This window comes from Taurulus bubalis (genome assembly GCF_910589615.1).
Source record: "Taurulus bubalis genome assembly, chromosome: 21".
Taxonomy (NCBI): domain Eukaryota; kingdom Metazoa; phylum Chordata; class Actinopteri; order Perciformes; family Cottidae; genus Taurulus; species Taurulus bubalis.
This window is the reverse complement of record NC_136609.1, coordinates 12,489,222-12,560,047: the sequence shown is the minus strand read 5'-3', so window position 1 is coordinate 12,560,047 and position 70,826 is coordinate 12,489,222. Positions and strand designations below refer to the sequence as shown.

Sequence of the window (70,826 nt, the reverse complement as noted above, 5' to 3'; positions counted from 1 at the left end):
CTTCAAGCATATTTCAGTTTATACAGTAAATGTTTGCGTTCGTAGAGACAAATGCAGACGGCTATTTTTTTAACAGCCTAATATTCCTTTTCCTTCACCTTCTGTGAAGCAATAATGCATTTTTTCTTCATGGTTTGAGAACAGTGTTCCCAGTGCATTGGTGTGTATGGGAATACAATATATTATCTGTGATTTGTGATATTGGGCTTTGAATCAAATGGAACTGTATTGAATGTCCTGTGATGTTCTTCAGCTTACTTCCTGTCAAACTCTCTGTATGCGTCTCGCAGCCAGCCGAGAGAAGGCTTGTTCTCACTGGTCAGCCCGTGGTGGAAGTAGATGAGCGTGTAGTCACTCTCAACATACTGATCCAGAGTTCCTTTAAGATACCTGCAAACAATACAACACAGTCACTGTCATGGAGATGGATACACGTGCATATCAACTGGACTCAATATTCTACCAAGGAACCACATGTTCATCAGGCCGAAGACGTTTACATTCACAGTTCCACGTTATGAGAACTAAATGGTTAGATTAAAAGACCTTTGGTTTCATACGGAGTCGTGTGAATGTGTCCGGACTACATAACCACACATCACTGGTTGATTCCAACCAGAGACCTTTCCTGTGTCTAACCTACCTGCCTCTACTCAAACGTCCCTCTCCTGGCTCTATCAATGCAGACGGAGAATGTTTGACAAAAGGGGAGCAGTCAGAATAATGTCGACTAAAGTTGTTAAAAATGAGACCATCAGACGGATGTCTCAGTAATCTGATATCTTCTCTGGTGCTCCTGCAGAGGGACTGGTCTTATGACTGGTAAAGCACAAACTTGGCTCCTAACTGGTTGTACGGTGGAAAAAACCGACTCACTGAAGAAAATCTTTCCTAATGCTTTGTATTAAGATCGCTTGTTGCCACCACAGAGCCATCAAAATACAGCACACAAAACTTAGAAGGTAGTACAGTCGTGTGTTGTATACTATAAATTCCAGTGTCTGATGCCCTACTGTTGATCTCTCACTGAATACAAGTGTTACAAACCTAAACTAAATCATTTCACACAAACACCCAAGAATCCGATGTGCGGTCCACAGGGAGGTCCTATGCTGACTAAAGCCCTCAGAGGCAAATTTGTAATTTTGGGCTACACAAAATAAACTGAATTGAATTAAATTAAATTGCAAATTATATATATTTTGCTGTTGTGAATTGTTTCCTATTCTATAATTGTTGAATGAGTTGGGTAACCACCTGGTTGTGTGCATTAGTCTAAAGCTGTGTTCGTGAGTGCTTACATCAGCAGCTTGTGATGGTCCAGCTGGTGGTGTGGAGGCATCCTGCATGCGTTGAACACGATCACCTTCCTGCCAAAGTTATCATCCCCTACACACAGAAACACGGGAGTCAACAGTACCTCTTCTGTCACTGTATCACATACCGTTACCAAGACATCAAGTCCAACTTCTGCCATTAACATGCACATTTTAATCTGAAGAAGTATTTGTAAAAGATAGACGCAAACTATGAGCGTCCCCGTGTGAGAACAGAGGCTTGCCATGAAGACTGACCTGCCACTTCAATGATCTGATGCCTGGCGATGTCATAGAAGGGGTGGTCCCACGACAGGTGTGGAGAGTCTGCGTCAAAGCGCTGGGAGATATCCGTCTCTGGAAACGACCACACACTCGTACATAAACACATCCAACCAAGTCCTGAGCTCAGGGTTCAAGTCATTGGCAGGAAGGCGATAAACACTTTATTTGTACTACAACTCCAAGCAAACATCAGTAGGACATTGAGGGTTAAGCACTCCTTCCCTTTATTTTGTTTTAGTTATTAAAAGGAGCAGCGTTTAAGATTGAGTGGCGTCCAATGGTTCTGGCTGCCGTAGGAACATGTGGGTGCAAACCGACGTGAACCTGCTGCCTGTATAGATAGAAACGGCTCTTTGAGACATGGCCGACGTAAAGAAGCCGAAACCGTCTGCACACTAACAGTTGTCCAATATGAACACACACATATTCTCCTAAGAAAGTAAAACCTCACTTTTACCGTCTTCAGGTTTATTAACCTTTGAGATTAACTGAGAGCACTTTAGTTGTTCAATAATACAATTAATCCTACAAAAAAAAACACTACTTTCCTAATTGTGCAGTGTATTTATTTTATGACCACATTATTTATTTATCAAATTCATTTTTTTTCTCTGTTTGTTTTAGTGAGTTAATAGTACTGACTTGAGCCTTTAAATGAGTTTTGTATTAGCTTGATTTGTTCCATGACTTTATTTGACAAGGTTGTTGCTTGTTGAACTGTAGGTATATTTGATTTAGTTATTGAATACAAATCAAACCAAGAAACGGACCAATGAGGCGGAGGAGAGAAAAGAAGCTCTGGCCGTGTTTGTAAATGTAGATACCAACAGGGGTCAGCTATGGATTTTGATTGTCTTTGACGGAAATCCAACGTTGTAAGGGGACTTATGCAGGTTTTAGTGAAACATTAAAATGTAAATAATTAAACTTAACGATTATTTTAATTTTTAGCAATTTAATTGACTTTGTGGTTGCCGTTTTTAAAAAACACTTTTTTTCTTGGAAAAAGAGGTAAAACGGATTGGTGCTGATTTGTAAAACCAGCTGCACTAGAAGCAGAGCAACAGAGGAAGACACGAGCTGTGCAATGACAAAGTAAGCTAATAGGGAAAAATAATTATAATACATGTAGTGTATTGGTGAAACACTATTACATTATAAAATAGCTCTAACTTTGTGGTTCTGGTCAGAGAAGGCTTACAGGCCCTGACGGCCACCACTGCTCGGGCCAATCATCACAAAGCATGTCTACAAGAGTGCCTGGAATATTCCCTGAAAGGTTCAATCAAATGGACCACTAAGGTGCGCTACAAATGCAAAACAAGGGCATGGCTTAGCACAGATGCTGGACTTTAGCTCAGAGGGAGAGCCGAGTGTCCTGCGATTGGAAAAGTGATGGTCGCTTCATCGCTGAGTTTGAAGTGAATTGTTATGGACGTGACGTTAAAGCACTTTGAGTGGTCCGAACACTAGAAAGGTTAACGAGTCCATTTCCTAGTTCATACCTGCAAACTCATAAGGGGTGAAGAAGGTGACAGCGGGGGGTAGAGGGGGTCAGTGGCCCACTGACACATGAGTCAGTGCCGAACAGCGTCAAACTATGATCATTATGGGTTTTATTTCTTCTTTTGTCGATACCTAAGCGTACAAATATATATATATATATATAGATAGACACAGACACAGACACAGACAGACACACACACACACACACACTACCGTTCAAAGGTTTGGGGTCACCCAGACAAATGTTCATTTTCTTCTCAGTTTGCTGCATGGAATATCCTTCATTTATAAGAACAAGAACAGACTGGCGAGTTTCACATGAAAGTTATCTTTTTCTGGCCATTTTGAGAGTATAATGAACCCACAATGTGATGCTCCAGATACTCAACTAGCTCAAAGGAAGGCCAGTTTTATCGCTTCTCTCACCAGCATCACTGTTTTCAGTTGTGCTAACATAATTGCACAAGGGTTTTCTAATCCTCCATTAGTCTTCTATGATGAGCAAACACAATGTACCATTAGAACACTGAGTGATAGCTGCTGGAAATGAGCCTCTATACACCTATGTAGATATTTCATTAAAATCCACCTAGAATAGTCATTTACCACATAACAATGTATAGTGTATTACTGATTAATGTAATGTTATCTTCATTGAAAAAAACTGTGCTTTTCTTTGAAAAATAAGGCCATTTTTAAGTGACCCCAAACTTTTGAACAGTAGTGTGTGTGTGTGTGTGTGTATATATATATATATATATATATATATATATATATATATATATATATATATATGTATATGTAGATATAAATATATATATATACACATATATATATATATCTACATATACATATATATATCTTGTGTATTTTGTAGACTTAATACTTACAATATGCAATACTATACTGAATATTGTTTTGCTACTACTACATTTCACTTCATAATATTACACTTATATGCCATAATATGTATAATGTACCAGCCTTTTTATTTTACCATATTATGTCATTATTATGTACTGTTATACCACTTTACTTTGAGGAGACGTCACTGCTAGTCTAGAACACTGAATAATGTTTCCACCAGTAAACCTGATCTCTCTCTCTCTCTCTCTCTCTCTCTCTCTCTCTCTCTCTCTCTCTCTCTCTCTCTCTCTCTCTCTCTCTCTCTCTCTCTCTCTCTCTCTCTCTCTCTCTCTCTCTCTCTCTCTCTCTCTCTCTCTCTCTCTCTCTCTCGTGATTATTATTATTATATTATTAGTAGTAGTGAGGTGTCGGTAGGTAGAACTGCAGTGCCGCTGACTCGGCCAGTTGACCCCCCCTCTCAAAAACAAAAACTCTTTGGATCTACACGATTCACGTGGATGACATTTTCATTTCAAAACGGCAAATTTTGCCGAAAGGTGACAAGTTTGCAGGTATGCTAGTTACCATGCTCCTAGTCCCTGTAGAGTGGGATTGATCTGAGTCTGTCTTGAGGCTTCCTTCTGTAGGGAGAAAATGGGGCGAGCATATTGTGTTGATTAGCCTACGTCTTGACTGATGTGTCTGTAAGGGAGCTGGATCATGGGGACACCTTGGAGTCCTATGGGTTAGGGTGAGGCACTAGGTGTGACGTAAGGTTAAAGGTTAGCCCAAGGGAATGTCTCATGTCCGGAGTGTCTCTCACCTGACTTGCTGAGAGTAGACTCATCAGCGGGCCACTGCTGATCCTCGATGGTCGTTAGTTTCAGCTGTCCCAACTGTGCAGTCGCAGGGTCCTCGCCCAGTTCTACCAGCAGCTCTGAAGACATCTCACACCCCACGCACCCACTCTCTCACACACACCCTGTAGGAGAGCACCCCACACACCCACTCTCTCACACACACCCTGTAGGAGAGCACCCCACACACCCACTCACACACACACTGTACAGGGATGTCTCTCTCACACACAGCTGCGTCTTTCCGGAAGTAGCAGCCAGAGTCCTGCAGGAGACAGAGACAGCTCAGGTCAGCTGGATTTGAAAACATTTCAACTATGCTGAAACTATTACCGGATCATGAAACACTTATGGACTTATACTTATGGACTGCAATACTATATTCTATTTTGCCAGAAAAGGTTTGAGAACCACTGGGTTAGGGTCCCCCTGCTGGTCCCACTAACCAAGTGGTTCTCAAACTGTTTCTGTCACCACTTTAGAAGAAAGATGTTCACAACCCACCACCCCAACAAAGTTGTAACAAAATGGTCCATGCTGAATTTGTATTGAAATAATTTGTTATAACTCCCTCCGTGCTTTTTCAAATAATAGAATAAAGAACATTTAAATACCTTCCAAGTGAACCAGATCGCTCCATCAGAAAAAAACTAATAACATGTGTAATCACTTTGTTAGAACAATGCAAATAAAGTTCTCTCTGTGCTGCTTTCCTCTACACATCTTTTTTAAGCAGGGTTGCAGACTTGATACGGCTCTCAATTCATGCTCAATGTTGAGCTGAGATCTGTTTTCTGTTGAGAGGCAACCGCGGAAAAAACAATCTCACAGAGAAGTGCAACCTGTGAACGGCCTAACTTTATGTCCGTGTACTTTTGTAATATGTGAAGTTCTCAAGAAAGGTCTTGAAATAAAATTAAAATGTTGTCCTCTGAATGAGTTAGGTGGACCTGAGGACCTGTTGATGAAACAGGAGGATTTGTTTGAAGAGAAATTGTTATTGTTTGAGTGAATAAGAGCAGCGTCTCATGCCACATGACTCAGAACATGCGTTGTACCACAATGCTGCTCATGCTGTTGAGTACTAAACAGCCGTTAGCTCACAGCTGGCCTGTTTCTCAGGGAGGATGCTGGGGTTTGATGACGTGGACAGTAACGGGTTCCTCTTCTGTGAACACGGCACTATTGTGCTCCACAGCCGGTCAGACCACCTGACTGGTCCTCTGTGTGGTGATGATCTCATGATGTCGCTCTGAGGTTAATGTTCAAACTAAAACACATTTAAATTTTAAGTGACCTTTGCTGGACAAGACCAGAAGCCCTTATGAGGACGTATTGCTCATCATCATCATCATCATCATCATCATCATCACAAGGCTGAATGCATGTGTTGGTCAGCACAAACGTTTGTTAAATAATGAGAATAGGACAGACTGGGTTCTTCAGACGTGTCATCCACACACCATGGTCTTCATCAGTGAATGGTGGAGACAGAAATGGAAACTCTTTGCACGGAGATAAACCACAGAGATAAGCCCCGCACCCTCTCTGGCGCGTCCAGCTCGAATGACGCGACTATGCAGACTGTAATAAAGAAGTGACTATGTAGACTGTAGTAATGAAGTGACTATGTAGACTGTAGTAATGAAGTGACTATGTAGACTGTAGTAATGAAGTGACTATGTAGACTGTAATAATGAAGTGACTATGTAGACTGTAATAATGAAGTGACTATGTAGACTGTAATGATGAAGTGACTATGTAGACTGTAGTAATGAAGTGACTATGTAGACTGTAGTAATGAAGTGACTATGCAGACTGTGGTAATGAAGTGACTATGTAGACTGTAGTAATGAAAGGACTATGTAGACTGTAGTAATGAAAGGACTATGTAGACTGTGTAATAATGAAGTGACTATGTAGACTGTAGTAATGAAGTGACTATGTAGACTGTAATAATGAAGTGACTATGTAGACTGTAGTAATGAAGTGACTATGTAGACTGTAGTAATGAAGTGACTATGCAGACTGTGGTAATGAAGTGACTATGTAGACTGTAGTAATGAAAGGACTATGTAGACTGTAATGATGAAGTGACTATGTAGACTGTAATGATGAAGTGGCTATGTAGACTGTAATAATGAAGTGACTATGCAGACTGCAATGATGAAGTGACTATGTAGACTGCAATGATGAAGTGACTATGTAGACTGTAATAATGAAGTGACTATGTAGACTGTAATAATGAAGTGACTATGCAGACTGTAATAATGAAGTGACTATGTAGACTGCAATGGTGAAGTGACTATGTAGACTGTAATAATGAAGTGACTATGTAGACTGTAGTAATGAAAGGACTATGTAGACTGTGTAATAATGAAGTGACTATGTAGACTGTAATAATGAAAGGACTATGTAGACTGTGTAATAATGAAGTGACTATGTAGACTGTAATAATGAAGTGACTATGTAGACTGTAGTAATGAAAGGACTATGTAGACTGTGTAATAATGAAGTGACTATGTAGACTGTAGTAATGAAGTGACTGTGTAGACTGTAGTAATGAAGTGACTATGTAGACTGTAGTAATGAAGTGACTATGTAGACTGTAATGATGAAGTGACTATGCAGACTGTAATAATGAAGTGACTATGCAGACTGTAATAATGAAGTGACTATGTAGACTGTAATAATGAAGTGACTATGTAGACTGTAGTAATGAAAGGACTATGTAGACTGTAGTAATGAAAGGACTATGTAGACTGTGTAATAATGAAGTGACTATGTAGACTGTAGTAATGAAAGGACTATGTAGACTGTGTAATAATGAGGTGACTATGTAGACTGTAATGATGAAGTGACTATGCAGACTGTAATAATGAAGTGACTATGTAGACTGTAATAATGAAGTGACTATGTAGACTGTAATAATGAAGTGACTATGTAGACTGTAGTAATGAAGTGACTATGTAGACTGTAGTAATGAAGTGACTATGTAGACTGTAGTAATGAAGTGACTATGTAGACTGTAATGATGAAGTGACTATGCAGACTGTAATAATGAAGTGACTATGCAGACTGTAATAATGAAGTGACTATGTAGACTGTAATAATGAAGTGACTATGTAGACTGTAGTAATGAAAGGACTATGTTGACTGTGTAATAATGAAGTGACTATGTAGACTGTGTAATAATGAAGTGACTATGTAGACTGTAATAATGAAGTGACTATGTAGACTGGAATAATGAAGTGACTATGTAGACTGTAATGATGAAGTGACTATGTAGACTGTAATAATGAAGTGACTATGCAGACTGTAGTAATGAAGTGACTATGTAGACTGTAGTAATTAAGTGACTATGTAGACTGTAATGATGCAGTGACTATGCAGACTGTAGTAATGAAGTGACTATGTAGACTGTAGTAATGAAGTGACTATTTAGACTGTAATGATGAAGTGACTATGCAGACTGTAATAATGAAGTGACTATGTAGACTGTAGTAATGAAAGGACTATGTTGACTGTGTAATAATGAAGTGACTATGTAGACTGTGTAATAATGAAGTGACTATGTAGACTGTAATAATGAAGTGACTATGTAGACTGGAATAATGAAGTGACTATGTAGACTGTAATGATGAAGTGACTATGTAGACTGTAATAATGAAGTGACTATGCAGACTGTAGTAATGAAGTGACTATGTAGACTGTAGTAATTAAGTGACTATGTAGACTGTAATGATGCAGTGACTATGCAGACTGTAGTAATGAAGTGACTATGTAGACTGTAGTAATGAAGTGACTATTTAGACTGTAATGATGAAGTGACTATGCAGACTGTAGCAATGAAGTGACTACGTAGACTGTAGTAATGAAGTGACTATGTAGACTGTAGTAATGAAGTGACTATGTAGACTGTAGTAATGAAAGGACTATGTAGACTGTGTAATAATGAAGTGACTATGTAGACTGTAATAATGAAGTGACTATGTAGACTGTAATAATGAAGTGACTATGTAGACTGTAGTAATGAAAGGACTATGTAGACTGTAATGATGAAGTGACTATGTAGACTGTAATGATGAAGTGGCTATGTAGACTGTAATAATGAAGTGACTATGCAGACTGCAATGATGAAGTGACTATGTAGACTGCAATGATGAAGTGACTATGTAGACTGTAATAATGAAGTGACTATGTAGACTGTAATAATGAAGTGACTATGCAGACTGTAATAATGAAGTGACTATGTAGACTGCAATGGTGAAGTGACTATGTAGACTGTAATAATGAAGTGACTATGTAGACTGTAGTAATGAAAGGACTATGTAGACTGTGTAATAATGAAGTGACTATGTAGACTGTAATAATGAAAGGACTATGTAGACTGTGTAATAATGAAGTGACTATGTAGACTGTAATAATGAAGTGACTATGTAGACTGTAGTAATGAAAGGACTATGTAGACTGTGTAATAATGAAGTGACTATGTAGACTGTAGTAATGAAGTGACTGTGTAGACTGTAGTAATGAAGTGACTATGTAGACTGTAGTAATGAAGTGACTATGTAGACTGTAATGATGAAGTGACTATGCAGACTGTAATAATGAAGTGACTATGCAGACTGTAATGATGAAGTGACTATGTAGACTGTAATAATGAAGTGACTATGTAGACTGTAGTAATGAAAGGACTATGTAGACTGTGTAATAATGAAGTGACTATGTAGACTGTAATAATGAAGTGACTATGCAGACTGTAATAATGAAGTGACTATGTAGACTGCAATGATGAAGTGACTATGTAGACTGTAGTAATGAAAGGACTATGTAGACTGTAGTAATGAAAGGACTATGTAGACTGTGTAATAATGAAGTGACTATGTAGACTGTAGTAATGAAAGGACTATGTAGACTGTGTAATAATGAGGTGACTATGTAGACTGTAATGATGAAGTGACTATGCAGACTGTAATAATGAAGTGACTATGTAGACTGTAATAATGAAGTGACTATGTAGACTGTAATAATGAAGTGACTATGTAGACTGTAGTAATGAAGTGACTATGTAGACTGTAGTAATGAAGTGACTATGTAGACTGTAGTAATGAAGTGACTATGTAGACTGTAATGATGAAGTGACTATGCAGACTGTAATAATGAAGTGACTATGCAGACTGTAATAATGAAGTGACTATGTAGACTGTAATAATGAAGTGACTATGTAGACTGTAGTAATGAAAGGACTATGTTGACTGTGTAATAATGAAGTGACTATGTAGACTGTGTAATAATGAAGTGACTATGTAGACTGTAATAATGAAGTGACTATGTAGACTGGAATAATGAAGTGACTATGTAGACTGTAATGATGAAGTGACTATGTAGACTGTAATAATGAAGTGACTATGCAGACTGTAGTAATGAAGTGACTATGTAGACTGTAGTAATTAAGTGACTATGTAGACTGTAATGATGCAGTGACTATGCAGACTGTAGTAATGAAGTGACTATGTAGACTGTAGTAATGAAGTGACTATTTAGACTGTAATGATGAAGTGACTATGCAGACTGTAATAATGAAGTGACTATGTAGACTGTAGTAATGAAAGGACTATGTTGACTGTGTAATAATGAAGTGACTATGTAGACTGTGTAATAATGAAGTGACTATGTAGACTGGAATAATGAAGTGACTATGTAGACTGGAATAATGAAGTGACTATGTAGACTGTAATGATGAAGTGACTATGTAGACTGTAATAATGAAGTGACTATGCAGACTGTAGTAATGAAGTGACTATGTAGACTGTAGTAATTAAGTGACTATGTAGACTGTAATGATGCAGTGACTATGCAGACTGTAGTAATGAAGTGACTATGTAGACTGTAGTAATGAAGTGACTATTTAGACTGTAATGATGAAGTGACTATGCAGACTGTAGCAATGAAGTGACTACGTAGACTGTAGTAATGAAGTGACTATGTAGACTGTAGTAATGAAGTGACTATGTAGACTGTAGTAATGAAAGGACTATGTAGACTGTGTAATAATGAAGTGACTATGTAGACTGTAATAATGAAGTGACTATGTAGACTGTAATAATGAAGTGACTATGTAGACTGTAATAATGAAGTGACTATGTAGACTGTAATGATGAAGTGACTATGTAGACTGTAATAATGAAGTGACTATGCAGACTGTAATAATGAAGTGACTATGTAGACTGCAATGATGAAGTGACTATGTAGACTGTAATAATGAAGTGACTATGTAGACTGCAATGATGAAGTGACTATGTAGACTGTAATAATGAAGTGACTATGTAGACTGTAGTAATGAAAGGACTATGTAGACTGTAGTAATGAAAGGACTATGTAGACTGTGTAATAATGAAGTGACTATGTAGACTGTAATAATGAAGTGACTATGTAGACTGTAGTAATGAAAGGACTATGTAGACTGTGTAATAATGAAGTGACTATGTAGACTGTAATGATGAAGTGACTATGTAGACTGTAATGATGAAGTGACTATGCAGACTGTAATAATGAAGTGACTATGCAGACTGTAATAATGAAGTGACTATGTAGACTGTAATAATGAAGTGACTATGTAGACTGTAGTAATGAAAGGACTATGTAGACTGTAGTAATGAAAGGACTATGTAGACTGTGTAATAATGAAGCGACTATGTAGACTGTAGTAATGAAAGGACTATGTAGACTGTGTAATAATGAAGTGACTATGTAGACTGTAATAATGAAGTGACTATGTAGACTGTAGTAATGAAAGGACTATGTAGACTGTGTAATAATGAAGTGACTATGTAGACTGTAATAATGAAGTGACTATGTAGACTGTAATAATGAAGTGACTATGTAGACTGTAATAATGAAGTGACTATGTAGACTGTAGTAATGAAAGGACTATGTAGACTGTGTAATAATGAGTGACTATGTAGACTGTAATAATGAAGTGACTATGTAGACTGTAATAATTAAGTGACTATGTAGACTGTAGTAATGAAAGGACTATGTAGACTGTGTAATAATGAAGTGACTATGTAGACTGTAACACAAGCAGTTCAGTTTGTCAGGTGCAACATTTATGAAAGTGTTGCTCAGTTGTCTGCTTGACAATCACATTTTGCTGCAATAAAAATGATTGAAGTGAGATGAACAGACTGAAAACGTTATCTTCTTAGATACAATATGTTGATACAGTTTTCCTTTGGGGACAATTTGCGGTGAAAAAAAGGGAATAAAATCGCAATACTCAATATATCGCAGAATCGTGATGGTATCGTGATAGTATCGAATCGGGACCCAAGTATCGTGATAAAATCGAATCGTGGGACCTCTGGTGATTCCCACCCCTAACGCACAGGTGAGCTCTCTGCAGGTGATTCCTCTCCGCTAACGTTTAGAAGAGCTTCACACCGGGCTGCGACACACACACACACACACACACGCACACACACACACACACACACACACACACACACCTGTGTGACCTAGCTAGTCCAGGTACTATACACTAGAACTAGCCAGTCCAGGTACTAGTACACTAGAACTAGCTAGTCCAGGTACTAATACACTAGAACTAGCCAGTCCAGGTACTAGTACACTATAACTAGTTAGTCCAGGTACTAATACACTAGAACTAGCCAGTCCAGGTACTAGTACACTAGAACTAGCTAGTCCAGGTTCTAATACACTAGAACTAGCCAGTCCAGGTACTAGTACACTAGAACTAGCTAGTCCAGGTACTAATACACTAGAACTAGCTAGTCCAGGTACTAATACACTAGAACTAGCCAGTCCAGGTACTAGTACACTAGAACTAGCTAGTCCAGGTACCAGTACACTAGAACTAGCTAGTCCAGGTACTAATACACTAGAACTAGCTAGTCCAGGTACCAGTACACTAGAACTAGCTAGTCCAGGTACTAATACAGTATAACTAGCTAGTCCAGGTACTATACATTATAACTAGCTAGTCCAGGTACTAGTACACTAGAACTAGCCAGTCCAGGTACTAGTACACTAGAACTAGCTAGTCCAGGTACTAATACACTAGAACTAGCCAGTCCAGGTACTAGTACACTAGAACTAGCTAGTCCAGGTACTAATACACTAGAACTAGCTAGTCCAGGTACTAGTACACGTTAGCGCGAGTGGACCGAGCCCCGCGGAAGCAGCGCGCGCGCGCGACCACCTCGCTCGCGCGCTGCGGTGTCGCGCACAGCTCGTGCACAGTGCATGCTTCGTGTACGTACCGTGACGGTGAGACGGGTTCTCCGGTGGGTTCTCCGGGGGTTCTCCGGTTTGCTGTGGCGTCTCGGGAGCCGTAGTACCGGACACTTGGTAAACAAGCTGCGTCAACACCTCTTCCGGTTGGTTATTTTCAAAATAAAGCTCTGCCGTTCACGTTCCTGTGTTCCTTCGTGAGGTCGTGAGCGTGTCTGCGTCTCTTTGGGTCTTTCCTCTTTCGTTCGGGATGGAGCAACACTGCTCTTGGCCATAACACAGTATCACGTGACGTTGGTACTGTTCCTGCCAAAATAGGACGGCGCATGCGCGCGCCTCCTCGTGTTCTCACGAGGTACAACAGGAGCCTGTGGTCTGGGTGACGTCACCTTTCTGTTGTGTGTTCAGTGTTCTCCTGCAGATAACCAACACACATCAGTCTGTCTTAAGGACCTTTATTATCACCAAACATAATATATTCCTTTTATTCCAGACTCATGGGTCCATACAGCAACACACACAAACACAACAACAATATCAACAATAGGAGGACACCAGTATAGTCATTGCAGTTAAAAGTTGGTAAAAACATACAGACACATAAAGAAAACCTTGCATCACTCGGCTCAGTTAAGACTTTTATCATTACATGTTCTTAGTCATTTAACCAACATTTACATGTGTACGTAACATTCCTCAGCACAGCATGGAACGTGAACATTACGGGTCAGCTGTTGCGTTTTCAGCCCACTAGATGGTGCTGTGTTGTGGTGAGGTCAGCAGAGGTCAGCAGAGGTCAGCATGATGGCAGGAAGTTGGTCCAAATAAACATGGAGACATCGGAGAAAGAAATGAGAAACTCAGTCCCAGAGTCCTCCTAAGACTAGGACCCAGTCGCAGAGTCCTCCTAAAACAGGACCCAGTCCCAGAGTCCTCCTAAGACTAGGACCCAGTCCCAGAGTCCTCCTAAAACAGGACCCAGTCCCAGAGTCCTCCTAAGACTAGGACCCAGTCCCAGAGTCTTCCTAAAACAGGACCCAGTCCCAGAGTCTTCCTAAAACAGGACCCAGTCCCAGAGTCTTCCTAAAACAGGACCCAGTCCCAGAGTCTTCCTAAAACAGGACCCAGTCCCAGAGTCTTCCTAAAACAGGACCCAGTCCCAGAGTCTTCCTAAAACAGGACCCAGTCCCAGAGTCTTCCTAAAACAGGACCCAGTCCCAGAGTCCTCCTAGGACAGGACCCAGTCGCAGAGTCTTCCTAAAACAGGACCCAGTCCCAGAGTCCTCCTAAGACTAGGACCCAGTCGCAGAGTCCCCCTAAGACAGGACCCAGTCCCAGAGTCCCCCTAAGACCAGGACCCAGTCCCAGAGTCCCTGCATGAATGAACACATGAATCTCTGTGATGTCATGAGTTTCTGTTCCATCTTTAATCCGTAATGTTGTTAAAATGTCCTCTGTGTGTGTGTATCGTCACATTGCTATGCATTGTGGGTAATTCATTCGGGCAAAGCCTGCATCTAATGCTGGGTTCATAGGGGGCTGCGCATGTCTGACAGTGGAACTGATTGAGGTCCAGTCCGGGACCGGGACTGGACCTCAATCAGTTCCGGACTTCCGGACTCGTCCCGTGACGTCAGGGGAAGTTAACTGGCCGCGCCTCTCGTGCGCAGCAGGAACCAGAGGAGACAGACCGGCGCCTCTGATCCAGGATCCGCTTCCGTGAGACCAGGACCATGACGGGACCGGAACTCGGAGGGTCCACCAAGCCGTGGCCCGCCGTGGCGCTGTCTGTGCTGGGCGCTGCCGCAGCGGTGACCGCCGCGGGGGGGGTCTGTGCGCTCATCTACCCGCTGCTCACAGGTAAGCTGTGCGCGCACCCGCTGCTCACAGGTAAACTGCGCGCGCACCCGGTGCTCACAGGTAAACTGCGCGCGCACGTCTACCCGCTGCTCACATCGTTTGGAGTACACTTCTTCTTTTGAAGGAGCTGATTGTCTTAAACGTTAGTCATCAACACGTGGACACTTCCAGGTGTGTAATACAGGTAGTAATAACTGTTGTCTTGTTTATGAATGTTCATATCAATGAGGCAGTTTTAGATGAACACATGAAACCAGGTACAGAGTGTTTTAGATGAACTCATGAAACCAGATACAGTGTTTTAGATGAACACATGAAACCAGATACAGAGTATTTTAGGTGAACACATGAAACCAGGTACAGTGTGTTTTAGATGAACACATGAAACCAGGTACAGAGTGTTTTAGATGAACACATGAAACCAGGTACAGAGTGTTTTAGATGAACACATGAAACCAGGTACAGAGTGTTTTAGATGAACACATGAAACCAGGTACAGAGTGTTTTAGATGAACACATGAAACCAGGTACAGAGTGTTTTAGATGAACACATGAAACCAGGTACAGAGTGTTTCAGATGAACACATGAAACCAGGTACAGACCAGGTCTCCCTGTAATCTGACCCCTCGTGACCTTTCAGAGCTGAGGGCGGAGAGAGTGAGAGGGCCGGACTGGACTGAAGAGAGGGTGCTGGGTGAGTACCACTTCCTGTCCACTGGTCCAGGTCCACTGGTCCAGGTCCACTGGTCCAGATCCACTGGTCCAGGTCCACTGGTCCAGGTCCACTGGTCTCCTCTTCAGTACGGAGGAAGCCCATCCAGAGTCCTGAGCTGCACCGTGAACACATAATATCAGAATAGTGGATATAGAACAATATAATATCAGTTATGTCAATTCATAGATATTCACTTTGCAGCATGAATATGATTGTGTGTGTGTGTGTGTGTGTGTGTGTGTGTGTGTGTGTGTGTGTGTGTGTGTGTGTGTGTGTGTGTAGGTCTCTGGAGTGTCCTGCTGCTGTCAGTGCTAGCAGGGTGTATCTGCTGTGTGTTCTCATGGACTCTGACCCAGCTGGACTCCTACCAGACCCGCTTGAGGTAGCACACTGCTACACAAACATATCACCCACACACATATATCACACACACACACACACACACACACACACACACACACACACACACACACACACACGAATATATCACACACATCCAGTCATTCTCTGACCTCACGGTCAGACAGCAGGCTCTGAGACTTTAACACTGTGTGTGTGTGTGTGTGTGTGTGTGTGTGTGTGTGTGTGTGTGTGTGTGTGTGTGTGTGTGTGTGTGTGTGTTCTTCTAGAGATGTCTCTGACCCGGGGATCCACATGGGTTGTGGTGTAGCGGTCCTGAATGGCGTCATGGCGATGCTTGCTATCATCTGGAGCCTCAGCTGACTCACACACACACACACACACACACGCACACACACACATCAGACTCAGGTGTGTGATATGCATATTACCCTACACACACACACACACACACACACACACACACACACACACACACACACACACACACACACACACACACACACACACACATTTCATTTAGCTGATGCTTTCATCCAAAGAGACTTACAATAAGTGATTCAACCATGAGGACAAACTCAGAACAATAAGAATCAAGAAAGTAGAATTTCTTCAACAAAGTGAAAGTACAAAGTGTTCTCAGTAAGAGACATGAAGAGCTACTGAAGTGCTGCTAGGCGCTACCTTCCTTATTCAAGCTGGAGTCTAAAAGAAGGGTTTAGTTCTTCCTGCTGTCCTCATGTCAACGGGGAGCTCATTCCACCAATGAGGAGCCAGGACACAAGCAGTCTGACTGTTGAGTGTTTAGCTCGCAGAGACGGAGCTACAAGCTGATTGGCTGAAGAGTGACGGAGCTACAAGCTGATTGGCTGAAGAGTGACGGAGCTACAAGCTGATTGGCTGAAGAGTGACGGAGCTACAAGCTGATTGGCTGAAGAGTGACAGATGCTGCAGCCATGGAAACCAGTAAAGGGAGTGGAAGAGCGGAGTAGTGAGAGTTTCGGTTAAAGACCAGTGGAGCTGCTGCATTCTGATGAACTGCAGAGGTCGGATGGCACGAGCAGGTTGACCTACAGGATGTTGTGTAGCATGGACCTACAGGATGTTGTGTAGCATGGACCTACAGGATGTTGTGTAGCATGGACCTGCAGGATGTTGTGTAGCATGGACCTACAGGATGTTGTGTAGCACGTAGTGTAGCATGGACCTACAGGATGTTGTGTAGCATGTAGTGTAGCATGGACCTACAGGATGTTGTGTAGCATGGACCTACAGGATGTTGTGTAGCATGGACCTACAGGATGTTGTGTAGCATGGACCAATAGGATGTTGTGTAGCATGTAGTGTAGCATGGACCTACAGGATGTTGTGTAGCATGGACCTACAGGATGTTGTGTAGTATGGACCTACAGGATGTTGTGTAGCATGTAGTGTAGCATGGACCTACAGGATGTTGAGTAGCATGGACCTATAGGATGTTGTGTAGCATGGACCTACAGGATGTTGTGTAGCATGGACCTACAGGATGTTGTGTAGCCTGGACCTACATGATGTTGTGTAGCATGGATCATGCTACACATGGAGCATGGAGCACGATCTCTGTCTTCTTCTCTTGAGACGAGTGCAGCAACTAGCATCAGTTAGCTTCCAGTGAAGGGCTCTGCTGGCTCTCTAGTTGTGTATTTAAATGTCTCCTCATAGTTTCTGCAGTACACTCCAGATGTTTTGTATCCAAACTATTACACTGTATGCTAAAGCGCACAATGTTGTGTCACCGCTTCTGCCCGACTAGTCAAGTCTATGGCTTCATTACACTCATTCTGTATTCTGCTGCAGGCTGAAGACATCCTGAAGACATCCTGACATCATCCTGGAGACATCCTGGAGACATCCTGACACCCTGAAGACACCCTGAAGACATCCTGACATCCTGAAGACATCCTGAAGACACCCGAAGACATCCTGACATCCTGACATCCTGAAGACATCCTGACATCCTGAAGAAATCCTGGAGACATCCTGAAGACATCCTGAAGACACCCTGACATCCTGAAGACATCCTGAAGACATCCTGACATCCCGAAGACACCCGAAGAGATCCTGACATCCTGACATCCTGAAGACATCCTGAAGACACCCTGACATCCTGAAGAAATCCTGGAGACATCCTGAAGACATCCTGAAGACACCCTGACATCCTGAAGACATCCTGAAGACACCCTGACATCCTGAAGACATCCTGGAGACATCCTGACATCCCGAAGACACCTGAAGAGATCCTGACATCCTGACATCCTGAAGACATCCTGGAGACATCCTGGAGACATCCTGGAGACATCTTGACATCCTGAAGACATCCTGGAGACATCCTGACATCCTGAAGACATCCTGGAGACATCCTGAAGACATCCTGAAGACACTCTGAAGACATCCTGACATCCTGAAGACATCCTGGAGACATCCTGAACATCCTGAAGACACCCTGGAGACATCCTGAAGACATCCTGAAGACATCCTGGAGACATCCTGAAGACATCCTGAAGACACCCTGGAGACATCCTGGAGACATCCTGACATCCTGAAGACACCCTGGAGACATCCTGAAGACATCCTGACATCCTGGAGACATCCTGGAGACATCCTGAAGACATCCTGGAGACATCCTGGAGACATCCTGAAGACATCCTGGAGACACCCTGAAGACATCCTGGAGACATCCTGAAGACATCCTGGAGACATCCTGGAGACATCCTGGAGACATCCTGAAGACATCCTGACATCCTGAAGACATCCTGGAGACATCCTGACATCCTGAAGACATCCTGGAGACATCCTGACATCCTGAAGACATCCTGAAGACATCCTGAAGACATCCTGGAGACATCCTGACATCCTGAAGACATCCTGAAGACACCCTGGAGACATCCTGAAGACACCCTGGAGACATCCTGAAGACATCCTGACATCCCGAAGACACCCTGGAGACATGCTGGAGACACCCTGGAGACATCCTGAAGACATCCTGGAGACATCCTGGAGACATCCTGAAGACACCCTGGAGACATGCTGGATACATCCTGGAGACACCCTGGAGACATGCTGGAGACACCCTGACATCCTGTGAGGACTGATGACATCAAGAAATGAGCTCATATTGTGACAGGATATACATGGTTGATGCCAGGATGGACTGTCCACTATGTATGCCATATACTTATAATTATATTATATATGCTGGGGTGGAAGTTTCCATATTTTAAGATAATCTTTGCTACTCTTCTGTTCTGGTGGACGTGACGATGCCTTGTCATCTGCTTCATGTTGGGAGATCAACAGAGGCAGCGGCTTTTCCATAACATATTGAGGCAGTGTAAGATATGAGAAGCATTTAGAATCGTAGGCTGCAGTACAATAGTCAAATAATTACCTCCTCACATCCTTTCCTAACCACTTCTCCTTAACCACTGTGGAAACGTCACGGGGTTAAGGAAAGATGGGAAGGAGACTTCATGAGGAGTTAGGAGAAGACAACCGAGGAGTTTAGAGGATCAGACTTTCACTAACGACGTAGTTATGACGCGACGGCAGGAGATGTAGTGATGTCTGTCTGTCTGCAGTGAAACTACAACGTTCTACAATAAAGATCTTCTTAAATACTTCATCCATTCTTAGTGTTGCTTCATAACGACACAAACAACCTGTTCATATATTACTTTATTAACATAAACAACCTGTTCATATATTACTTTATTAATGAGGTTGGAATAGAAATGAAAGGAATATGAAAGTGAAACAAAGCTACTAAACTCTCTTTGTTCAGTTTCAAACATGCTGAATTAAATATGTAATCACAATAACGATGTGTGTTATGTGTGTCTCATATCTCTTTATGTTGTTATGCAGATTATAATCTGATCATAAGAATATGCAGACAACAGTTATGAAACACAACTCGTGTTGACTTGATATGTTATATTGTAATGAGACTAAATAGTTGATTAAAAGATGATAATCATAAACATGAGTCAGACTGAAGAGCTCGTCCAGTTTAACTCTTTCATTTAAGCTTCTGAGCTGAAGTCAAATACAATAAAGAGTGAGGCTGAAGCTGCAGGACAACACCAGAGAAATACGTCAGATTCATCACTTTGCAGCAGTTTCATCACTTTGCAGAAGAATCATCACTTTGCAGCAGTTTCATCACTTTGCAGCAGTTTCATAACTTTGCAGCAGAATTATCACTTTGCAGCAGTTTCATCACTTTGCAGCAGAATTATCACTTTGCAGCAGTTTCATCACTGTGCAGCAGTTTCATCACTTTGCAGCAGTTTCATCACTGTGCAGCAGTTTCATCACTTTGCAGCAGTTTCATCACTGTGCAGCAGTTATCAGCAACGATAGTTCGTAGTTTTCCAGCCGGTTTAACAGATTATTGAAAGTATTTCAAAGTCATAGCAACGGTTATTTACATGATCTGCGTTTGTCTTCATGATCGTTTGTTCTCGTGAACGGCCGAATGATACGTCACTTTAAAAGTTGCCGCCACAAGGAATTGTGGGTGGGCATTATCTCCTTTCCTCTAGTAAAGGCAGGTCCGGTGTTTCCTATGCTAAAGGGGTTAAGTTAGGAAGCATTGAAGCTCCTTTCCTTTAGTAAAGGAAGGTCCGGTGGTTCCTATGCTAAAGGGGTTAAGTTAGGAAGCATTGAAGCTCCTTTCCTTTAGTAAAGGAAGGTCCGGTGTTTCCTATGCTAAAGGGGTTAAGTTAGGAAGCATTGAAGCTCCTTTCCTTTAGTAAAGGAAGGTCCGGTGGTTCCTATGCTAAAGGGGCTAAGTTAGGAAGCATTGAAGCTCCTTTCCTTTAGTAAAGGAAGGTCCAGTGGTTCCTATGCTAAAGGGGCTAAGTTAGGAAGCATTGAAGCTGAGGTCGCCTGAGAGAAAGAACAAGCGCTGGATAGTAATGTTATTTCTCTTTATTTAGACGGTGCACACAGAATGATTACAACAGTGAACACACACACACACACACACACACACACACACACACACAGGATCAGTGTGTGTGAGATCAGTGTGTGATCAGTGTGATCATGAACCTCCAGGCCGCTGCACTTCATGAAGAGCAACAGACTGAAAATAGTGCATAGAAATGATAGGAATGACAGAAGTTACAGACAACACACAGCGGCAAGAGAAGCCGCCCTCTGCTTGAACAGTTAATATGCAAACTAGATCTACCGTTACTACGCATTACTCCAACATTATGAATCAAGCGTGTGTGTGCGTGTGTGTATGTATGTGTGTGTGTGGGAGACAGGGTCCTGCTGCTCTTTGTAGGTTATATTTGGCCATATTTATCTTATTTTGTCACACACCAGCGTGGTCATCATGTTCATTGCAGTGATTCACACAAGCAGCCCAACAACACATTGTTTCATCGTCATTCATTCAAGATACACCTTGATAAACCTGATGCAGGTATAGTTATCAATGATAGTACATTACACCATCCAGGAAATAAATACAAACAGGTCTTTTTCGCTGGTGTCAAATGTAACACAGAAGCACTATGAAGGCATTCATGTGTTCATTTAGCTCGGCACATCAAGGCTAAGGCACCAATCAGCTGGGAAACATACAGAAATACAATTATTACATCTGATCTGTGATCAGCAAAGAGTGCAAGTTATGTTTATATATATATATATATATATATAACGATACACTGAAGCTCACTCAATAATCTGCTTCATGAGGCCGTGAGCAGCCTCCTCAGCTGACTGGAGAGCAGCGGGCCTCTGCTCCTCCTGCGACCCAGAGCGCCTCCTGGAGGCCAACTTGCAAAGCCCGGCGAGCAGAAAGACCACAGAGATGACAGCAAAGTAGGCGCCATAGATGAGGAACTGAGGGAAGGAAACAAAACATCATCACACATCAATCAGGTGTGCAGGAGCTGGACAACTGCGTGATGTCAGAGGCACCTGAGGGGGGGGCGGAGCCTGTGTACCTCCTCACCTGAGTAAAGACGTCGAGGCCGAGGCCGGCCGAGTCCACCACCACCACCGTGAGCAGCGCCTGCAGCAGCAGCGCCATGAAGGTGTTCACCCCGAACACCAAGGCGTAGCGCTGCATGTTGAGACTGGAGGCCACCTGAAACCTGCAGGAGGGTTAGAGCTCATGTTGAGTCTCCTGGAACATTCCAGTCACTAACCAAGCTGAGAGGGTTAAAGTGTGTACTGCTGTATATACAGCAGTACACACTTTAACCCTCTCAGATGTTCCTGCTCACGTAGAGCAGGAAACTATGTGGTAACAACCGGTTACACGAGCTGGTTCCTTCCTCAAGATTCATTCCTCTTTCTTTAGAGCACCTTTTAAATACTGTCACACACGTAGTGAAAGGATGACAACAACGTCTCTACAGTGATTAGAGCGGTGGTTCAGGTCCTTCAGACCCACAGCAGCTCCTCATACTCACGTTGCCACGGTGATGAGCAGCATGTACGTGGCTCTGAAGAGGACGTAGGAGCCGTAGCAGAGCCAGATGTTCCCCGGTGTGACCATAGCAAACACGCAGCCAGCCATCAGCAGGGAGAGAGCACTGAGAGCCAGCTCGCCCCACAGAGACCAGCTCACCGGCACGCAGCCCACCAGCAGGGCCGCCAGGGCCCCTGTGGACAGCAGAGCACACGGGTAGAACACTTCACTGCAGCCACAGACCATGATGCAATCTGTTTTAGAGCTTGCTGAACTCACCTAGCAGCGTGGAGAGGGTCTCTACGTAGCCGTTGTAGATCTCATAGTCCTGGGATGGACGGATGTTCTCCCACAGGGCTTGAGCGTAATTGATGACCTGGAAGTAGCCGCAGGTGGCCAGAGCCCACCACAGGGACCAGGCCAGCAGGGACCGGCACCTGTAGACCTTCAGGAAGTCATCCAGCAGCAGCCTCAACACTTCCACGAGGCCACTCCCACTTCCTGTCGCCGAGGACCTGGGTACCTACATGAGAGGGGAGGTCGAACACACCTCTTCATACAAATACAGGACCATGGTGGGACCTGAACACAGGACCATGGTGGGACCTGAACACAGGACCATGGTGGGACCTGAACACAGGACCATGGTGGTGGGACCTGAACACAGGACCATGGTGGTGGGACCTGAACACAGGACCATGGTGGTGGGACCTGAACACAGGACCATGGTGGTGGGACCTGAACACTCACTTTGGAGATGTCCTTGCTGTTGGGAGGCGGGCTCTCTGACTCCTCCAGCAGAGCGGTGCTGCTGGGGGGTTCCTCCAGCGGTTCCTCCAGCGGTTCCTCCAGCACGGCTCCCTCAGTCTTGTGGAAGAACAAACTCCTCTTGGGCATGGGCAGGAACCAGGGAGCCACAGAGGCCACGGCGGCCGTCGTCAGCGTGAAGACCACCAGGTGGACCAGCTGCACTCTGGCCCCCAGGAGCAGGAGCTGACCGGTCAGAGAGCCGGCGGTCGATCCGAACAGAGTGACGCTGCGGCAGTAGCCCGTCACCCTCTGGTAGTGAGCCGGCTGCACCACGCTGTAGATGTACGAGTAGTAGGCCACCTCCGCGGCCGTGGCCAGTCCAAAGAAGAACTCCAGCAGCTGCATGGCCGGCACGCCCTGCGCCCGCAGCAGCATGACGTAGGTCACCACCAGGCTGGAGGCCTGCAGGATCAACACGGGCTTGTAGCGGAGGTAGTCCGTGGCCAGGAAGACGGGGAACAGCAACGCCAGGTAGGAGTACGTCCAGACGGGGTAGATCTCATTCACCACCTGCAGATAACAGATGCAAACTACATCTCAATTCCATTCAGTTTCCTTTATTTCAATCTCCTCTGCGTCACCGCTGCTTCCCAGGGACTGTTGGATGTAAGCCAGGAGGACATTTAAAACTCAAACTGCTGCCACCATCTGGTGATCCAGTGTTCAACCCACCGCAGTCTTACTAGAAACTGCAACTGCGAACCATCAAAAAGACAACGAGTGTAAGCGACCTCCACTGTGCCGAGGATCACATCTCATATCCGGGGACTACTTCATTACCTTCATTCATAGATTCATAACAACAGCGAATGTAGGGACACTTTGTGGATTGTCTCTAACATGAAAAGGTAGAAAACCCTGTGTAAAAGCTCCCGTGTGATGAGGAAATATGAATACAACAACGAAATGTCTCTCACTCACGCTCTCACTCTCTCACTCTCTCACGCACACGCACACACACGTCCTCTCTACAAGAAGCTCAGAGAACTGCTGTTCTTGTTGTTCATCATCATCTTTTATAAACTTGTATTTTGTTGACATGTGAGATGTTTCCAGTGAGATATTGATGACTTTGAAGAGTAGCTCCTAGAAGTAATACTAAAGTTACATCTTGGTCCGGGTTAGAATGATGGAGGTAACTTCACTATTCTAGGATTAACATTCACATTCCTGAGGGACTAATCTGCTCTGACCAGTAGAGGTGAGCGCCTCTAGGCTGGAGAACGTGGACACACGCACCCAGGGGTCCGCGTGGACTGGAAGATAAGACGCCACAGCCCGGTGTCTTATCTTCCAGTCCACGCTGACCCCTCGGTGCGTGTGGGAAGAAGCTATGAAGCAGCACGTGCTGTGACGTCAGGCTCAGCGGTGACGCAGTGACGTCACACTCACCTGCGTCTCCGTGAGGTTCTTGTCCGGGCCCATGAGGTAGGCGGTGAGAAAGGGCTCCGACGGCCGCAGGTTCGAGAAGAAGCCGTACACGCAGAGCACCAGCGTGTGGTCGAGACCCGGCATAGCGAGCAGCTGACCTCCGCCGCAGCAGCCGCCTCTCCGGGCTCTTCCCCGGTGGTGCTGCCGCAGCTGCACGGCCAGCCGGCAGGCTCACTACCGCCACCCGCTGGCGAGAAGGGTTCATGCACTCGGACCAGTGGATCCACGACTTTAAACCAAATGTCCATGACAAACATTTAGTGAAATGTGGGTGTAAACAGTAGAAAGTGAGTAAATGTAGTATTTAAACTAACAATGAGAATACAAAGCATACAGTAAACCTTAAATGACACAAATGAATGAGACAATAGTTTGATTAAAAGAATAAACATTTATATAGATGCCTGTATGTATGCCTGCTTATATTCTGAGTCTTTCTTTTAAAAGCATATTCATTATTTCAAACTCAGCGTACATGAACACATGAATATATTTCATGGGTCACGTCCCACCAGGAGCAGCACAGGGACTTTATTGTAGTTGTGAGCACTGCCTCACACGTTGTAATACTGTATACTATCAAATAAACAGACCAGCACTTCATTGCAGGGTTTATTGAAGCACACAGAGGCTGGTGACAATAAAACTATTCATTCTCGACACACCAGCAGAAGCAAGCCCAACTTGCAGAGGAGGGAAATTGAAAGTAGAAGTAAAACACAAAAACATGAGCTAAGCACAACAAGCATGTATGAATGAAGGTCTGGCCATCAACACATTCAGAGAATAAGTATTAAGACAAACTGGCATCCAGAGCTGTGCACCAGGAGGGTCAGCATGCGTCTGGAGCAGTGGTGGTGGAACCAGGAAGCTTCTGCCAATGCTGCGGTCAGGCACCGACATGTAGACAGTGATGTCAGCAGGAAAACATACATTTACTTCCAATAGCTGTCCAAACCCAAAGATGTCAAGTCATCGCTTCTGACGCGTCAGTAGGATGCCCCCTGACAGCTGGCTGAGGCAGTGCAGGGCCACAGCTTATTCTTTTGGTTTCATGGCCCATAACTACACATGTTCTGTTGTCACCCACCGGGTTTCCAGCAGTGGCAGGAAGCTGCTTTCAGTAAAAGAAAACAGTTTGTTCTGCTGTAACCAATCCGATGTTTAAGAACTCAAGAAGCGGACACTTTGCACAACCAGGTTTAATACATGTCAAACAGCGAAGCAGTGAGATGAGCTTTAGTAACCGCATCACAGTGGTGTCAACGACAAGTCTGTGAGCGCTCACACTGTGGGCACAAGTAAACTGGTGGAGAAGCATCCGAGGTGCAGTCTGGTGCTTCTCCACCAGTGTACTTGTGACTTGTTAGCACTGGACGTAAGAAGACACTAGCCAGCTCTGTGAAAGGTGAAAAACATTTGTTGTATGATTGCAAGCTAGTTACAAATATATCCAGGTGTTGTTTTTACATTGTTATTGTTCCACAGCTGAAATCAAACAAGACAACATGTACAGAATGCAGCTGTGGCTTTGAAAGGTGCCCTGTTCGTAACAGAGCTAGCTAGCATGTAGCTAACGGCTCTGTACGGGAGGATACTGATCTTCACAGACAACAGGTCTGGTTCCCAACATGTCACAATGTTCCTCTAACAGACAGTTTGGTCACATCCCTCCAACATTCCCATGTCCTGTCTTTGAGTTATACAAACAGTCCACAGACCAGACCTGATAGAACCTCCGCACCGGCAGAAGATGACGTTTCCCATGGTGCATCAGAGGCGGGTTCGTGAAGCTACATGGTGAAGTGTCTCGTGTAGTCGTATTCTATCGTAGGAATGACAGCCTGGACGAACTTCAGGAAGATTAGAAGGTACCTGAAGGTCTCAGTTAAGGAGAGCATGGAGGGAAATAACAACACAGCAAGACGTTCTGTTCCGAGGACAGAGGACTACTGCCTATGAATACTCATACCACATGTCATGAGCAGCAGTGGAAGGGATATCTTCTAGTGGTCAAAGTGTGGGACAAAGAGGGGAAACTTACTGAGCCTGGTGCAACACCTCCATGAGGAGGCTAGGCTTCACAGAGAAGAGGGAAACGTCAGGGAACACCCTGCCCAACATGGCCGCCTCCTCTTTGTCAAGTGGATGGACACCAGAGAGGTCGGCATGCTCCCCCATCCATCAGGCCGAGCTGAAGAGGAAGGTGAAGCCTGCTGTGCGTGGCAAAGCAAGAACACAGCATGGTGGCGCTGTGGATGTGTCCCACCGCTGCACTGCTGTGGACAACACCACCTTTGTCTAAGAGGCATGACCACCAGACCAAGGCCTCCACCACAAGGCTGCAGGGAGCCGGTGGCGATGCGGTTCACTGAACGCTCACCCTCCACCGCGTATTACAGCGAGGATTCAAGGACCCGGAAGTTCTGCAAAAGCAGCCGGGGGAATGGACTGCCGAAGATGAAGACACACGTTGAGTGCGAAAAGTGTTTATTTCCTCTGTGCCTCTGCGGCAGAAAGAAGTGAGGCCCGCAGTGAAGACTTCCTCACAGAGGCCCACACCACGCTAGGGCTTTACGGGTTTGTACTATTATTAAATGTTAACAGTTTGATCAAATTAAATCTGTTCCATTTGGATTCAACATTCAGTTAATTTGTGTGGTTGTTTTTTTAAATGGGAAAATATATCGGTTGTTTTATGAATAAAAAAACACCACAAGTAATATACAAGTGAAATATATGGTTTGGTACATGAGAAAGCATCTGTGGCAGAAGACGACGCTGAAAGTGATTCACCATGAAAGGATACATGTGAACTCCCAGCTCTCCTCCGCCTTCTGCCACCGTCTCTATGATCTTTTTCATCACTTCAGCATGTCTGGAAGTGAAGGTTGGGTCAGACAAACATTGTTAAAATAACAGTTTTAACACACAGTCACACTATTGGTCCTTTTTATGCGTTAAGACATCAAGTATTCTGTTTGTGAACGATTGCTGTATGTAAATTGTACAGATCTAGATGCAAATGAGAAGGGCTGGGCAATATATTCATATCAGTGCATTAAGTCACAATACGCCTGCTCCGGGGTGATTGCACCAGCTCGTCAGCTTCCTAGCAGCAGAAGCTAACATACTTTAGAGGTCATAGACAATGGCTGATGCGGATATTTCATTTTAATTTTCAATGAGAATAACTCTAACGTGAGAAGGCTTCAAAGCTCCAACAGTAACACGTCGTGTAAGAACAGGAGACAGGAAACACTGGAGCTCTGATGAAGCCCAGAACTTGAATAGGTCTGCCTCACCTGCAGGGGTGGACGGAGCACATGGCAGGTGGAGGCAGGTTGGGGTGGTTCTCGATAGTGACCGTCTTCTTCACGTGGTCCTGGCTGATGTCCTCGTACATCTGGTCCACAGTCAGCGGCTGCCTATCCTGCAGGACAGCACAGAGGCTGGATGAGCCGACTTTATGATGGACAGATAAACGCTCAAAGACGTTTCTTGGGAATAAGTCCTAAAACAAACAAAAGAAGCCTAAAAGGGAATAACTACCAAAGCAATCTTAGACCAACGGGACCAGTAAGTACAGTGGACTGCATAGAAAGTGAGCTTCACTAATGGAGCACTACATCTTCCTGTGCAACAAAGGGCTTCCCTGTTCTCCAGGTACATACTTCATCATATCCAAAGAGCCAGAGGCGAGGTGTCTGGTAGTATTTATCATATGTGATGTACAGGTCATATGTTCTGGTCTGAAGGATGGCGTCTTCGCTCCCAGGCTCGGCTTTGGCTTCAACCATTTTCCTGGTGTCCAAGGTGGCCTAGACGGAGGAGAGAGGTGGAAGTTGGACTGCCGGTGGCATTCATCCCACCAGAAACTAAACCCTTGAGACGCCTACCTCATCCGTTTCCAACAGGCCACTTTCCTCGTACTCTGAAAAGACAGCGTGAAGGACAACTCCAGTTAAAGTCTGAATGACACTGAAGGAGAGCTTCATCACCACAAGGATAGAGTACCTTCCATATCTGCTGCTTCTCCATCCTCATCCTCATCCTCATCTTCATCACAACATGCTGCAGATGTGGCATTCATATTCTTGTCCTAGTGGAATTTAAATGAAAAGAACATACTTCAAAAACAGTTCAAACTAAATGGTTACGATTTAAACAATGTTCTTACGGGTTACAATGAACACTACTAAACACATTTCAAAAGGTCATCCAATAACATGTCCAGTAGTGAGGAAGACCACGGAATCCACAAAACCTGTTCAGGACTGTCAGATGAAGAACCAGACATTTCCCTCCATTCAGAAGAAGTGAGGAGCTGTTATAATAAAATAAAGTCATCTGGCCGGTTGTAGTTTCCATCCTTCCATCATCTGGAGCAGCGTTGCTGTTGGGAGCTGATCCCAGCGGACACCTGACCATCAGCTCTCGTTCACCCCTACAGGCCGGTTAGAGCAACGATGGCTCTTCCCTGCATGTCTTGGGGCGGTGGGAGGAAGCCGGAGAACCCGGAGAACACACAGCAACACGTGGAGAGAGCCGGCCAGCGGGTCCAAACCCAGAGTCCTGTGCTGGGTGCTAACCACTGGACCAGAACAATAAAGAAAACCCAAAACATGCATGGAGTATACCTTATTATTGTCCAGTGAGATGTCTTGTACAGCGTCTGTGACCCCTAACACACCTAGTGAAACACAACAGCGTCTTTTATCATTTCAATCTGAACCACGATATCAGTGCATAGTTTGTCTAGCTAGCTAAGGTTGCTTTTTAATGTTAGCTCGTGATAGTTGAAGGCGTGAGGGAAGGCTACCAAGCCGAGTTTTTCTATAACGCGGTTAAGTTTTAACCATCAGACGTCACCATCCATTTCATCTATTTTTCCAACCGAGCTGCCCAACTATAACCATAGTTTATAAGCATCATAAAGAAAAGTTCAGAATGCCCCGATGCTAGAGGTGGGCGCTATACGGACAAGTCTACGTAGGTCAGGGCTGATTCAAGCACATATTACATTGTATATTGTGTATACATATCATGTTCTGTGAATGATAGTGTGATAGCTCAATGTATTACTGGATATGTTGTTTCTTGCTCTACGTTTTGAGTTGTTATGCTGTGTTTAAGAGGGTATAGCAGCCAGTAGAAGTGTTGATACATCACATCGGTCTACCAGGGGTTTCATAACAATGGAACACTGAACTACGTGCAGCCTATATATATGAATAATAAAAAAATATATATCTCAATATGTATGCAATGTATGAAGTTGAGAGATGGTGTCCAACCTGCGTTGTGGTAAGTGTCCACCCAGCCGCCATCTCCATCATCCTCCTCTATGATGGCTTCCAGCTCATCTGAATACTCCATCTGTTTACAACGCTTGTAACAGGGAACTGCAACCAGAGTTAAACACAAAGAGTTAAACACAAACAGTTAAACACAAACAGAGTTAAACACAAACAGAGTTAAACACAAACAGAGTTAAACACAAACAGTTAAACATAAACAGTTAAACATAAAGAGTTAAACACAAACAGTTAAACATAAACAGTTAAACATAAAGAGTTAAACACAGAGTTAAACACAAACAGTTAAACATAAAGAGTTAAACACAAACAGTTAAACACAAACAGTTAAACATAAACAGTTAAACACAAACAGTTAAACACAGAGTTAAACATAAAGAGTTAAACATAAAGAGTTAAACATAAAGAGTTAAACACAAACAGTTAAACATAAACAGTTAAACATAAACAGTTAAACATAAAGAGTTAAACACAAAGAGTTAAACACAAACAGTTAAACACAAACAGTTAAACATAAAGAGTTAAACATAAAGAGTTAAACACAAACAGTTAAACATAAACAGTTAAACATAAACAGTTAAACATAAAGAGTTAAACATAAAGAGTTAAACACAAACAGTTAAACACAAACAGTTAAACATAAACAGTTAAACATAAAGAGTTAAACACAAACAGTTAAACACAGAGTTAAACATAAAGAGTTAAACATAAAGAGTTAAACACAAACAGTTAAACATAAAGAGTTAAACATAAAGAGTTAAACACAAAGAGTTAAACATAAACAGTTAAACATAAAGAGTTAAACATAAAGAGTTAAACACAAACAGTTAAACACAAACAGTTAAACATAAAGAGTTAAACATAAAGAGTTAAACACAAAGAGTTAAACATAAACAGTTAAACATAAAGAGTTAAACATAAAGAGTTAAACACAAACAGTTGAACACAAAGAGTTAAACATAAAGAGTTAAACATAAAGAGTTAAACACAAACAGTTAAACACAAAGAGTTAAACATAAAGAGTTAAACATAAAGAGTTAAACACAAACAGTTGAACACAAAAGGTCCAGCTCTCCATGGGGACCTGAGTTATCCACTACTGTGTGAGTGAATGTTTTGATACCAACAAGGTAAATATCTATCTAATATCTGATAGCAGGGTTTTCCTTAAAGTGTTTTTGGTGGCTGCCCAAATGAACTGGTGGATGCTTAAGACAAAGCCATGAGGCTGTGTGCAGCCAGCAGGGCCCTGTTTCTCGTACCTAGCTTACTGAGTTAGCGGCTAATTGTCAGGATAAGATGACGTAGGTCAGGCTTTCTCGGTTTCTCGAAGCAAGCTTAGATTAATCACCATAGCAACACATCCAAAAATGTAAACCTGCTCCCGGGCAGGCTGACTGAACTTCACTGGATAAGCTGGACACTCCCACCGGACAGAAAAGGCAGCTCCCTTCCTCATTGATGAAGGAGCGATATTAGTTATAATAGTTTTATAGGGAGAGAGTTCTTCCAGATCGCCAGGATCCATCCTTTACCTCATCATGACTTCCTGTACGCGGCGATATAGATTTTGCCGACAAGAAATAATTTATGTAGAGAGCTTCTCGAGCCGCGGACATTGATCACCACAGGCGCAGCTGATCGCCTCAGACACAGACTGTCAGCCGCTGCATGCCGCTGTTCTTAAGGTTATTTAGCTCTTAAGAAACTTATGGATGTGTTGAATTATATGACAGTGTTATTAGTACACCAGACATATCATTATTGTAGAACATGATTAAGGTGATGAGAATACAGAGAATCACACAAAATTCATTTTCACTGCTTCAATTGATTGAATTTCTGATTATGAATAATACATACATACTGATCCGCCCATACACATATTCAAACTCCTAGTTATATGGTAATCTACACATACATGTATATACACATATATAGTACATGATTCATACGTGCATACAGTACATACATCCTCTTAAGTATATATTTATTCGTAAATATAATCTGATTGATTTGGGTGATGAAGCACTTCAATTTGCCGATACATTTTCTCAACACTGACGCATTTAACTTGTCTGATATATTTGCGATGCTTATGTCTCGCAGCGGGCGCTGTTAAAGTTGCGTTCACGGCAACAATGTTGCAAAAACGTTGGAATATTCGCAACGCGTTTGCTGTGAATGACTACGGTACTGACTTCCTCATATGCCTTCATGGTCATCTCCTGCTTCTCAGTAGAGAAATAAAAAGAGGTTCCTCTGAGTTTATTGTCATTGTACTGTTAGAACATGGTGGTGTCAGTGCTCCATTATTATCCTTCTGAAGAGGAGCGGCGCATTTATCAGATGACTGACGTCTGGCTAGAATGAACGAGACGTTTCAGCGGATCAGCCGTGAAGAAACCCAGACAGCCTGATGTCAATCATCTCGCTAATTTAAGATGGAGATTAGGACATTTGCTTGACTTTGTTTAGCCAGGTACGAGAAACAGGGCCCTGGTGTCTCTGCTCTGAACATCATCTATGAAACCACACATGAAGCTCTAGAGCACGAAGGGAACGGAGCCTAGAAGCTGAGATGAACTGAGATGAGGAGCAGAGAGAAGGAGGTTCCTCCTCCATGGAACACCGACTGGTTCTTCATTGTCTTTTCTGTACTTCACAACCAAAATCCTTCATTAATGGAGGCTAATTATTTGTTATTTATTGGTTTATTTTGCAGGGGCAATGCACACCAATCAACAGTAAAACTGGAAGTGAGCCACAGAAGCTCATTTTCATCTGCTGTCCCTGGACAGATTGTTTGATGGCAGCCTGAAAGTATAAAGCTCCAAGATTGTGTACTTTTTAATGCCTACCTGTTATAATTATATCTCTCTCAAAATGACATTATTTAACAATTATTTTTAACCCACACTGTGATATAAAGATGCTTTCCTTTCATTTAACAATGTGCAGGCAGTGCAGACACTGCAGATTAAATGAATTCACACTTCATAGTTGCTTCACTACGAACATTTTAATTCATGTGGAACTGGAGCGAGTTCAGCATAATACAAATACAAATGGTGGATGTTGACAAAACTGAACCAGTACATGAACAGCCGTCCCACTTTAACTGGACCTCTTACCATTGCGTGTGAGGAGGAACTGTTTATCTGGAGGCAGGTATGGCTTCACCTTGACTTCTTCCCCAGAGGCCCTGAGGAGACAGTATCCATCCTTAACTTAGAGTGGGCCAAATGCACATACATTGAAGGTTTTGCTTTGATATTTATTATATTTAATTATCACAGTAGTAATGTTACTACCAGTAGTAACTACAGTAGTAACATTACTACTAACCAGCATCCTTCACATGTACAGGCTTCTTACAGCAGGATGAGACTGTGACACACTCACCATTTCCATGTGGGGCAGTGGTGCACCAGGTGATCTCCAGCAGCTACGAACTGAAAGGACAACACACAGGAGTAGGTTCACTGTAGTGCTAGAGGAGTAGGTTCACTGTAGTGCTATAGGAGTAGGTTCACTGTAGTGTTAGAGGAGTAGGTTCACTGTAGTGCTATAGGAGTAGGTTCACTGTAGTGTTAGAGGAGTAGGTTCACTGTAGTGCTAGAGGAGTAGGTTCACTGTAGTGTTAGAGGAGTAGGTTCACTGTAGTGCTAGCTGCTATAGGAGTAGGTACACTGTAGTGCTAGCTGCTATAGGAGTAGGTACACTGTAGTGCTAGCTGCTATAGGAGTAGGTACACTGTAGTGCTAGCTGCTATAGGAGTAGGTACACTGTAGTGCTAGCTGCTATAGGAGTAGGTACACTGTAGTGCTAGCTGCTATAGGAGTAGGTACACTGTAGTGCTAGCTGCTATAGGAGTAGGTACACTGTAGTGCTAGCTGCTATAGGAGTAGGTACACTGTAGTGCTAGCTGCTATAGGAGTAGGTACACTGTAGTGCTAGCTGCTGCTATAGGAGTAGGTTCACTGTAGTGCTAGCTGCTATAGGAGTAGGTACACTGTAGTGCTAGCTGCTATAGGAGTAGGTACACTGTAGTGCTAGCTGCTATAGGAGTAGGTACACTGTAGTGCTAGCTGCTATAGGAGTAGGTTCACTGTAGTGCTAGCTGTTAGCATCTCATCAGCTCAGGACTCACCTCCTCTGGGGTAATGACTCCTGTCTCTTTGAATTTGGACTCCTGCGGTTGAGAACAGAAGCAGAACGCTGTTAGAGGGGTTTGAGACGTCACGTGAGCGTTAGCATCCACAGCACTTCCGGGAGGGATCGGGTCCGCTAAAGTGGACCCGAACCCTCCCGGAAGTGCCGTGGCTGTCTCCAAAGCCGTGCGGGTTACCTTCAACACCGGGGTGAGGAACTCCGCCACCCCGAGAGCCGTGCCCTTCACCGAGTTGATCACGTTCTGCATCCCGGCAGACGAAGACTTCTGCTCAGAGCGGCGGGTGCGTCACGTGACACGGCGCAGCACTTCCGGGAGCCCGGCTAGTCTCGCGAGAAGTGGAGCGGGAGCGTGGAATAGCATAGCCTTTACGATGTGGACCTCGGTGAAGCTCCTCTCTGCAGCCCGGTCCGCGCTCAGGTCCAGACCACTTGGGTCCCGCCCCGCCAGCAGCAGGAACACGTGGTCGCGACCCGGCGGCTTCGACACGGGCCTCAAGACGTTCAACAGCCTGACCGGACAGAAGGAGCCTCTCGTCGTGGCTCGAGAAGGGGTCGCGACCTGGTGAGTGCACACACCTTAGGGGACTCGATCAGGACCCGCTCTCAGTCTGACGTGACGTCATGTGTTCACAGGTACAGCTGCGGACCCACCGTCTACGACCACGCCCACCTGGGCCATGCCTGGTAATGATGGGAGCATGCACATGTCATGGGAACATGTTCGGGTTATGAACATGTTAGGGTTATGAACATGTTATGTTATGAACATGTTAGGGTCATGGGGTTATGAACATGTCATGGGGTTATGATCATGTCACAGGGTTATGGTTATGAACATGTCACAGGGTTATGTCTGAGCTGAAGGGCTCTGGTTTGTCTCTCAGCTCCTACGTCAGGTTCGATATCCTGCAGAGGATTCTGTCCAGGCTGTTTGGAATCACTGTCATCCACGCCATGGTCATCACAGACATCGATGACAAGATCATCCAGAGAAGTTGGGAGGTAAGTCACAAGAGAGAGGACCAAGCTGTTGGGAAATGAACTGCCGTAAGCCTTCACTTCCCTGTTCCGTAGGACAAGACGTCTCCATCTGCGGTGGCCTCGCTGTACGAGGACGGGTTCAAGAGGGACATGCTGTCATTGCAGGTGTGCAGCAGCTCACGGGTTCAAATGGTCGAGATCGTTCCCTCTTTCCTGTAGGGCTCTTTGTCCATTTAGATTGTTTTGGTCTGATTTCAATAGATATCCACGTTAGACTCAGCTGATCTGTGCTGTCAGGCTCTGCACTATTCCAACATGCACTGTTACTGTGACGTGTGCTTATCTCTAAACTTTCTATTCTGTCATTGCTTTTGAGGTGATTCCTCCTGCAGTGTATTTAAGAGTCACTGACAATGTGCACCACATTGTCGCCTTCATTGAGAGGATTGTCAAAAACGGACACGCTTATGCCACAAAAGAAGGTGAATATGGAGCATTCTTGTTAATTGGTCCCATGAACTCTTGGCTGTATCTGCTCATCATCTGTGATGTGCCTTGTTTGCAGGTGATGTGTACTTTGACATCCAGTCCATTGGTAATCGTTATGGCAAGTTTACGGGAGCTGTAGATTCTCACGTAGAACCTGGTAAGTGTTTCTGTCGGCTTCGATCAGAGTGTTTTACTTGTATTAGACGACCGGTTTGGACCACTGCAGAAACAGATTTGGATGTTATCTTTTGCACACGTTTTGGGAGAACCCTTCCCATACCTACCCGTACCTACCCGTAGTCTGAAGTATTGCGTAGGTTTCTCTTATTTTCTCCTTTTCAAAGGAACTCAGAATTCTTGAACCTGATGTATTCAGTCCTATAGGGCAAACTAAAGCACCACCCTGTCTAGTTTCTCTCTCGATGGGGAAACTCTTTTTATGAATACCTCGATGACAACTCTCAAATAATGAAGAGTAACAACAGAATATTGTATCTATCTCTGTTTTTCTGTCTTCATTTCTAAAATCTTCTTTGTTGTCAGTCATGGCCTAGTTTCAAACTTCTGAAATGGGGCTTTTTCCAAACACACTGTGATAAACGGCTTGTTCCGTGTTAGGAAACCTCTACGTATAAGAGCTTTACTAATGGACAACAAACTTCACTGTTCTCCAGGAAACTCCGATAAACGAGACGGGAGGGACTTTGCTCTTTGGAAGACGTCCAAACCTAAGGAACCATACTGGGAGTCTCCGTGGGGCAGAGGAAGACCTGGCTGGCATATTGAATGCTCCACCATCGCGAGGTGGATTTACGTCTGTCTGCTTAGTCAGGCTCGTCCTAAATGAGTCTGCCCTGGGCCCTTTCTGAGGATGCAGGTTCAACCCTTTCCCTATGCCCTTTCTGAGGATGCAGGTTCAACCCTTACCCTAGGCCCTTTCTGAGGATGCAGGTTCAATCCTTACCCTATGCCCTTTCTGAGGATGCAGGTTCAACCCTTACTCTAGGCCCTTTCTGAGGATGCAGGTTCAACCCTTACCCTAACGCCTTTCTGAGGGTGCAGGTTCAATCCTTACCCTAGGCCCTTTCTGAGGATGCAGGTTCAATCCTTACCCTAGGCCCTTTCTGAGGATGCAGGTTCAACCCTTACCCTAACGCCTTTCTGAGGGTGCAGGTTCAATCCTTACCCTAGGCCCTTTCTGATGGTGCAGGTTCAACCCTTACCCTGACCCCTTTCTGAGGATGCAGGTTCAACCCTTACCCTAACGCCTTTCTGAGGGTGCAGGTTCAATCCTTACCGTAGGCCCTTTCTGAGGGTGCAGGTTCAACCCTTACCCTGACCCCTTTCTGAGGATGCAGGTTCAACCCTTACCCTAACGCCTTTCTGAGGGTGCAGGTTCAATCCTTACCCTAGGCCCTTTCTGATGGTGCAGGTTCAATCCTTACCCTAGGCCCTTTCTGAGGGTGCAGGTTCAACCCTTACCCTGACCCCTTTCTGAGGATGCAGGTTCAACCCTAACCCCTTTCTGAAGGTGCAGATTCATTCCTTACCCTAACCCCTTTGTGAGGGTGCAGGTTCAACCCTTCCCTTAGGCCCTTTCTGAGGATGCAGGTTCAACACAACCCTAACCCTCGATGCATGGAGAAAAGGCTTGATTCAGATCTATTGGACTTTATTGTAGCTAACGCTTTTTTTCTTCTTGTCATTAGAAAAGTTAAGAAATGTGCAACTGAACAAACAGGAATAATATGAAAGGATTTCAGGGCAATTCAAATGCAACTGTGAAGTGGATTTCTTACTGATATTACTGGAGAGTATCTCCATAAAGAAGCCTGTTCTGCAAACTATTACTGGGTTGTTAGGTCTTTTGTGAGTTTTTTTGTGCCTTTTATCAAATATAAGGTTGATCCTTTTCTGAATTTGATACCTTGTTCAGTTAAATTGTATTTGTTTAGTCCAACATTACAAACTCTCCTCAGAGGCCTTTACAGTCTGAACACATACGACATCCTCTGACCTTTGACCCTCACATCGGATCAGAAAAACTCCCCCAAAAAAACCCTTTAATGGGAGAAAAAGGGAAGAAAGCTGAGGAAGAGCAACAGAGGAGGATGCTCTATCAGGATGGAAGAAGCAATAGAAGTCATGTGACCAGAATAAACAACGTAACAGAGTCACAACACATTCAATGATATGACATAATGATTCATATAACGAGAGTAGTAATACTAGCATGAATATAATGTGTATACTAGTACCAGCAGCAGCAGAGGCTCTATACTGATATTGCATGCCGTTGTCTCTGGTGGTTTCAGCTCCGTGTTTGGGAGTCAGCTAGATATCCACTCTGGAGGAATCGACCTGGCCTTTCCTCACCATGAGAACGAGGTTGCTCAGAGTGAAGCCTATCACCAGTGTGGACAATGGGCAAATTACTTCCTCCACTCAGGTAAATCCTAAATCACATACGTTTTTTTTTGGGCTGTGTGAATTCTGAAAAACTCCCTTTCACCTGGCTTTTAAATGGCATCCACTGTTATATTGAGAGTTATGTCTGCCTCCTGCAGACGTGGTTGGTGTAGAAAGTTCCACTGTTTGGTTTCCAGTTGGTCGAGTTTCTCTATCTTCACACTGCCAGTACTGAGTTCTGATGTCATGATCATGCATCACTTATGTTATTACTAATGGTTATAACACAAAAAGACCAAGTGAATCATTCAATGAAAAGGAACATTTCAGTTTATACACAACTCTTTTCATGGCTTCCTCTCTTTCTGTTTTTGAATTTGTGCACCTAATTGGTTGTTGTTGTTGTTGTTGTTTTTAGGCCACTTACACCTAAAAGGTAGTGCCGAGAAAATGTCTAAATCTTTAAAGAACTTTATCACCATCAAGGTAATGTCATCCCAAATGATGCATCACTTGCTGAGTCTGTATCTCCCACATTGCAGATGGCAGTTAGTGAAACTAATCGTTAATTATTTTTCTGATTTCCTTCAGGATTTCCTGCAATCTTACTCTGCCAATGAATTCCGGATGTTTTGTCTTTTGACGAAATACAGATCAGGTGGGAACGCGTTAGTATTGTGGTTCGCATCAGACCGTCCACTGCTTCTTCATGCTGTGCTTTTTCTTGTTACATTCATTGCAGTAAGAGGTTCGTTTTCAATATTGAAGGAAGGTTGTTGTGGTGTCTCCACAGCGATAGACTACAGTGACGGCAGCATGTTGGAGGCTCGGGCCTCTCTGAGAACCATCTCCACCTTCATCCACGATGCTGCGGCCTACATGAAGGGTCAGCTGCCGTGTTCACCTGTACAGGAAGCTCTTCTCTGGGAGAGGTACTAACTTCCTCCACAGTTTGATCCATTCATTCATGTTTTGGTGAATTGTCTTCATCGTATTAATCGTATATCGTATATAAGTCAGCAATGTACTAATGTAATTGTTGAGTCTCTCAACAGTGAATCATCAGGTGGTTTCAAACACCCCCTGTATATGCAAAACGCATTGTGTGGAGAATCAGATTGTGTTTCTGTTGGCTCGAGGTTTACATCAGAGTTAAAAGTTGTACCTCAATGAAACATCCCATTGTTTCGTAAACTCAAAACTTAAAATGTACAGTATTGAAAACAAGGTTACAAGTTTATTGTTTGTCATTGTACAACAGGGTTGCACAACTTAATTTAGATTGTAGTCCCAGTGTGCTACAACCAACCAAAAAAGAAGTATATCATATGTAGAGGGTGGAGGATGAATGAAGGAGTCTCACAGCTGTTCTAAAGTCTGGTGGTTCATCAGCTGGTTCTCCTGTAGAGAACCTCCTTTAGAGCCCTCCTGTCCCGTACAGCTGTTTATGAGCTTTTTTCACCAGGATGGAGATGTGTGATGATGTCAGGTTGTTTGTGATGCTGATTCCCAGGAACTTAAAGCTGTTCACTTGCTCCACCTGAGCTCCGTTAAAGTGTATAGGGAGCAGCAGATTGTTGATTCCCCCGCTATGTGAAGTCTAATTGTTGTTTGTAATCAGGCCAATGATGGAGTTCTCTTCAGGTTCGGGCAGCAGTCAGGGGTGAACAGCAGGAACAGGAGGGGCTGAGCACACTGCCCTGGGGGGCTCCGGTGTTCAACACAAGAGGGGAGGTGTTGGGGTCTGTATGTGAACTGTGAGGGTCTAGGCTGGCTGGGTTTATCAGAATGGGGCTGAGTGGCACAGGGCGGTAGTCATTTAGAATGGACACTGCAGGAAGGTACAGGGTCGATGGTGTTTGTCTTGAAGCAGGAGGGAACTCTCTCCTGTGACACTGATATGATGAACATGTCAGTGATGACACCAGTTAGCTGGTTGGATCATGTTCTTGGTACACGACCAGGGATGTCATCAGGACCAGCAGCTTTACTCATATTCACTCTCATCAGGGTTTCCCTTTCGTCCTCTGAGGATACCGACAGTGGCCGGCCCTCTGAGGATACAGACCGCGGCCGGTCCTCTGAGGGTACCGACAGATGCCGGTCCTCTGAGGGTACCGACAGATGCCGGTCCTCTGAGGGTACCGACAGATGCCGGTCCTCTGAGGGTACCGACAGATGCCGGTCCTCTGAGGGTACCGACAGATGACCGGCATCTATGGGTACAGACCGCGGCCGGTCCTCTGAGGATACAGACAGTGGCCGGTCCTCTGAGGATACAGACAGTGGCCGGTCCTCTGAGGATACAGACAGTGGCCGGTCCTCTGAGGATACAGACAGTGGCCGGTCCTCTGAGGATACAGACAGTGGCCGGTCCTCTGAGGATACCCTTGTCATCACCACATTTGCTGGGATATCATTTCACTGGTATTCCTTCAGAGTGATGTCATTCTCCTGGGTGGCGGTATCCCTGAACATGGTCCAGTCTGTCCATTCAGAACAGTCCTACAAGCAGCTGGAGCTTCATCTTTCACACGTTATCCATTTGACCTCTAATGACCTGTAAGTCATTTGACCTAACGCAGAGCAAACAGAGTCAGAGCGACCAGGATAAAGACCAGGATAAAGACCAGCATCCTAAGCATTGAGGAGCAAGTATCTTTGAAGTCTCTATCTGTCTCTACGCTAGGGGGGCCAGACTCTCTTCATGTAAACACCCCCTGACAACAGAAATAAATACCAAATGCTTATCTATTTCTGAGAACTTGTGTTCTTGTGTTTCAGGTTGGCTGAGACTAAATCCAGCGTGGTGAAAGCACTGGCAGATGACTTTGATACCCCGAGAGCCATCAGTGCGGTGATGAATCTGGTTTACCATGGAAACTGCCAACTCCAGCCGGTTTCTAAGGTAACTCCCTGTGCCGGACATCTGACTGTCCTGGAACTCCATAAACAGACTAAAGGTTCCAGCTGTGATAATCAGTCTTACCAGTAGTGGAACACAAAGGTCTTCCTTGTCTTACCGGATGTGTGTGTCTTTGTGTGTTCAGTGTGAGGGAGGGACTCGGAGCCCTGCAGTGTTTGGAGCGGTCCTCAGCTACGTCAGAGATGTCTTGGGTGTGTTTGGGATCGATCTGCTGCACAGTAAGGTCAGAGCTCAGGGGCAACATGTACTCACCTGAAAATATGGGATTGATTCTAAACTAGTGTGTGCCTGTTCAGAGCCGGTTGTTTGCTTGGTGGTACTGTACACTGCTTGCTTGGTCCTGAGCTATACACCTGCCCTGACACAGGTGTCCTCCAGCTGTGGCCATACGGCCAAAGTATGTGATCTTCTGGCATGTTCTGGCCAACTCTGTCAGCAATAGATCTGAAATGTGAATATCTTACACCAGCACAAATTCCATAAAGAAGAAGAGAAATCAAACATCATTTTAGTACAATGTGCAAATGGAGAACAACACACTCCTCCCTCAGTGCCCTGTGTGTAGATATGAATGGAATGAAAGAATGATTCTTAGTTTAACAAACAAACACAAAGTTCTGAACATTCTATTCCATTTGTGCCAATGAATGGCCCCGAAATGTTCCGCGCTGTCCCTTTAAGGCAGTCCAGGTTCTCAGCAGTTATTACGCTCACATGTCCTCATGTCCTCTGTCCTCATGTCTTCATGTCCTCATGTCCTCTGTCCTCTGTCCTCATGTCTTCATGTCCTCTGTCCTCATGTCTTTATGTCCTCATGTCTTCATGTCCTCATGTCCTCTGTCCTCTGTCCTCATGTCTTCATGTCTTCTGTCCTCATGTCCTCATGTCCTCTGTCCTCATGTCTTCATGTCTTCATGTCCTCATGTCCTCTGTCCTCATGTCTTCATGTCCTCATGTCCTCATGTCTTCATGTCTTCTGTCCTCTGTCCTCATGTCCTCATGTCTTCATGTCCTCATGTCTTCTGTCCTCTGTCCTCATGTCCTCATGTCCTCATGTCCTCTGTCCTCATGTCTTCATGTCCTCATGTCTTCTGTCCTCATGTCCTGTGTCCTCTGTCCTCATGTCTTCATGTCCTCATGTCCTCATGTCCTTTGTCCTCTGTCCTCATGTCTTCATGTCTTCTGTCCTCATGTCCTCATGTCCTCTGTCCTCATGTCTTCATGTCTTCATGTCCTCATGTCCTCTGTCTTCATGTCTTCATGTCCTCTGTCCTCATGTCCTCATGTCCTCTGTCCTCATGTCTTCATGTCCTCATGTCCTCTGTCCTCATGTCTTCATGTCTTCTGTCCTCTGTCCTCATGTCCTCTGTCCTCATGTCCTCATGTCCTCATGTCTTCATGTCTTCTGTCCTCTGTCCTCATGTCCTCTGTCCTCATGTCCTCTGTCCTTATGTCTTCATGTCCTCATGTCCTCATGTCTTCATGTCCTCTGTCCTCATGTCCTATGTCCTCTGTCCTCTGTCCTCATGTCCTCATGTCTTTTGTCCTCATGTCCTCATGTCTTCATGTCCTCATGTCTTCTGTCCTCTGTCCTCATGTCCTCATGTCCTCATGTCTTCATGTCCTCTGTCCTCATGTCCTATGTCCTCATGTCTTCATGTCCTCTGTCCTCATGTCTTATGTCCTCATGTCCTCTGTCCTCATGTCTTCATGTCCTCATGTCTTATGTCCTCATGTCCTCATGTCCTCTGTCCTCTGTCCTCATGTCCTCATGTCTTCATGTCCTCTGTCCTCTGTCCTATGTCTTCATGTCTTCATGTCTTCATGTCCTCTGTCCTCATGTCCTCTGTCCTCATGTCCTCTGTCCTCATGCCTTCATGTCCTCATGCCTTCATGTCTTCATGTCCTCATGTCCTCATGTCCTCTGTCCTCATGTCTTCATGTCCTCTGTCCTCATGTCTTCATGTCTTCATGTCCTCTGTCCTCATGTCCTCTGTCCTCATGTCCTCATGTCCTCTGTCCTCATGTCCTCATGTCCTGTCTTCATGTCTTCATGTCTTCATGTCCTCATGTCCTCTGTCTTCATGTCCTCATGTCCTCATGTCCTCTGTCCTCTGTCTTCATGTCTTCATGTCCTCTGTCTTCATGTCCTCATGTCCTCATGTCCTCTGTCCTCTGTCTTCATGTCTTCATGTCCTCTGTCTTCATGTCCTCATGTCCTCATGTCCTCTGTCCTCTGTCCTGTCCCGGCCTCAGGTGCAGGACGTGGTTGGTGGAGGTCTGGAGGCCGTTGTGGAGCAGCTGACTCATTTCAGAAGTGAAGTCCGTGCGTTCGCTCTGGCTCATCAGGACGGCCCGACCCCCAACAAACCTGCACTCTACCCGGAGAGAAGGCCTCTCCTCAGAGCCTGTGACATCCTCAGAACCGACCTGGCACCCTTGGGTGTGCTGATAAAGGTATGCTGCTGGTGTTTCTAAGTTTGAGTTCAGTTTAACAGAGAATATATGTTTTTGTTCTTGTTTTTCAGGATAGAGGAGCGACCTCGACATGGGAGCTAACGCAGAGCAAACAGAGTCAGAGAGACCAGCATAAAGACCAGGATGTAGACCAGCATAAAGACCAGGATGTAGACCAGCATAAAGACCAGGATGTAGACTAGCATAAAGACCAGGATGTAGACCAGGATGTAGACCAGCATAAAGACCAGGATGTAGACCAGCATAAAGACCAGGATGTAGACCAGGAGACCTCCAGATGAAAAACATTGCTGCTTGAGACTGACTCTTTATTTCAGGCGTTTGGACTAAATGTACCTTCATGAACTGAAAGACTAAACCATCCTGAGTTCAAGCCACAGGAACTTGACGCGCTCATCGGTGTGATTACTGTCACATGCTCTGCTTCATGTAGTTGTCTCTGTGTGTGATACATGTGTTATGTTGGGTGGAACACAGGAGTCGATGAGCCCATCTTCAGGCCTGTAATGGTCCCACATGTTTAAACGTGTCCAATGGAATAATATTAAAAGGAACAGTTCTGACATTTTGGGAAATATTACTGTCTGACTGGTATTTCTTGGCACTCGCTACAAAAGTGATTTGTGCTCCAAACAAGTCCTAGAAATGACATTTCAGTCGGGACTCTTTCGCCAAAGAAATACCAAACGCACTGACAGGATCTTTTTGGGAGACGGACTCAAAGGGCTTTACAGTCTGTACATTACAGGTTGTAATATTGGGCTCTGAATACAATGGTGTGCTGGCCTGAGCTCCTGTTGAGCTGAATGATGGGAGCACATGCTCTTTTGTTCCACTGAATCCAGTCTACATGTGGAGAGGATCACCTTGGGGACCTGAAGACTTCTTGGCCGGTTGAACCACATGACCCCATGTTCAATGGGTCTTCTGTGAAGGCGTCGCTAAAACCTCAGCGATCATCATTCTTTCATTGGTTTTTAATAATGTTTTTGGTCATATGAGTCAATGAAAAAGAGAAAGAATAATTGTTTTGAAACAACTGCGAACACTTTGCTCTTCATCAGAAAGGGAAGTTTTATTAACATGCATCTCATCAAAAGCTCCAGCAGCACTCTGGAGCTCAAACTTAGACGTATTTGACCTCTTCTTGATTTGTTGGAGTGAAGTTGTGTTTAATTACAGCATTGTAAAAGCCCTTGTGTTACGTAACCATCATAAAGTAACGGCACAGTAAACATCAGTAACACTAAATCAGTTTAGTAATGGTGGTTCATTTAATGTCATACAAAGTAGTTACTACAGTAACATACATGTTACTTTACATTTTCAGGTGGATCAAATGTGTGAAGTCAGACAAGTGAATAAAGGTTACGGAGCCGTGATGTCACTACAAGACAACGGCCAATAGCAGTGGACAGTCCTCAGAGATTCTGTTGTGGACCGGTCTCATGCAGCCTGGTCCAGGAGCAGGACCCCTGGACCAGGCTGCATGAGACCGGGCCCTCAGGCCGCGCTCTGGCCCTCAGGCCGCGCTCTGGCCCTCAGGCCGCGCTCTGGCCCTCAGGCCGCGCTCTGGCCCTCAGGCAGCAGGTTGATCAGGGAGTTGCTGGCCTGAGCCAGCTCTGTGATGGACACCCGGCCTCTCTGCCTCATGAACTGAGCCACTGAGTCCAGCTCCTCTGGCGTGATAGAGATAAACTTTCCTCTGTCATCGATCACTCCTGCAAAAGACGAGGCAGAACACAGCATGTCAGGACGTAGACGCAGGTGGAACATTCTATATACAGTACACACATACAGAGTAAGAGGTACTGCATTCACCCCTGAGATGTAAAAGTACTACATTTAGGAGAAGTGTGCATACGGCCTCCAGCGTCTGTGTTGGAGTGAATCCTCAATCCAGGATTGTAACCCTGGACACAAACTGTTGGAGTCCCTTCCTTCTGGCGTGAGGCTCCATCAGGACCAAGAACAGGTTCCATCAGCTGCAGTCGAGTTCGTTGACAAAGACCAGGACCCCAGGGCCTCTCATCCCTCACTATGAAGACCAGGACCCCAGGGCCTCTCATCCCTCACTATGAAGACCAGGACCCCAGGGCCTCTCATCCCTCACTATGAAGACCAGGACCCCAGGGCCTCTCATCCCTCACTATGAAGACCAGGACCCCAGGGCCTCTCATCCCTCACTATGAAGACCAGGACCCCAGGGCCTCTCATCCCTCACTATGAAGACCAGGACCCCAGGGCCTCTCATCCCTCACTATGAAGACCAGGACCCCAGGGCCTCTCATCCCTCACTATGAAGACCAGGACCCCCAGGGCCTCTCATCCCAGCACTACTTCCTTCAGCACTCTTTATATATTCTAGCACATGCATCTTGTTTATAGTTCTGTGTTCATGAACCTTCACAGGTAGAATTCCTTGTATGTGCAACAATCAATGATTCTGATGAGCCTCGTCACACCCTGGACCCTTTAGTCACCTCCAGACCCAGAATCACTCTGAGCCGTTATTCAAAGATGAGTCCAGGTCCAGGTCTCTTCACGCTCACCTGTGAGGGAGCCTTGGGCCAGCAGGTCCTGCAGTCTGTCGATAGCATCCTGGGTCCTCATCCCAAAATGAGAAGCCAAGTCCTCCAGCAGAACCACCTTGGAGCTCTGCAGGACAGAGGAGACACTGTAAGACATGGGTCAGACCCTGCAGCCCAGGGGGTCCAGAGTCCGGCCTCACCTCGATGTACTGGATGAAGTCCTGCAGCAGGTTGCGGGACTGAGGGTAAAGAACACAAACGCGTTTAGACTATATTTCACCAAACGCAGAAATGTAAATATGAGCCGAGCAGAGACCTGGTCCTCAGTGAGCTGCTCCTCCTCGCCCTGGTCCTCTATGATGAAGGAGGCTTTGAGTCTCAAGTACTCCTCCTCCTCCCGGCGGTCCTGCTCCTCTTTAGCCCGGAGCTCCTCCTCCTCCTGAGGAAACACAGCAGGGTCAGCTCCTCACACAGGGGGGTGAGAGGGTGAGGGTCAGGGTCAGACCTGTTTCTGCTCCAGCTGTCGTTCTCGGTCGTCGTCATGGCGTCTCTCCTGCTCTCTCAGCTCCTGCATCCTCTTCCTCTCCTCTCTCTCCTCCGTCTCCGCCTGCAAACAAAGCATCAGTGAAGCTGACCTCAGGACAGGAGCTGGCGCTCCGCCTCTCTGTCCACCAGGAGGCGTGGCGCTCCGCCTCTCTGTCCACCAGGAGGCGTGGCTCTCCGCCTCTCTGTCCACCAGGAGGCGTGGCTCTCCGCCTCTCTGTCCACCAGGAGGCGTGGCTCTCCGCCTCTCTGTCCACCAGGAGGCGTGGCGCTCCGCCTCTCTGTCCACCAGGAGGCGTGGCGCTCCGCCTCTCTGTCCACCAGGAGGCCTCACCTCTCTCTGGGCCTTCTTGGCCTGCTTCTCCTCCAGCTTCTTCTGCTTCTTGGCTCCAACTTTTGCCGTTGGCTGCAAGTCCTCCTGCTCCTCTTCGTCACCGCGCTCTTCCTCTGAAACCAACAGCACACCTGTTCTTTTACATCACCAAGACTCACCAGTCAGCTCTGTAAGTGATGAACATGCAGCTCCCAAACCGCTCTGCAGCTTGTGATTGTAATCTTAATATGTCTGTACGTCATGTGACGACACGACCTCGAGCAGCTGCATCACCAAGTGATGGACAGTACCTGGTCTACCTGCAGCACCCGGTCTACCTGCTGCACCTCCTGTACCTGCTGCACCTCCTGTACCTGCTGCACCTCCTGTACCTGCTGCACCTCCTGTACCTGCTGCACCTGCAGCACCTGGTCTACCTGCTGTACCTGGTCTAACTGCAGCACCTGGTCTAACTGCAGCACCCGGTCTACCTGCTGCACCTGCTGCACCTCCTGTACCTGCTGCACCTCCTGTACCTGCTGCACCTGCAGCACCTGGTCTACCTGCAGCACCTGGTCTACCTGCTGCACCTGGTCTACCTGCTGCACCTGCTGCACCTCCTGTACCTGGTCTACCTGCTGTACCTGGTCTACCTGCTGTACCTGGTCTACCTGCAGCACCTGGTCTACCTGCTGCACCTGCTGCACCTGCTGTACCTGCTGCACCTCCTGTACCTGCTGCACCTCCTGTACCTGCTGCACCTGCAGCACCTGGTCTACCTGCAGCACCTGGTCTACCTGCTGCACCTGGTCTACCTGCTGCACCTGCTGCACCTGCTGCACCTCCTGTACCTGCTGCACCTGCAGCACCTGGTCTACCTGCAGTACCTGGTCTACCTGCTGTACCTGCAGCACCTGGTCTACCTGCAGTACCTGGTCTACCTGCTGCATCTGGTTCCACAGCGTCTCTCTGCGGCCGCCTGCTGGCCAGCCCCGCAGCGAGGTTCCTCCTCCGTCGGGGCATCCCGGCTGCTCGCTCCTCTGCTGCCCGCTGGGGGACCCGGACCACGTCCCTCCGCTGCTCCTCCTCCTCCTCCTCTTCATCACCTGAGCATGGAGAGGCACAACACGTCAGAGCTGTGCAGCATGGTGCCCAGGCATCAGGTCACAGATCACCATGTGTGAGCTGTAGGGGCTGATGGAGAGACCGCGGTCAGAATGAATGTTCACGTGACCCACTGCAGCTTCCGTAGTTCAAGACGGATTGACAGCTGTGAGCTGACGAGTCCTTTAATGGCCCAAAACATACTGGAGGATAACAATGTCAACTTGAATGTTGACATCTTGCCTTCATTATGGACATAACAGACTTTATGTGACATAACCGACATTATGTCCATAAAGTAACGTCACAAACGGTTCGCAGCCCTGTAGCCGGGTAGCTAGCGTTAGCTCTGCTTACTCTGCTGTGCTCGTGTCCGCAGCTTCAACCCAAACACGAGGAGGACGACGAGCACGGCCGCAGCCAGGAGGTACAGCTCCACCTCCATCTCTCTCCAGGTGTATACAGATATATACAGATATATCCAAGATATGCTGCTGTCCACGTCTGTCTCCAGCTGCTGGAAGCGCCGTGGTACTTCTTCTTCTACGGGCTTATTAGCGGCGCTCTAACCATCGGAGAAGTTAAGCACCGCCTCCTTCTTCTTCTTCTTCTTCTTCTTCTTCTGGTTTTACGGCAGTTGTTATCCAGTCGTAAATTGTCAATAAAAAACGGAAGAATACATTTAAGAACCAGCAATCCAACGGAGGAAACGCAGAAGAAGAAGCCGACAGAAGGAAAGCATGAAACCAAAATAAGGAGGACATTAAGGCACAAAGTGAGATTGTATAAATATGAACATCATCACGTTACTGTTCTCCTTTTGTCAGAACAGCTTCAGAGTTGTTACACATTTCTAACTCTTGTAAACTTTCACATATGGAGATGAAATTTGGCAAAGATAATGAATACATGTATGATATAACGCCCTTACCTCAAATGTTCTATAAAGCTGAATAATCCAAATATAACATGTTCATAATGCAAAATATTTGTACGAAACATCGCTAATACATTTTCCTATAACGTTTTAGAGATCTGACAATGCAGTTTCAGGTTGAACTGTGCAAAGGTCTTATTTAAAATAGAATCTTATTTACAACACATATTAAACCAGTAGTGATGTATTTCACAGGGAGACATAAACAGACCAAAGGATGCAGCTACACACATTTATACATAAATATATATTTATTAACACATGAATACATCAGAACGTGGTCTGTAAACTACAAGTAGCCTACAGACCAGAACTAACAGGAAGTCATGTGTTGTGTGACTTCCTGTTTACGTTGAAGTCAGCTGAAAACTGTCTGACTTGACCTCAGTGTGTTGTGAACCTGCTGCTGCCTCTGGATCCAGGAGAGAGCATCTCTTTGAACGAGCCTCTTGTCTGTACAACGTAAACCTATATTTCATCCTCCATGTTCTACTCCTAATGCCAATGGACTGCTCCCGTCTCTGTGTAGGATGTGATGGTCCATGGTGTCGCACGCAGCACTAAGGTCTAAAGACTGATGTCTGATGCAGTTATGAAGATGAATCTCACCAGACGCCTCTAGTTGTGTCATTATTCAACGTAGAGCTGTGAACACAATATTCTGCTGGTGCAGGAGGGTGTGTGTGTGTGTTGTTATGGTGTAATGATCTGTGTGTGTGTATCTTGTCCCCCTGACTGGTTTAGTGCTCCTGTCTCATTAATACTGGTTTAGTTTAGTGTTCTGCTTTGAAGCCTTGTGGCATCAATTACTTTGCCTGTGTGCATTTTATTCTTTATATCTCCCAAGAAGCAAATGGATGCAAAACATATGCAAAACATTCAGCAGGCCTACCTTGAAGGCAAAGCCTAACCAACACGTCTACAGCATGATTAGGATTCAAACATGTGTAAACGACCAAAGAGGATGCCACCGTGCAGATCTAAGACTTCAGCAAGCAAAGGTGTTTGTCCTGCTTCCAGACAGCATGCAGTGCAGTTTACACCCACTAGGTGGCAGCCATGCTGCTGCAGGCATCAGCCGCTGACAGGCTCATATTACACAGTACTGTGAACCGCCTTACAAACACCTCATCCATCAAGTCAGAGTGAAGGTCACACGCTCTGTAATGAATCACGCTTGAAGGTCTCACCCACTACTGCATCCTGCTTATTTACATCACTACTGGAATACCAAAGAGCAGCCATGAAAACCAAAGCACCTTGCTCTAAGCCCAGGAGCTAACTTTGCTGTGAGGAGATTTCATTCAAAGACTCAAGAATCATTTTGTGGTGGCAGGGGCGTGGTTGGCTCAGCTGCAGGGGGGGAGGGGAGAGGCGACTCAGGGAACAGGTGCCGGGATGAGGTGTGATCAGCCTCAGCTGGGTGCAATTGTTTGTGTTGCCCGATACTCGCAGGGTAACAGAGATCGTTACACATTTATTTTCCTTTTGCATAATGAAATGCAGTTGCAGCCCATTTGCTACACAAGAAAAACAACACAACACAAACAAGAGGATATTAGAAATCTATAAGAAATGTAAACAACAGCAACTATCTGGGCAGTTAACATTAAACAGGGAAACACTGCCCATCAGCGTTGACTTTGTTTAGCAGCGAGCATCATGAACGTGAACATGTCCTCCTCCTCTGTCTCAGTCCTGTAACATGCAGCTCAGCGGTCATCAACCTCTCGTTGCTGGTTAGCTAACAGCTATGACGTAGCGTAGCATAGCCGTAGATGCTAGTGGGGTCCTCTGTGGCGTCCGGCAGGTCTGGCTGGGCGGTCGGCCACAGAACCCCCAAACAGGGCCCCGAACGAAGAAATAAATCCTTTACTTAAGTTAAAGTAGCAGTACAACCATGTAAAATACTGCATGTTGTACCACTGGAAGTCCTGTATCCACAGGATACCTCAGTAAAGCATGGAGGTGTGACAGGTACATCATTACATGTGGCACTATTAGATTGTTCACATGAATCAATGTGCAGCGGCTTGAGGTGGAGCGAGTTGTAAAGGATGAACTACTTAGTCCAGGGAACAGAACCGATCCACAATGAGCCCGGAGCTCCGGGGCCCCTGGAGCTCTGGGGCCCCTGGAGCTCCGGGGCCCCTGGAGCTCTGGGGCCCCTGGAGCTCCGGGGCCCCTGGAGCTCTGGGGCCCGGTTGGTACTCCAGTCTTTAATGAAGGGCGACATCATGACTCACATATGAACTATTGTTTGTAACAACAAAAAGGGTTTCTATAAGTAATGATCCTCCACACGGATGTCTTGTGGCCCTTCTGGTAGCTACGGCAAACTATGAAAATAAAAGTATGACAGTTCATTCTTGACTTTGAAAATTGTCGTTCAACTAAATAATCTTCACTCAAGGTGAACTTACTAGCTTACTTTCCCAAGCTTTCCAAAGTGTCTTCTGGTCTTCAACAAAATGGAGGTGACCTGGAAGGGGAATGCGGTTGTAAGGGCTGGAAGGTGGACTTTGAGTTGAAGGTGTAAGATTCCAGATAGGAAGCTTTTTTATTGCCTTTCAACGGCTCTCAACGTGGGGAAGGTGAGTCTGTGCCTCACAGCTAACGGTGCTAACAGCGCTAACCGTACAAAGGACAGCAAAGTGCTGACAGAGGCAGAGACTTTACCTGGGGAACAGGGTTGGTGCTGCTCCCCTGAGGCCATGCTGCCGTGTGAGGTCATCAGTGCGCTATAGACGTGATACGTAGAAGAGCAGTAGCCTGCACTAGCAGAGAGTAATGAGTTCATGGTGAAGCGTCATGTCTGAATTGGGAGAGTACACGGTGAACTCCTGCAGCAGCAGCTGAAAGAATGTCCCATCAGCAGCTTTCAGAGAACATAAGACCAGCAGAGAAGAGCTCTGAGTTTACTCCCCTCTCCCACACAAGGATGCAAGGCTCCACTGGGTGTGACGGTACTTTTCCATCACCGGTGACATCTGGAGGACACAGCCTCCTTCACTGCAACGTGAGACTGTGCTCCGTCCTGTGTGTGGAAATGTGTTGTTGCTACTAATAACACTGTGTGTGTGTGTGTGCGTGTGTGTGTGTGTATGCGTGTGTGTGTGTGTGTGTGTGTGTGTGTGTGTGTGTGTGTGGAGGGACGTGAAAGATGAATTTAACTCATCTGTTCCTCCGTCTCTCCCCTCTGCCGTCCCAGCAGCAGACCTCTGCTCCGGAGGGTTTGTGGTTGTAAATGTCTCTGCATGATGATCTGTGGCCAGTGAACTGATTCTTATTATGAGCTACCTGTCAGAAGCTGTTTCATGGAATATAAAGAACACTGGCAGGGCTGGGCCGGTCTAAAGTTGAAGGTGAGCATTCGAAGGACACTACATGCCGCAGTCATCATTTCCTGGTTCAGTGCTCAGGTGATCTAGCGGGGGCGGGGCGGAGATGACTGCAGCTCTTCCAGGAAGTTCAACTGCAATACACAGGAGCAGTGGTTGTAGTAACATGGCTTCCGTGTCGCGGCCAGAGGTCAGTGTGGCCTCTGGCCGTGAGAAAGGAGCAGATGTGTTCAGCCAGTCAGCAGACGAGTGGTGTGGATGTTAGTCCTGCAGATGAAAGAGACAGTGGAAGCGAGGAGGGGGCTGGACACTGAAGCAGAAAGAGGAATCCTCTGCAGGGCCAAGGTGACTCCTCTGCAGGACAGGGCCTCACTCACCTGCAGCCACTGCACATGTGTGGACCACACTAACACTGATCTAAGATGCAGGGCTCACCACTTTGTGTTGGGACTTCCTTGCATCACAAAGTGAAACACAAAGTAAATGCATTAGTAATGTTTTGTTATATTGAATCACTGACATCTTAAACCTCATGCTGTGATTAACTCTATTGAGTGAAGGTAACTAAAGGTTTCAAGGTTACAGGATTCATTTACTTTTCATTTGACACACATACTATAGACGTATGTTTAAGCTAGAATACAATAAATAAATACATATGCAATACAAGTGAGGAAAATGGTTTATAGTGAGAATGACACATACGACATCCTGTCCCGGGACTCACATGATCAGGAACAACTCCCCAAATCCTTTACGGGGAGAAAAAGGGAAGAAACCTTCAGGAGAGAAACAGAGGAGGATGGACAGAAGGACAATAGATGTCATGTGACCAGAAGGACAATAGATGTCATGTGACCAGAAGGACAATAGATGTCATGTGACCAGAAGGACAATAGATGTCATGTGACCAGAAGGACAATAGATGTCATGTGACTAGAAGGACAATAGATGTCATGTGACTAGAAGGACAATAGATGTCATGTGACCAGAAGTACAATAGATGTCATGTGACTAGAAAGACAATAGATGTCATGTGACTAGAAAGACAACAGATGTCATGTGACCAGAAGGACAATAGATGTCATGTGACCAGAGGGACAATAGATGTACCATAGAGCTCTGTTGTTGTTAAAAACTATTAAAAACACGTCATACACTCTTTTGTACTTGTTCCTTCATTACCATGAACACATTGTAGTTTATTGTGACTCGATCACAAATACACCTCACCTTGAACAGCAGCTGCTTCCTGGCAAGGTCACGCGAGATCACGTGAAAATTGCAGAAATCACAGGAAAATCCATCTTGTCAGGCTGTTTGCCGTCGGCCGGAGCGCGGACCAATCAGTGAAGAGCTGCAGGCAGCTAGGGGCGGGGTTTAGGTGTGTGAGACGACACAGAGAGGCGCCTGCTCCTTTGAAACCACAACGCTGTGTGGCTCCCAAAGAGGTTGGCCTCAAAGCTGCATAGCATCCTTCATATCAGAAGCCGACAGCATTTCTTTATGGAAAGAGAGCAAAGTACGACACTAAAGGCTCACTGAAGAGGTTCTTCATCCTTATACTTGACTTGCTTCAGTAAGAGTCAAGGTTCATCCAATCAACTTCCAAGTGTTTTTTTTAAGTGCCTGCCCTTTTCCAAACCGTTTCCAATTACGCCTCCTCAGATGGTTCTTTGTGTATCAGGTTCACCTCCATGCTGCTGCCCGAACGCTCACCCTGTGCACTGAGCTCCTGCTGACTTGTCCACCATCGCTCTGTTTCATGCTCAATTCCATGCTCTATTCCATGCTCTATTGCATGCTCTATTCCATGCTCTATTCCATGCTCTGTTTCATGCTCTGTTTCATGCTCTGTTTCATGCTCTATTCCATGCTCTATTCCATGCTCTGTTTTATGCTCTATTCCATGCTCTGTTTCATGCTCAATTCCATGCTCTATTCCATGCTCTATTGCATGCTCTATTCCATGCTCTATTCCATGCTCTGTTTCATGCTCTATTCCATGCTCTGTTTCATGCTCTGTTTCATGCTCAATTCCATGCTCTGTTTCATGCTCTATTCCATGCTCTGTTTTATGCTCTATTCCATGCTCTGTTTCATGCTCTATTCCATGCTCTGTTTTATGCTCTATTCCATGCTCTGTTTCATGCTCTATTCCATGCTCTGTTTTATGCTCTATTCCATGCTCTGTTTTATGCTCTATTCCATGCTCTGTTTTATGCTCTATTCCATGCTCTATTCCATGCTCTATTCCATGCTCTATGTCATGCTCTATTACATGCTCTGTTTCATGCTCTATTCCATGCTCTATTCCATGCTCTATTCCATGATCTGTTTCATGCTCTATTCCATGCTCTATTCCATGCTCTGTTTCATGCTCTGTTTCATGCTCTATTCCATGCTCTATTCCATGCTCTATGTCATGCTCTATTACATGCTCTGTTTCATGCTCTATTCCATGCTCTATTCCATGCTCTGTTTCATGCTCTGTTTCATGCTCTGTTTCATGCTCTATTCCATGCTCTATTCCATGCTCTGTTTCATGCTCTATTCCATGCTCTATTCCATGCTCTATTCCATGCTCTGTTTCATGCTCTGTTTCATGCTCTGTTTTATGCTCTATTCCATGCTCTGTTTCATGCTCTGTTTCATGCTCAATTCCATGCTCTGTTTCATGCTCTATTCCATGCTCTGTTTCATGCTCTATTCCATGCTCTGTTTTATGCTCTATTCCATGCTCTGTTTTATGCTCTATTCCATGCTCTGTTTTATGCTCTATTCCATGCTCTATTCCATGCTCTATGTCATGCTCTATTACATGCTCTGTTTCATGCTCTATTCCATGCTCTATTCCATGCTCTATTCCATGCTCTGTTTCATGCTCTATTCCATGCTCTATTCCATGCTCTGTTTCATGCTCTGTTTCATGCTCTATTCCATGCTCTATTCCATGCTCTATGTCATGCTCTATTACATGCTCTGTTTCATGCTCTATTCCATGCTCTGTTTCATGCTCTGTTTCATGCTCTGTTTCATGCTCTATTCCATGCTCTATTCCATGCTCTGTTTCATGCTCTATTCCATGCTCTATTCCATGCTCTGTTTCATGCTCTGTTTCATGCTCTGTTTCATGCTCTATTCCATGCTCTATTCCATGCTCTGTTTCATGCTCTGTTTCATGCTCTATTCCATGCTCTATTTCATGCTCTGTTTCATGCTCTATTCCATGCTCTATTCCAAAGAAGAAACCTCAGAAGAAGAAACCTCAGAGCAATAGAGGAGGGATCCCTTTGTGTTACCCCACGATCCCTTTATGTTACCCCACAATACCTTTGTGTTCCCCCACAATTCCTTTACTGTTACCCCACAATACCTTTATGTTACCCCACAATACCTTTACTGTTGTCCCACGATACCTTTATGTTACACCACGATCCCTTTACTGTTACCCCACAATACATTTACTGTTACCCCACCATACCTTTAGTTTTAGCCCACGATACCTATAGCTCAAATGTATTGAGAGGTGATGCTAAAGAATTTCTGAAAAAAATAACTCTGACCTTTTTATTTAATATTATCTGTGTATTATTTAATTATGTTTATTTCTATGCATATAATGTTGGTCATGTTTTCCTTCATTGACAGTGATAGTGGAGAGATTACAATAAATGTCGGGAGAGTAGTGTTGACATGCAACCCAGGCACATCTCTGCTGTGATTGGTCTTTTTATACTCTGGGTCACCAGGATCTGGACAAGGCAAGTTCATTTGTATAGCAGGCGTCCTACACAAAGACAATTCAAAGGGATTTACATAACACTTTAAAAACCCTTTAACTAAAGAAGCAATTTGACATAAGATGTGTTAGGTGAAGCTGTAAATGCAGTGTGGATAGTGTTGAGTGAGGCAGTGGGGAACATAACACTGAATGTTGGTGGAGGCCTTTGAGCCTCCACCAACATTCAGTCCCAGCAGATGAGTCAGGAGTGTTGGGGTCATTATTCACTCATGAAGAGACCAGGGTATGCTTGGTGTGAGCACATTTGGTTATTTACGTTCATGCCACAGTCTTCTTTCTGGGTCTCCTTCCGGGTGTTTCCGTTAGGGGTTTCCACTGATGATTATGTATTTATATCTAGTTGGTGACCCGTCATTGGCCAATCTGGAATGGAAATCTACTTTTAGGATTTGTACCAGGTTTTACGCTCAATGCCCTTCCTGGTCCAGCTCCTGGTCCAGCTCCTGGTTCAACTCCTGGTCTAGCTCCTGGTCCAGCTCCTGGTCCAGCTCCTGGTTCACAGCATGAGGAGAACATTCAGCCGCCACACAGAAAGGCCCTGCTCGACACAACACCGTGCCACAAACGCCACAAACTATGTATGAAATCATTATAATTGCTATACTAATAGAGTGAGAAAATAACCCTGAACTTTCTCTGATGTAACTATATAATCATAGTCCTTGAGAGAGTAGAATAAGCTCAGGTGTCATCTGGTGACTTCATTGAGAAGCATGTTGTTATGTGGCTGAATCAACACCTGAGCCACTGGTGAAGACATGACACTATAATCTAAGTCTAATTAAAGATGCTATCCAGTTGCATTATGGGAAATATAGGAACCAGTGTTCGGGAGCTTGACCCATACAAGGCACCAAAAGTCAGAATACCTCAGTCCAGTGTCCAGTCTTCATCAAACACAGTCTTCCTCTAAAGTCTTCCTCTAAAGTCTTCCTCTAAAGTCCTCCTCTAACGTCTTCCTCTAAAGTCTTCCTCTAAAGTCCTCCTCTAAAGTCTTCCTCTAAAGTCTTCCTCTAAAGTCCTCCTCTAACGTCTTCCTCTAAAGTCTTCCTCTAAAGTCCTCCTCTAAAGACTTCCTCTAACGTCTTCCTCTAAAGTCTTCCTCTAAAGTCCTCCTCTAAAGACTTCCTCTAAAGTCTTCCTCTAAAGTCTTCCTCTAAAGTCCTCCTCTAAAGTCTTCCTCTAAAGTCTTCCTCTAAAGTCCTCCTCTAAAGTCTTCCTCTAAAGTCTTCCTCTAAAGTCCTCCTCTAAAGACTTCCTCTAAAGTCTTCCTCTAAAGTCTTCCTCTAAAGTCCTCTAAAGTCCTCCTCTAAAGTCTTCCTCTAAAGTCTTCCTCTAAAGTCCTCTAAAGACTTCCTCTAAAGTCTTCCTCTAAAGTCTTCCTCTAAAGTCCTCTAAAGACTTCCTCTAAAGTCTTCCTCTAAAGACTTCCTCTAAAGTCTTCCTCTAAAGACTTCCTCTAAAGTCTTCCTCAAAAGTCTTCCTCTAAAGTCTTCCTCAAAAGTCCTCCTCTAAAGTCCTCCTCTAAAGTCTTCCTCTAAAGTCTTCCTCTAAAGTCCTCCTCTAAAGACTTCCTCTAAAGTCTTCCTCTAAAGTCTTCCTCTAAAGTCCTCTAAAGTCCTCCTCTAAAGTCTTCCTCTAAAGTCTTCCTCTAAAGTCCTCTAAAGACTTCCTCTAAAGTCTTCCTCTAAAGACTTCCTCTAAAGTCTTCCTCTAAAGTCTTCCTCTAAAGTCCTCTAAAGTCTTCCTCTAAAGTCTTCCTTTAAAGTCCTCCTCTAAAGACTTCCTCTAAAGTCTTCCTCTAAAGTCCTCCTCTAAAGTCCTCCTCTATAGTCTTCCTCTAAGGGTCCTCCTCTAAAGTCCTCCTCTATAGTCTTCCTCTAAAGTCTTCCTCTAAAGTCCTCCTCTAAAGACTTCCTCTAAAGTCTTCCTTTAAAGTCTTCCTCTAAAGTCCTCCTTTAAAGACTTCCTCTAACGTCCTCCTCTAAAGTCCTCCTCTAAAGTCCTCCTCTAAAGTCCTCCTCTAAAGACTTCCTCTAAAGTCTTCCTTTAAAGTCCTCCTCTAAAGTCCTCCTTTAAAGACTTCCTCTAACGTCCTCCTCTAAAGTCCTCCTCTAAAGTCTTCCTCTAAAGTCTTCCTCTAAAGTCCTCCTCTACAGTCTTCCTCTAAAGTCCTCTAAAGTCTTCCTCTAAAGTCTTCCTTTAAAGACTTCCTCTAACGTCCTCCTCTAAAGTCCTCTAAAGTCTTCCTCTAAAGTCTTCCTTTAAAGACTTCCTCTAACGTCCTCCTCTAAAGTCCTCCTCTAAAGTCTTCCTCTAAAGTCTTCCTTTAAAGTCCTCCTCTACAGTCCTCCTCTAAAGTCCTCCTCTAACGTCCTCCCCTAAGGACTCTGTTGACACTATGAAGTGACTTGTGATCCGTAACGAGGACTTTGTGTCTCTTGCCACAAGCTGAGGTCACGCTGAGGTCAGCTGTCTCGTTCATGAAGTTTGATGCAAAAGATATTTCAGTCTGTTACCACGGTAACTTCAGCTGTGCTGCCTCATAATGAAATCGTTTCAAAATGTTTTAGCTGTAATAAACAATAGAGTCTATTGTCTGTGAGCAGGAGCGCAGCATTCCACCAGTCTGTTAATGGTTGTTTCTTTATATGACTGGGAGGGACTGGGAGTGTTGTGATACTTTCACCTTGTTCTTCAAGGTCGTCGTGGATTCAGTTCCACCACAAGGTGTCCTTTGTTCCTGGTCTCCCTTCTAGCTTTCAACAGGTGTTCCTATGAGCTCCAGGGCCAGCTTCTTCCTGCTGGACCTGTATGAGCCAGGAACCTGCAGGGTCAGGAGGTTATAAGGTCAGGACTCCATGACCCCCATGGTCCCGCGTGGTTGTTGTGATTTATTACAGTCCAGTAAAGGAAACGTTCAACAATCTGCAAAGATTAGTCTACATAAAGTGAAATGAAAGAGCAGAGAATGTTTAAAAAGACAAGAAATACATAATTTAATACTTGCATAGCAGTAGTGTGTGGTAGTAGTATGTCGTAGTAGTGTGTGGTAGTAGTGTAGTAGTGTGTAGTAGTAGTAGTGTGTAGTAGTATTGAGGGGTACTCGGACAAGAATGAAGTTATTTTACTTGACCCAGAACACCTCAGAAATCAATTTAATGAGATAGTTTCTGGGTGGCATCGCTCTGGCATAAAAACTGATTCACGCATTTGTTACTTCAAGACTGGATTACTGTAACTCCTTATTATCAGGCTGCTCCGGTAAATCCCTTGGGTCTCTCCAGTTGAGAGTTTATAGTACCGTATTACCACACTAGAGAGATTATAGTACCATATTACCCCACTAGAGAGCTCATAGTACCATATTACCCCACTAGAGAGATTATAGTACCATATTACCCCACTAGAGAGCTCATAGTACCGTTTTACCCAACTAGCGAGCTCATAGTACCATATTACCCCACTATAGAGTTTATAGTACCATATTACCCAACTAGAGACCTCATAGTACCATATTACCCCACTAGAGAGCTCATAGTACCATATTACCCAACTAGAGACCTCATAGTACCATATTACCCCACTAGAGAGATTATAGTACCATATTACCCCACTAGAGAATTTATAGTACCATATTACCCCACTAGAGAGCTCATAGTACCATATTACCCCACTAGAGAGCTCATAGTACCGTTTTACCCAACTAGAGACCTCATAGTACCATATTACCCCACTAGAGAGCTCATAGTACCATATTACCCCACTAGAGAGCTCATAGTACCATATTATCCCACTAGAGAGCTCATAGTACCATATTACCCCACTAGAGAGCTCATAGTACCATATTACCCCACTAGAGAGCTCATAGTACCATATTACCCCACTAGAGAGTTTATAGTACCATATTACCCCACTAGAGAGCTCATAGTACCATATTATCCCACTAGAGAGCTCATAGTACCATATTACCCCACTAGAAAGCTCATAGTACCATATTACCCCACTAGAAAGCTCATAGTACCATATTACCCCACTAGAGAGCTCATAGTACCATATTACCCCAATAGAGAGCTCATAGTACCATATTACCCCAATAGAGAGCTCATAGTACCATATTACCCCACTAGAAAGCTCATAGTACCATATTACCCCACTAGAAAGCTCATAGTACCATATTACCCCAATAGAGAGCTCATAGTACCATATTACCCCAATAGAGAGCTCATAGTACCATATTACCCCACTAGAGAGCTCATAGTACCATATTACCCCACTAGAGAGCTTATAGTAGTTTCTATAGTTAGAGCTGGTTCAGGTTTATAGTTAGGGCTGTAGTAGTAGTGTGTAGTAGTAGTTGTGTGTAGTGTGTAGTAGTAGTTGTGTGTAGTGTGTAGTAGTAGTGTGTAGTAGTAGTGTGTGGTAGTAGTGTGTAGTAGTAGTTGTGTGTAGTGTGTAGTAGTAGTGTGTAGTAGTAGTGTGTGGTAGTAGTGTGTAGTCGTAGTTGTGTGTAGTGTGTAGTAGTAGTGTGTGGTAGTAGTGTGTAGTCGTAGTTGTGTGTAGTGTGTAGTAGTAGTGTGTGGTAGTAGTGTGTAGTCGTAGTTGTGTGTAGTGTGTAGTAGTAGTGTGTGGTAGTAGTGTGTAGTCGTAGCTGTGTGTAGCGTGTAGTAGTCAGTGTTGGGGTAGTTACTCAGAAAAAGTAACTAGTTACAAGTTACTAGTTACTTCTGAAAATTGTAACTAGATTACTTTACTAGTTACTGCATTTGAAAAGTAACTTCACAACTAGTTACTTTACTTTACATTTTTTTAAGCAAATGTCCAAATTAACCGCAAAGATACCTGGACAAACATCATGGCCCTTTCATCACTTTATTTTCAATGTTCAATAAAGGGCATCTCTTAGCCTTTCCACATAGTGTATTGTAATTGTAAACATGTTTAACTAAATGGCATATAAAACTCAGCCATTAACTTGAACGAACATTAACCCTGTTCACACTGTCTGACCACAGGAATATGCCTCACTTTAAAATCCACAAACAACAGGATCCAAGAGGCTGTGTATGGTGGGGACATTCAGGTCAAACAGCATAACACATTGAAAACAGGCTTTTGGAAACATGAGACCCCACTAAACCAAACGGGGGCCGACTCCTAAGAACAAACCCAGCTTGTTATAGGAATCATTGTAGTGGTTTAAGAAAAATTAATGGAACTTTTTCCCATAAAATAGAAAAAGAAATGCACTTAACCCAAAAAATAGAAACAGAAAATGCAATTAAATAAACAGAAAATCCACTTCATCTTTGCCTAAATAAACAGAAAGTGCACTATATCCTATGAAGTTTATCATTTTTCTCTATTCTTCAAAATAGCGATTGTATCGCATGAGTAAAAGTCTCTTTATCTTTTACCCGACAGCCTGTTCCTCCTTGGGGTCACAACAATACTGCCCAGGCTGAAAGCCTTTCTAGTGTTGTAACTTGTTGTATTACATGATTTACTCTTATTGTGAAGAGCATGTAAACAGGAAGTGCTTTTACTTTGAAGGCAGACAGTACAGTGATACGTGCTTGTTGACGCTAACTAATGTTGATGTTACTGTGGAAAATATATACATGTCGGGTGCAAGAGCGCGTTCTCAATGCTTTAACAGCTGTAATACTGCAGTTCACCAGTAGAGGGATTCCGTTCATACAGACGTGTCTTGTCCTCATTAGAAGCTCCACGTCATTACAGACAGGTGCACTTGATGGTATTGAGTGTTCTATTGCTTTGCAATATCCTTAATCCTAGGGAACCTGGAGAGAACCTCCCAGTTGGATGTTGAGTGTAATGCGTTACTTTACTTCGTTACCTATAAAAGTAATTACGTTACTGTAATCCGTTGCTTTGTAACTCGTTACCCCACACTGGTAGTAGTAGTAGTTGTGTGTAGTGTGTAGTAGGGCTCCTTCACCAGAAGAGGTTCCTCACTGGTCTTTATCTTGAATAACACTTCCATGACCTCTATTGTGTGACTTTGTGGGCTCAATTGCTTCGACTTCACAGCCGAGTCTAGTTCTGTAGATCAGGTTATCTATTTGGCTCAAATATTAACCATTACATGAATTATTGGACGGAATGAGTAGTAAACTTTGTACTGTGCTACGCAGCAGCTGAATAGGAGTGAGATGTAGATTAATTTGTAACCAGTGCGCAGTTTCGCAAGAACATGTCTTTCCCCCGCGCATGAGGAGCAGTCAGGATGAGGATCTGCATCCAGCAGGTTCAGAGCACGGCGAGGAGAAAACAATGAAAGTTTAATGGCTGGGTGTTCATTACCCAGGGACACATATCATGTGTACTTCTACTTGAGACTGCAGTGGCACAAGCAGAAGGTAATGGCGGAGCCTTTCAGCTGGAGGTTGGGTAGTCAGGGAGGTTGTTTTGTGCGTTCCTTTAACGTGAATCATAGATGCTAACTCACATTGGGTTACACAAGACGGCCTACTTTGTATTGCTTCCCTTCCTCCACATCCCATTGGTTTCCAGGTTTGCATATCGGTGACAGTAAAGGAGCTGATGAAATATCAGCAGCTCTATCTCTTTCCCAGCGTTACTCTGGCGTGACATCACGGCCTGCCTGCAGGGGATTGGGTACCGGAGGGACACAAAGACCAACCTTCACCTGCGTAGCGTCTCAGCAGCAGAGCGACACAAACACAGTCGGACAGAAACGGCCCGTATTTGAAATAGCGACGTGTGCTTTTTGCCATCAGGTTCCGTTCTGTGCATGCTGGATCATATTCCAATGCTAATCTATATAATCAGGTTTAGTCTCCAGGCTAGATTAGCTATCCAGTCATATCACTGACTAGCGAAAGCAGTATTTCACTCAGTCGTGTTTGCTCAGTTTTTCTATATTTTTCTTTCCAGGAAAAGACCAGAACCTACTTTCTGCCACGGTAGTTTTTATTTATTTACATGTGACAGTATAAAGGCAGGAAGCGGGGAGGAGAGATGGGTCTGACATACCACACACGGTTACAGGAGTTTTACCCATGATGCACCAGGAGCTCCTGTAGTCTGGATCCTACTCCAAAGTGAGTATTCTAGTGAGTATAGTGAGTACAGTGAGTATTCTAGTGAGTATAGTGAGTACAGTGAGTATTATAGTGAGTATAGTGAGTACAGTGAGTATTATGGTGAGTATTATGGTGAGTATAGTGAGTATTCTAGTAAGTATAGTGAGTAGTCTAGTGAGTACAGTGAGTATTATGGTGAGTATTATAGTGAGTATAGTGAGTATTCTAGTAAGTATAGTGAGTATTCTAGTGAGTATAGTGAGTATAGTGAGTATTATAGTGAGTATAGTGAGTATTATAGTGAGTATAGTGAGTATTCTAGTGAGTATAATGAGTAGTATAGTGAGTATTATAGTGAGTATAGTGAGTATTCTAGTGAGTATAGTGAGTATTCTAGTGAGTATAGCGAGTATTATAGTGAGTATTGTGAGTATTCTAGTGAGTATTTTGGTGAGTATTATAGTGAGTATAGTGAGTATTCTAGTGAGTAGTATAGTGAGTATTATAGTGAGTATAGTGAGTATTCTAGTGAGTATAGTGAGTATTCTAGTGAGTCTAGTGAGTATAGTGAGTATTCTAGTGAGTATAGTGAGTATTATAGTGAGTATAGCGAGTATTCTAGTGAGTATAGTGAGTATTATAGTGAGTATAGTGAGTATTCTAGTGAGTATAGTGAGTATTCTAGTGAGTATAGTGAGTATAGTGAGTATTATAGTGAGTATTATAGTGAGTATAGTGAGTAGTCTAGTGAGTATTATAGTGAGTATTGTGAGTATTCTAGTGAGTATAGTGAGTATTATGGTGAGTATTATAGTGAGTATAGTGAGCATTCTAGTGAGTATTATAGTGAGTATAGTGAGTATTATAGTGAGTATAGTGAGTATTCTAGTGAGTATAGTGAGTAGTATAGTGAGTATTATAGTGAGTATTATAGTGAGTATAGTGAGTAGTCTAGTGAGTATTGTGAGTATTCTAGTGAGTATAGTGAGTATTATGGTGAGTATTATAGTGAGTATTCTAGTGAGTATAATGAGTAGTATAGTGAGTATTATAGTGAGTATAGTGAGTATTCTAGTGAGTATTGTGAGTATTATAGTGAGTATAGTGAGTAGTCTAGTGAGTATTGTGAGTATTATAGTGAGTATAGTGAGTATTATGGTGAGTATTATAGTGAGTATTCTAGTGAGTATAATGAGTAGTATAGTGAGTATAGTGAGTATTCTAGTGAGTATAGTGAGTATTCTAGTGAGTATTCTAGTGAGTATTGTGAGTATTCTAGTGAGTATAGTGAGTAGTCTAGTGAGTATTATAGTGAGTATTGTGAGTATTCTAGTGAGTATAGTGAGTATTCTAGTGAGTATAGTGAGTATAGTGAGTATAGTGAGTATTATAGTGAGTATAGTGAGTAGTATAGTGAGTATTCTAGTGAGTATAGTGAGTATTATAGTGAGTATTGTGAGTATTCTAGTGAGTATAGTGAGTATTATGGTGAGTATTATAGTGAGTATAGTGAGTATTATAGTGAGTATTGTGAGTATTCTGGTGAGTATAGTGAGTATTATGGTGAGTATTATAGTGAGTATAGTGAGTATTATAGTGAGTATTATAGTGAGTATTGTGAGTATTCTAGTGAGTATAGTGAGTAGTCTAGTGAGTATTATAGTGAGTATTGTGAGTATTCTAGTGAGTATAGTGAGTAGTCTAGTGAGTATTATAGTGAGTATTGTGAGTATTCTAGTGAGTAGAGTGAGTAGAGTGAGTATTATAGTGAGTATTCTAGTGAGTATAGTGAGTAGTATAGTGAGTATTCTAGTGAGTATAGTGAGTAGTCTAGTGAGTATTATAGTGAGTATTGTGAGTATTCTAGTGAGTATAGTGAGTAGAGTGAGTATTCTAGTGAGTATTCTAGTGAGTATAGTGAGTAGTCTAGTGAGTATTCTAGTGAGTATAGTGAGTAGTCTAGTGAGTATTATAGTGAGTATTGTGAGTATTCTAGTGAGTATAGTGAATAATCTAGTGAATATAGTGAGTATTCTAGTGAATACAGTGAGTGTTCTAGTGAGTATACTGAGTATTCTAGTGAGTATTCTAGTGAATATAGTGAGTGTTCTAGTGAGTGTTCTAGTGAGTCATTTGTCATCATAAAAATGATGACAAATGACTATTTATATCACACAAGAGTGTAAATGGTTCACAGGAGTATAATGTTGTTAAGTTGTGAGTTTCCAGTCTGAGGGTCGGGTTGAAGAAGTTAACTGAAACCACAGACTCTTCTCACAGCTCTTACACATTAACCAGTGCCTTTGAGAAAGAACATTTAAACGCTCCATAATGATCCTCTGTCAATTATTGCCCTCTGGGTCATTATGGGGGGCCTTGGGTTGTAACTGACAAAAGAACTTCAGACATTCCATCTGGCAGAATTTAAAGGGAAGAACAGACATGACTATCTGAATTATGTTCTTTTGTTTGTCTTTTATGAAGGGAAATATTATGACTGTTTCAGTACTGCTCACTGTGCGCTTTCCCCTGACGCTGAACGCTCACAACAAAGTAACTTCATCCTCACCTTCCTGGTTACCCGTTCTCCACCTGGTCCACGCGCACACACACACACACACACACACACACACACACACACACACACACACACACACACACACACACACACACACACAGATCCCAATTGTAATGTCACTGGTGTGGCCTGAGGGAGACAGCTGTAAATAAAACGCTTCACCTGGATAGCTTAGCTTTACAACGTTCCTCCTTTCCTGGCCTTTTCAGCACAAATGTCACTGCATGTGCACACTGCACGCTGCTGGTTCTCATGAGGCTTGTTTTGGTGTAAGAACACGCATCAGTTGGCGCTCTGGCAGGATTTGTGCTCCAGTGGTTCCTGACAAGTGGTTCCATGTGTTGTCTCGCCTATTTACTGTCACAGACCAAGACATCTGTACCAGCTGGTGGAAGCAATGCGTGGCATGGGAACGTGTGACTGCAGCTCAGAGGGTCCCTGTGACTGCTCTCCTTCGCAGAGCTTAGAGGACACTTTTTCACTATCTATCTATTTCATTTAGTCAAAGTTGTCATGTACCTTTCTAGTTTATGTGAGCAAAATAAATAACCACAACCAGTTGATCCAGTCCCATCCCTCTGCTGCACACTTCTGCACCAATGTCCTGCAACATAATGCACTGTGGCATTCCTGACCGTGTTTCACCTATAAACAGGTGTACAGTACACTGTGCCATCAGAGGGCACAGTGTGGTCAAGGTCAGGAGCTTTGTCTGGGAGACATGAGGGAAGGATTACCTGAAATATGATCCTGCTGTATTCTGTCTCTGTTCTAAACTATGGCTATCTACCACGGTATTTGTTAGTACAAATATAGATGTATGTGTTTGTGTGTGTGTGTGTGTGTGTGTGTGTGTGTGTGTGTGTGTGTGTGTGTATACATTATATATATATATATATATATATATATATATATATATATATATATATATATATATATATATATATATATATATATATATTTATATACACGTAAGTTATAAAGATGTAACAAGGATTTTGTTCGTATTCGACGGCTTGAATCTTAGAGGATCACGTTCTCACCGGTGCTGCAAAGCTAACTTAACCCGTCAGTGTCCAGATGTAAGGAATGTAAGAGTCGGTGTCACGTTAAACCTTTCAGTAAAACACTGTAGTGTTGTCTTTGTGCAGGCACAGAGCTTCAGAGTGTTAGTAGGTGCGTGTTTTAACTTTAGACAGAACAAGATGCTGCTTTCACTGCTTCCTCTCTTTATGCTAAGCTGTTTTCCACTGGCTTATACTTATGCTGCATTCATGTCATATGGAATGCTAGAACTGGGGGAACAACTCCAGATCTACCAACATCTAGGAAGAGAATATATTTACTTTCAAGATGTTTAACTATTCCTTTATTACATAACTCAATCCTAAAGTAATGAACAGAAGTGCTGGCATAGCTGGTATAGAGCTCAGTAATGTGTCGTGGACGTGACGGTATATAGTCAGCTCTATGGTGTGAAACTGAGAGAAAGAGAGCATCACCAAGACTTCTGGATTAATTAGTAATTAACCTCTTTGACCTGCCAGGCAGCAATGGCTCATTGATAGAACCTTGTGTCAAGTGGACAAGCTGAGCTCAAACCCGTGGTACGTTCACAGTGTCCGACATGTCCGGCTCCAGATGCAGGCAAGAGCTGGAGAGGCCAGATAACTCTGTGTGTCTTGGTTTGAATATTTTGCTGAGTTTAAGCAACGGAACCAGTGAATGCAGGAGATATCTCCTCAAACAGTGTTAACTTAATCACAGAAGACACACATACTGATGGGAGTCGCCACATTTAGAAATTAGTTTTACATTGAAAACATCTGCCAGTTTGAGGATGCTATATATATATACCGTGAATTATCTTCTAGAAATTAATGTCAACATTTTGGAACAAAACTTGATAAGGCAGTTTGTTTGAATAGAATCAAGAACATATTCAACATATTGTGGATGCAATAGTCAGCCAGCGCTCTGGGCCGCGCTGCTTGGTTGCTCCATCATTGATCAGACTGAGATGTTGTTTTTGTTTGGCTTGCCATGATATCTTGGACATAAATTCATGATCCCACCATCAGCTTTCAATGTGTCCAATAGGTTGGTATATCACCAAACACCCGCTACACTAAACAGTTCTACCAAACGCTAGCATGTAAACTAAAGATGCACTATTATACCGGCTTGTTAGCAGAGCCATGGTGAGCATGTTAGCATGCTGCATTTAGCCTCACGAAGCTGCTTGTGTACTGTGTCGGTGGAGACTGTTTGTCTTTTTAGGGTGACACTGTTCATGTTTGGGGAAATATGGCTGTTTGCTGTCAGAAGAAATGGAGATATCCAATGCATCCCTATCTACAACCTGAGCATCTAGTTGCTTCAGGGAAGAGGACGCTGCAGTGAGGAGACTGGAGGAGAGTTCTCCTGAGGCAGGACGTCCATGAGGAGCAGCCACCACCCAGTTCACCAGGGTTACACACAGCAGGGAGTTCCACAAAGACTCTTACCAAAACCCTGTGAGGGTTTTGGTAAGAGTTGGTCAGATGTAGGAACGTGCATGTGTGCTAACGGCTACTGGTGAGCTGTGAGCCTGAAGCTGGAAGGCTCCTCTCACCTTGAGGCCGGCCCCCATGCAGCCTCTCACAGCACACATGTTTGTTGTGCACACACGCTGCTAAAGGCAGCAGTTGTCTAGGCGTGTAGCTGTCAGACACCCGGCTGTATCATTAGAGAAGGGCAGGCTTTACCTCACTGGCTGCTCAGTCTGATGGTTACCTTCACATAAGCTGCTCACGTAAACAAAGGAAATGAGCATTGTAGTCGTGCAAATTAGGGTCAACTCTGGATCAGGACAAGTATACAGTAGCAGACGGTTCTCAGCAATTATTGGAGCTTGCCTCATCATCAAAAATGTTCTTTTCTTTATTGTAAGTGTTGCCGCAAACTCCACCAACTTGCTTCTTTGCACCGAGCCCATAAATACAATGCAGCAAACATTCCTCATAACTGTACCGGAGATATTTACAGTTCTTGGGGACACACACTTCTGTGGTTAATTGAGTGAAATTGTGTCATAATATTCGAATGGATGCTATTTAAAGATGGGGACAACACATATCCTGTGGTTGGTGTGGAGCCACCGACTGCTTGTCTAATTTTCTGAATTTTATCAGCAAAAAAGGAGTCAAATTGATTGCATGCCAGGTGGATTGGAGCGTAGCCGTTACCGACAATCACCAACAATGACAACACAATCAAAATCAATAGAGATTATGGACAGCAGTTCAGTAAAGTCATCAAAGAAGGTTGCACAGTATTTAGGTGGTCTGTAAATGTTGAGGAATAAAACTTGCGTGGAATTGAGAGACACATATTCCATATATACTATATATTACTTCCATATAAAGGAAGTAAAATGACCAAAAGACATCTGCTTGCATTGAAGAGACTCATTATATAAAATATAACTCCACCTCCTTTCTTATGCGCTCTTGTTTCACTCATGAAACTGAAATTTGAGGTGTTGCTTCAGTAAGAACAGCTGCACTGTTATCTTGGTCTAACCAAGTTTCGGTTAAAAACATCAAGTTTGTGCCTAATAATGAAATCATTGATTAAAAATGTTTTTCCTGACAGAGACCTGACATTTAATAAAGCTAAGTCAAAAAGAGGGGCGCGGCCTTTTAACTTCGCTGTTTGTGTCAAAGCAATGGCGGAGGTCTAGTGGAGGGGTTTCAGCACGGGAAGTGGGAGTAAGGAGGGGAGTGAGTTTGGTTCCAACAATGACCATCTCTTTCATCAATCCTTGACGATGAGGGTGGAGACTCGTCCTCTCGGAGAGGGGGATCAACCCTTGAAGAGGGTGGAGACTCCTCCTCTTGGCTCTCCTTTGGCTTCCTTCCCATGAGGTCTCCACGGCGATGCTGTGTGGTTATCTCTTGTTTAGATTCCTCTTGTCTCCTGTCCTCGGCAGTGGGAACAGACGAGTGACGCAGGAAGAAAAATAAGTTAGAGGTAAAGAGTTTTACCCCTGACTTGTTCAGGCAAACTCCATCTGCCTTAAAAAGATGTATGCGATAAAATGTACTGGATGGTCAGTAGTTAATAAAGTTTTAGTTTCCAAAACTGCAATCTTCTGCAGGAGTTTGTAGTAGTTGTCCATGGAGAGAGATGGCATCTTGCTGCTCCTTAGCTTTAGCTTAGTTGCTAAGTAGACTATAAAAATGTGTCTTTAAACCAGCGGAATTAGGGCAATTGCCAGCCAAATCTATAGAGGAATAGAGTCCCAGTGGTTTTCAAGTGTCCAGGAGCTGCTGCTCAAAGATCCTCACTGAAGAAAAACAAGAATATCAGAAGGTATTAACAGAAAAATGCAAACAGAGGCGGGAGCCAGCAGAAAAGTGTCTGCACAGCAAGAAAGCAAGGAAGCAAAAATATACTCACACACACACACACACACACACTCACTCACACTCACACACACACATACATACACCAAGAAATCTGCTCGATTATCCAATCTTGGCGTAACATAGTTTTGGTGTAACAGAGTTTTGATGTAACAGAGTCTTGGCGTAGCAGAGTCTTGGCGTAACAGAGTCTTGGCGTAACAGAGTCTTGGTGTAGCAAAGTCTTGGCGTAACAGAGTTTTGATGTAACAGAGTCTTGGCGTAACATAGTCTTGGTGTAGCAGAGTCTTAGCGTAACAAAGTCTTGGCGTAACATAGTCTTGGTGTAGCAAAGTCTTGGTGTAACATAGTCTTGGTGTAGCAAAGTCTTGGCGTAACATAGTCTTGGTGTAGCAGAGTCTTGGTGTAACATAGTCTTGGTGTAGCAAAGTCTTGGCGTAACATAGTCTTGGCGTAACATAGTCTTGGTGTAACATAGTCTTGGTGTAACATAGTCTTGGCGTAACAGAGTCTTGGTGTAACATAGTCTTGGCGTAACAGAGTCTTGGTGTAACATAGTCTTGGCGTAACAGAGTCTTGGCGTAACAGAGTCTTGGTGTAACATAGTCTTGGCGTAACAGAGTCTTGGCGTAACAGAGTCTTGGTGTAGCAAAGTCTTGGCGTAACATAGTCTTGGTGTAGCAGAGTCTTGGCGTAACAG

At 44.2% G+C, this 70,826-nt stretch overlaps 6 protein-coding genes across 8 annotated transcripts in view; 2 read left to right on the top strand and 4 right to left on the bottom strand.

Annotated features, from left to right (window-relative positions):
• Positions 1–4,905, bottom strand: part of arhgap1 (Rho GTPase activating protein 1) — a 17,904-nt gene extending 12,999 nt beyond the window's left edge. For both annotated transcript variants that reach the window (XR_013771228.1, XM_079236593.1), the window contains exons 1-4: positions 4,777–4,905; positions 1,575–1,673; positions 1,302–1,389; positions 259–390 (exon numbers count right to left, since the gene is read on the bottom strand). Coding sequence is in view for 1 of the 2 variants with exons in the window: in XM_079236593.1 (XP_079092719.1) it covers positions 259–390; positions 1,302–1,389; positions 1,575–1,673; positions 4,777–4,900 (443 nt within the window). In the remaining variant the exon portion in view is untranslated. The remainder of the gene's footprint in view (positions 1–258; positions 391–1,301; positions 1,390–1,574; positions 1,674–4,776) is intronic.
• A 9,847-nt stretch (positions 4,906–14,752) lies between these two features.
• arl6ip6 (ADP-ribosylation factor-like 6 interacting protein 6) lies at positions 14,753–19,663 on the top strand. Its single transcript, XM_079236602.1, has 5 exons — positions 14,753–14,926; positions 15,568–15,621; positions 15,925–16,024; positions 16,272–16,413; positions 17,839–19,663. The coding sequence occupies exons 1-4, from the start codon at positions 14,800–14,802 to the stop codon at positions 16,363–16,365; spliced, it is 375 nt and encodes a 124-aa protein (XP_079092728.1). The 5' UTR covers positions 14,753–14,799; the 3' UTR covers positions 16,366–16,413; positions 17,839–19,663.
• Positions 19,664–21,732: 2,069 nt separating this feature from the next.
• Positions 21,733–24,802, bottom strand: slc19a2 (solute carrier family 19 member 2; the record flags this gene model as incomplete). Its single annotated transcript, XM_079236518.1, has 6 exons — positions 21,733–21,903; positions 22,016–22,157; positions 22,479–22,671; positions 22,757–23,000; positions 23,228–23,797; positions 24,680–24,802. 6 exons carry the CDS (start codon positions 24,800–24,802, stop codon positions 21,733–21,735), a joined length of 1,443 nt encoding a protein of 480 aa, XP_079092644.1.
• Positions 24,803–25,317: 515 nt separating this feature from the next.
• atg3 (autophagy related 3) lies at positions 25,318–34,492 on the bottom strand. The gene is made up of 12 exons (XM_079236594.1): positions 34,388–34,492; positions 34,190–34,231; positions 33,442–33,491; positions 33,171–33,241; positions 30,016–30,123; positions 29,359–29,411; positions 28,736–28,820; positions 28,618–28,652; positions 28,393–28,539; positions 28,024–28,151; positions 27,528–27,596; positions 25,318–26,593 (listed from the first exon to the last, which is right to left on the bottom strand). Exons 1-12 carry the CDS (start codon positions 34,457–34,459, stop codon positions 26,512–26,514), a joined length of 942 nt encoding a protein of 313 aa, XP_079092720.1. The 5' UTR covers positions 34,460–34,492; the 3' UTR covers positions 25,318–26,511.
• Positions 34,493–34,859: 367 nt separating this feature from the next.
• cars2 (cysteinyl-tRNA synthetase 2, mitochondrial) lies at positions 34,860–44,040 on the top strand. Its single transcript, XM_079236591.1, has 14 exons — positions 34,860–34,896; positions 35,097–35,214; positions 35,287–35,358; positions 35,570–35,675; positions 35,759–35,839; positions 36,357–36,486; positions 37,998–38,131; positions 38,510–38,577; positions 38,683–38,749; positions 38,885–39,023; positions 40,876–40,999; positions 41,142–41,240; positions 43,274–43,474; positions 43,546–44,040. Exons 2-14 carry the CDS (start codon positions 35,167–35,169, stop codon positions 43,675–43,677), a joined length of 1,401 nt encoding a protein of 466 aa, XP_079092717.1. The 5' UTR covers positions 34,860–34,896; positions 35,097–35,166; the 3' UTR covers positions 43,678–44,040.
• Positions 44,041–45,055: 1,015 nt separating this feature from the next.
• On the bottom strand, positions 45,056–48,515 carry ddrgk1 (DDRGK domain containing 1; the record flags this gene model as incomplete). 2 transcript variants are annotated; one of them, XM_079236595.1, is made up of 8 exons in its annotated part: positions 48,344–48,515; positions 47,815–47,988; positions 46,904–47,016; positions 46,532–46,633; positions 46,343–46,465; positions 46,227–46,265; positions 46,048–46,153; positions 45,056–45,216 (listed from the first exon to the last, which is right to left on the bottom strand). In XM_079236595.1, the coding sequence occupies exons 1-8, from the start codon at positions 48,429–48,431 to the stop codon at positions 45,056–45,058; spliced, it is 906 nt and encodes a 301-aa protein (XP_079092721.1). In that variant the 5' UTR covers positions 48,432–48,515. The 2 variants fall into 2 exon arrangements, with proteins under 2 accessions (XP_079092721.1, XP_079092722.1); XM_079236596.1 differs by having other exon boundaries at positions 47,824–47,988.
• Between the last annotated feature and the right edge of the window lie 22,311 nt (positions 48,516–70,826).

Bases quoted from the DNA above. Each gene is read 5' to 3' on its own strand.
- arl6ip6 (XM_079236602.1), top strand. From the start codon at position 14,800: ATGACGGGACCGGAACTCGGAGGGTCCACCAAGCCGTGGCCCGCCGTG. The intron at 14,927-15,567 runs GTAAGCTGTGCG...GTGACCTTTCAG, and splicing joins CATCTACCCGCTGCTCACAG to AGCTGAGGGCGGAGAGAGTG. The intron at 15,622-15,924 runs GTGAGTACCACT...GTGTGTGTGTAG, and splicing joins GACTGAAGAGAGGGTGCTGG to GTCTCTGGAGTGTCCTGCTG.
- atg3 (XM_079236594.1), bottom strand. From the start codon at position 34,459: ATGCAGAACGTGATCAACTCGGTGAAGGGCACGGCTCTCGGGGTGGCG. The intron at 33,242-33,441 runs GTGAGTGTGTCA...CTGTCTCCTCAG, and splicing joins CACTGCCCCACATGGAAATG to GGCCTCTGGGGAAGAAGTCA. The intron at 30,124-33,170 runs GTAAGAGGTCCA...CTCTGGTTGCAG, and splicing joins GTTCCTCCTCACACGCAATG to TTCCCTGTTACAAGCGTTGT.
- cars2 (XM_079236591.1), top strand. From the start codon at position 35,167: ATGGTCATCACAGACATCGATGACAAGATCATCCAGAGAAGTTGGGAG. The intron at 35,215-35,286 runs GTAAGTCACAAG...CCTGTTCCGTAG, and splicing joins TCATCCAGAGAAGTTGGGAG to GACAAGACGTCTCCATCTGC. The intron at 41,241-43,273 runs GTCAGAGCTCAG...TCCCGGCCTCAG, and splicing joins TCGATCTGCTGCACAGTAAG to GTGCAGGACGTGGTTGGTGG.